The sequence below is a fragment of the Mytilus edulis genome, chromosome 8 (assembly GCF_963676685.1).
Source record: "Mytilus edulis chromosome 8, xbMytEdul2.2, whole genome shotgun sequence".
NCBI classification, from domain to species: Eukaryota; Metazoa; Mollusca; class Bivalvia; order Mytilida; family Mytilidae; genus Mytilus; species Mytilus edulis.
The window spans coordinates 15,490,739-15,561,507 of record NC_092351.1 but is presented as its reverse complement, the minus strand read 5'-3'; the positions used below and the strand labels follow the sequence as shown (position 1 = coordinate 15,561,507).

Below are 70,769 nucleotides of genomic sequence, written 5' to 3'. Positions count from 1 at the left end.
TACGGTCTTCAACAATGAGCAAAGCCCATACCGCGTAGTCAGCTATAAAAGGCCCCAAAAGATAAATGTAAAACAATTCAAATGAGAAAACTAACGGCATAATTCATGTAAAAAAAAGTTCAATACGTTTAATATATATTGATGTTTAAGTTTGGCTATAAAGAAAATCTTTAATAATACATTGTACAACAAGCATGATAAATGAACTGCTATTGTATTATTGCTTAGCCGAACTCCAATTCGTCGATACATATTCCCGTATTAGTGGACAGTACCAAATACATTTCAGGTACTGTATAGCTTTGTCTATCTCTGAATTTATGTAAAATTTATATCAATCACCATTCAAAACTACTTGTGTGCCTATAGAGAAACCAGCGCGATTTAGACAAAACAATAGATTACTTTTTTTCTGTTTCAAACATTTTAAAAATCGGAATATCGAAACAAGTTTAACAATGTCTGGTTAACTGTTTCTTTTGTACTTTTCTTAACTGGTGTATTCATTTTTACTATGACATTAATCAAATATGAGAATTTAAGTCACACATTTGGTGATCACGACTTTGAAAGCTTATATCCCTTTTAATAATGTTAACAATTTTTAAACCTTTCAAATAAAGGTAATTTTCTAATATTCCAAATATTTTTAAAAGCCGTACAGTAATAATAATTATTTAAAAAATTGTATAATTAAATTTATTTCACTTTAGTTAAATTATTGCCATCATCCTGTTATCAATTGTCGTTTCTTCTACAACAATTAAATATAAGTGATAAGTCATATATATATATTAACGTTTTTAATGAGGGTAGGAGGCAAATGCAATGTCCTAATAATAACTTGTTAATGAAATGATCATACATTTTATCGAAGTTTTTTTTTATAATTAACGTTTTTATAATTTTGTGTCAATACCTACCGCAGAACAATATTCCAAATGTAGCAAAAACAATCATAAGATGAAATACAAAAGGGTATTGTATATGTGTTATGCTATGAGGGCATTATCTTAAATAGACGCAACGTGAGTATGACTTACTGGTTTCGGCCTGGATTTAATAAGATTTTAATACCACCAGGGTCGATGACAGTGATGATAGATGCTTCATCAGATCAGATGATATAACTCTCTCCCTGTTGTCATGTAACGTTTACCATTTGCTTCTTTTCCTACCAAACAAGTTGTTTAGGAGTAGGAGTAAACATTGGTCTAGTTGAATTCATAACTTGTTCAGTTACGGTGATACGTCGAGATGTGGGCTGTGTATTTGAAGGATAGTAAAATTGTTGCCCTTAACTACACATTAATCATAATAATGATAGTCAATCTTATACATACTAATATAAAAGTATACTGCATTAAAAATTTAAACGTTTTGATTTTCCATTTAAACCACATGTATTTTCAGTGATTCAATAACCCTTTTAAATTAAGTTGTTATTACTGCGTTCAATATTCAGACCGATCTTAATTGTAAATAAATTTGCATTTAAAGCAGACATTTAATTTATCTGAAAGGAACTATTCAAATATAAATATAAATAGCCATTTTTATATTATACATGTTATATAATCAAAGAAGTCACTTGTAAGTTTGCAATTTCATATACTAATTTTAAAGTTATTGAAGTTAATTTATAAAAAGGCTATATCATGCAATATTCAGCAGACATTTTTTGTAATATATAGCCATCTAGCTTGATTACGTGGCCACATACTATTCTAATGTACTAGGATTCAATTACATCATTTCAATATATGGTTTAAAACTTACAAATACCTGTCTTTAACAAATATTGTATAAACCAAAAAAATATCAATACCACTAAATCACAGAAAGATGATAAGTTTAGACCTAGTTTCATCTTATTTTGAACAAGTTCAGTTTGTCAATGAAATCTGTAGAGTTATGCTATGTCAACCGATTACTACTAAATTGCAGTCCAAATCTCTTGTATTTAATTTTATATAGATGTTTACTCCATCATTTTGTTAGTCCCGTTTACATATTCTTCAGTAATTACTTTATATAACGCATACACGTACATGTATATAAACACTTATTTCTCTGCTTTATAACATATGTCATTGTGTTTTACTGTATAATACTACATTGAACTTATATTGACTACAAAAACATTTTTATTGACGTCTTTAGTAGATTTTTTTGCCTTTTTGTATGGATGTTTCAATTTAATTACACAGGTTTTGCTGTAGGATCATACATATTTTCATGTTAAATAATTAAGTCTGGTTGAGTGATAAATGTTAACTATACAAAACTGCCATTCAATTTTGAGGTTTTGCTAGTGATAACACTAGAAATATCTGACGTTTGTAGTCGTTCCGTTGGCTTTGGTCGTTTGGCATTCTTAGCTTGGGGTGTTATATTATAGTTATAACTCTCGAAACTTACTATCATTAACCGGAAGAAACAGAGTTAATCGGAAAACATAGCATAATTGTACACGTTACAGGGATCTTTCTGTCACACATATCAGAAAATACAATCATATTTAATGGTATAAGGACTGTCTGTTAAGGAGATAACAAAAACAAAATAAATGTACTGTTGTTGTTTTTTTTTTGTTTTTTTTTTTATCTTCATAATTTATAAAATTAAACAATAAAATGTCATTAATCATCCAATGTCGATGCATCGTAGTGCTGGTAATAAAAAAAACAAAGAAGACAGCAAAATCTTTTCTGCTTCCAATATAAGATAATTTTATAATTTAATAATAAGTTTCTCTGTTTTCTATACACACACATATATATATATAAAGTTATATAGTGCATTGTAGAAATAAGGAGTACAGTAGTTTACCGATTTTAAAATTTCATAAATAAATGAGGAAGGGACATATCAATGAAATACGAAACATGATTTGATTTTTTGACATTTTTATGTATTAAAAAATCGTATGGTGGAATAAAATTTAACTTCAAAGATATATAAACTTCCACACGATTTAAACATGTGTGTCGATAAAACCGTTAAAGTATAGTATGATTTATTAATTGGTAGCTTTTATTTAACTTTTAAATAATAAAATTTAAATCAACTTAAAAGTTTTAGCAACTATTATAGTACACTTCCAGAACTTTAAGGCGTACTCATGTCCATAAATGCCACTATACATATACATCATTAATACGAAATATCATCAATCAGTATATTTCTTACCAATATCATTCCACTACACTTATTACAATGTATTTTACAGTTATGTTGAGAAAAAAAAAAATTCCGGTGCGGAAAATTACGTTATTTTTTTCGAAATAAGGAAATGAACTCTTATTTTCTAATTAATTTGCCAGAAATGATTTTTCTACCAATATACATAGTCACATTGGCACAGTCTTTTTGTATTTTCTGTTTTTTGATATTCTTGAACATCGTATTTTATTTGGCATTACAACTGTTTAATTATGAAGTCACTGATGCCATGTTTTAGACAAAACATTTCATTTGCTGACTCTCTTCGAATCACGCACAATTTAAGACTCACAATAATGTTTCCTGGTGTGTCAAAATATGTTCCTGTGGATAGGGCTTTTTTGGATAAAAATTAGGGAAGAATATTTCTTGGGATATGAATGCATCTGCCAAGGCTTTGATTAAATACGTGAAAATACATTTGAGAGCATACGATGTCACTGTTAGTATATTAGGATTTTGTATTTTACAAATTTTTGCATGAAGCCAACTTAATCAACAGTTCAAAAACGAAAACATTTGCAATTTTTTAAGTTATAAAGAGACATAACTCTTTAACGATAAGTGACCCATTGGCAAAATCCGATCTCAGTCAGGAAATTTTGGTTGTTAGCATTTTGCATGTTCATAACATTTGCGTAAGAATAGTTTTGTTAGAGCTGCGGCAGAAGAGACTAAGTTGGACGAATGGAAGGATAGGCTAATAGACCTTATAACGCTTCTATCGCCTACCGATGGAGCCATACAAATTCAGCTCGTTGCGTGAATTTGTATTCAAATATAAAAATAAGAAACTGTTGTTTGAATTCCAACGAGATAACTCTTTAAAAGAGACCAAAGGACTCGGAAGTAAACTTCAGGTCACCGTACGGCCTTTAACAATGAGTAAAACTTATACCATATTTTGTGCTATAAAATTTCCGATATGACATGTAAAATAATTCAAAGGAGAGAACTAACGGACTGAATTATATACAGTAAAATGAACCAAAAAAATATTAAATACAGCAACAGAAGATAACACCTGAATTACAGGTTCGTGTTTATAATTAATTATATGGATACACTTATATAAAATGTATAACTGAATCATAGACCGAAACATTAATTTAAGATGACAAGCTAATACAAATCTGGGATCAGTTTCTTTATCCGATACCTTGTCTATGATATGCTATTAAAGGATTATGTAACAACATTTTTGTTACATACTTTACGGTGAAAATAGTCTTATACAGAAACCTTACACATGGCTCTAATTCATGTAAAGGTTTTTGCTCGCATGTGGTGTTGTTGTTTATTTTGAATATATATGTCTGTTTAAAACTGTTTTTAAGTTTCAAACTAGGAATGGCTTACCTAAACGGAAAATATACACGCTATTCCGAGACATTTTGTTTATACTTTTAAATGGCAAAAATCAATACATTTCGGTAATTGTAAAATAAATTCTACTTAAGTTGATCACTAGAATTAAATTATGCCAATTTATGCAATTTTAGTGAAGTTTGAATCATTGACAAAAACATGTAATGTATTGAATTATTGTACTATGACATAATTTAAAACTACATTTTTAAGTGTAATGTCTGTTGGGTTTGGTGTTGTTTATTCTTTATTTTTTATGTTGTGTCATGTATTCTATTGTTTGTCTGGATTTTTTTTTTGGCTTTTTTTAGCCATGGCTTTGTCAGTTTATTTTCGAATTATGAGTTTTACTGTCCCTTTGGTATCTTTCGTCCCTCTTTTAGGTTGCATTCATTAATTCCTTTGTAGACAGAATGGTTGTTTATTTCAATATTCGGATGACCAACTGATATAACAGTGCAATTATTACTAAATTCCAAGATATCAAAACTTTTATTATACCTACTTTATATTATGTAAAGTAATAACACAATTATCAACTGATGATGATTGCGGCTAGCGCAATCTTAAGTTTTTCTTGGGAAGGTTTTCATCTATTTGGATCATGTATTTTTACATCCAAGGCATTCAAGTATTTAGGTTTCAGCCTACCTTTAGAAGATAAAAAAAATTAGGACTACTGAAGTTCATAAGTGTTATAATCGTTTGAAGATGTTTACAAACTTTCTATCAAAAACATGTGCGACCACCAGTTTAGATAATTGAAAACCTTCTTTTTCTAATATAAGTTTATTTACTTTGATTTAGAGGTTCCTCATAGTCCAATCGATTTGTGCAGATGTTTGACAAAATTGCTCAGATTGTGGTAAAAGCATGAAATTTGGCATAGTAGTAGTATATGTCATGGACAACATTTTTAGCTATGAACCCAATCTAAAAATCGAAATTGGCGGAAGTGGCGGCCGTTTGATCTCAATAGATTAATAATAGAAAATCATGAATTGAATGGCGGCCATCTTAAAAAATCTTTCTTTTTTTAAGCCAAAATATGCAGTCATTATTCGATATAATTGAAAAAAAATGCATTGTGGAAGATATATACAAATGTATTTGTTTGAGCTATATAAACAGGACAAAAAGCTAGTCTAACTCCTCTCCCGAGTTATTTTTCTGTTTTGTAGCAGGTACCAAACCATTTAAACGCAGACACGAAGAGGATCATAAAATAAACTATTACTCTGAAAGCAATATTCGTGCAACCGCTTTTCCAACATAGAATAACAGGAGAATTTTATTTATACGTATAAATAAAGTAAGAAAATATGTGCATACCTGTCGTTTATAACAGTTGGCTGATTACTCATTAACTGGATAATTCGTTTTGTTGATATTGTTCATTTGAAACAACTTTCAAAAACCTTGATTTCAGACATAATAAATTTTATATCATAAAAGTAATGTTATAAGAACATCAACTGCTCAAATGTTCTCAATTGACATTAACAATATCTAACAATAAATGAAATGTACATGTACATGTTTTGTCAAACCACACTCTGTTTATCATAATTCTATCACATTGTCTTCCACATTAACATAGAGTAGTACAACTTAATACTGCCTATACACATTTGCAATTCCTTAGTAACCGTGTTCACTTTGACTTATAAGTTAAGGAAATTATTATATAGTCATATGGTAAAGTCATGACAATTGACAAGGACTGTCATCTGAGGACTTCATATATATTGATATTTCGGTAGTCATCTTGAATGATGGCCATTTTAAAAACATGAATTTCTAATTTATCATTATTCGCTAATCTTATTAATTCACTGTTTGCATTCATACTTTTTTTACTAATTTATATTGAATATTCACAAAGAGGCCAGATAAAGCATGCGTTTTGTTTACAAAATTAAGATATCAGTATCAAAATTTCTGTTACTTAGACGTTTGCCTAAATAACTTCTTTTTTAAACAGAAATTACGTATATATTATATAATTTATGACCGAAAGTTTTTTTTTTGGAAAAGATCAAAATTATAGATTTTGAAAACACTGTAACTAGATATAAGAAAAACATAATGGGCAATTAGACTGGGAGGAATGTGTTAAACGGCAAGAGAGGACGTGTAAGGATACAAACAGAACATTCATAGACGTTTGAGCTGACAATCACTCTTTTGATGCAAGCATACGAAGATGTTGGGTCTTGAATTGGTTTTCCTTTGGCTCAATTCGAAACAGTTGAATGACGGCTATTGAACTGCAGACGCACTCCAGAATCACAAGGCAAAATGGCACACAAACCTTGTCAAACAAATTTTCAGACCTCAAAATATTTCATCAGCAAAAGGGAAAACATACGTTTGATGTTGAAGATCAGTTGCCAATTGAAAGGAAACAATAAGTAACCAGACACTGTAAAGTGGAACTGGATAGAAAAGAACAATGCCTGCAATGTATTTTTTTTTTCTGTGGTGATGTGTCTGAAAATCTTCATGATACATCGACATTTTCAAATCGACAAAAATAGGACATGACTGTGCACTTGTACTACAAGACATATTCCTTTAGCCAAAGTAAGAGCTGGAGATGCCAAATCATTAGTATCATGCTTGGTGATTGATGAAACTTGACAAGATAGAAAATAGGCAGAATAAAAGACACAAAAAGAAAGCAAGGAATCGTTTCTCCTTGGAGTTGTGCTTTTCTAAATAATGAAATACATTGATGGCACACGGTCCGGAAGAAGTATTGTACCAGTCTCCAAGCTCGCAGATCACGCTAAATTGTACGGTAAACGCCTAGAAGATCGTGGAGTTATCATGGAAGGAAGAACTGATACAACGCAGTAAACAAAATTGGAATGTAGCTGCTATAGGGTATCTATAAGCATACAAGCAAGATAAATTAGTGCTCTTGATTTTCAACAAATGTAATCGTGCAGCTCTGAAACAGACCTAACATAGTATTTACCTACCAAAACGTAGGAACCAATCATATCATATATTACAAAAAAGTCTGGTGCTGTACGTCCCATTGGTTGCTTGAATCATGTGATATAGCTACTGCTGCAGAGCATCTTTGTCGGCCATTGTTGCTTCACAAAGGGGTCACAACAATTCTATAGTTGATTTTATTTAATTATTAGAATATTTTTAGCAGGATTATGAGTAATTTAGTGAAAGTAAGTTAGCTTGCCAACTGAATGCAGCAAAAAGTGCTTTAACAGTGTGTCTTGCGGGTTTTCAACTCCATAACATCGACCCTCCCCCTTTAAAAAAAACATCGAGGCCCAACCGAAGATGTGCGTACAATACTCGTCAATAGCTAGTCATACCTATTACAAAAGTAATTTCTAATTATTAACCTTTGGAGGTTTCATATATACCCAGGTTTAATAAGGTCCCACGCTCCGCACGTGCATTCATATACTGATATATGACAAACTAAAGTTACAAAAAAGTCGTTCTGGGCATAAACGAAAGCATACACTGGCATGACCTGATAACTTTAATCTTGACAAGAACTTGGGAACACTACATTAAAAAAACAACAAACAATGGAAATTTATTACAAATTAGGATTTGGGGGGGGGGGGGGGGGGGGGGGGGATTACTGAAAAAAGAGAATAACCTAGATTCGGTAAGACTAAAGCTAAAAATTAATGAGCTTTCACAGTACAAGATGAATAATCTGCTACAACATGCAGTAAACAATTGTGGAAAATGTTTAAACATATTAAACTGAATATGATTTTTCAATTTGCAAAGAAATCCAGAATTTATCCTTCTAGCTAGTCCAGATTAAAAAATTCTTTCATACATTGGCAAAATACAACTTGGCAACTTGTTACACTGACCGCTAACTTCACAAACTATTGGTTCAAACATCTTCAGGAATAATATTCTGCAGAATAGTCTAGAAATAACTAATGTTCTGTAAGTACCAATTCTCGATACATTAGAATGGTTTAATGGTTGTATTTATTTACATGTATAAACAAGGCCATTGCCGCCAATGTGTGTTTTTTTAGACCCAACTTTAATATCATATATGTTTTATGCAAGCATGACAGGTGACAAAAAGTTTGTTTTTTTTAGTTTGTAAATAATTTATAAAAAAAACATTTTTTTATTATTAGGCCAAAAAATATATATATTATGTCTGTTAAGGTTACATGCTTTAAAAAAAATTTAGGGTAGGTAAGTCGGCATTTCCATATTATTTTATATTTTCATTTTATTTTTTGTGACATGATTTTGAGTGTGCTGTTTTGTCTTGTCGTGGTTCGAGTTGGTCCTGGGCCGAGTTAACCCGTAATTTTGATGATTTGGATTATTTCCCTTTGTTATTGGATGTAAAAAAAAAATAAGGAAAATGTTTACTTGGCAAGGCAGGGAAATACCTCCTTAGCAGTTGTCACACACAAATGCTTTTAAAAGAAATAGATAGATATAGATAGGTGTAAGAAGATATGGTATGAGTGCCAATGAGACAACTTTCCATCAAAGTCACAATTTGTAAAAGTAAACAATTACAGATTAAAGGTAAAGGTTTCGACACAGAGACCTGGCTAACACTGAACAGCAAGCTATAAAGACATTGATTCAAACTTGGAAACCTAATTATAAAAAACCTGAATCACTACTAAACCACATCAACAGACGACAACCAACCAACTAACATCAGGTTCCTGATTTGGAAAATAGAGTTTAAAAAAACATGACACGACCCTCCACTTCTCCCTATGGTGTATATAAAAAAGAAGATGTGTTATGATGGCCATAAATGAGACACCTTCCACAATAGTCCTATAACATATGACCTCGGGGGCATTATTTACTATTTCTATTTACTGTTCTGATATTTTTTTTGAAATTTTCTGAAGAAATCATAACATTCATTGACATTGAAATTTTATAAAATATTTTATCAATATTATTTTTTATATATATACTGCAGCTGTGCTATTTGAGCAGTCAAATTGCATTGACCGTATATTCATATGTGATATATACAGTCAGTGCCTTTTTTATGACGTTGACAATGCGTTTCCGTAGAGTTTTATTTATGACGTCAATAAAACATACAGGTTCGCGGAAATTTGATGTCTTCTGCTCAAAATAAAGAAATGATGGTTTTTACCCTTAATACTTCATTTAGGGAGCTACCATTTGATTTTTATGGGGGGGCTAGGATGAAATTTGAAAAAAATAGGCAGGACAGGAGTTTTGAGTAAAAAAAAAGGCAGGATGAGCAACTTGGTAAAAAAAAAAGGCAGGATGACAATTTGTGTAAAAAAAAGTCCGGATAAACTAGTAAAAAAAAAGGCAGGACCGAATAGAGTAAAAAATAAAAAGGCAGGACAGGGATTACAACTAAAAAAAAAAAGCAGGACAAAATTTTTCATCCTAGCCCCCCCATAAATATCAAATGGTAGCTCCCTTAGAACAGTCATAAGAGTTGCAGTATAAAGAATAACCATACATTGTCTCTAAATATAAAAAGTTATTTGTATTGGCTCGAAACAGCTAGAAATGCTTGGCACAGCCTCGCTTTCTACCTGTTTCTAAGCCTTTTACAAATAACATTGATATTTCGAGACAATGTATGGTTATTCTATATATACATATGTATTAACTAAAGTGGGAAGTGGGAAAAGGCAACAGTCAGGATTGAATACCTGCTTCTCAGCTTCATCTAATAAGCTTAAAATGAGTGCTACATTCCCCTTCCTTTTAAGATCATTTGTTTATTTGCATACACATGATAGTTGGGAAAATAGCAAATCTGGTTGAAATATTGTTTTTTTGTTAAAATGGAGTTTTTAACAATACTAAACATATAGACATTAGAGGAATTATAACACCACCATATCTATCTTTCCGCAATCATATCTTTTAATTTATTATAATCATGATAATGAAGTTTAAATATTTTGCATCAATCTGACTGAAAAAGGGAACACTAAATTTCCAATGGGGTCCTGCCTAAATTCTAGTAATTCCTAACCCTTTGCTTAGGATGTCACGGAATAGAAGTTCCTTCATAATATAAGTTCCAAAAGGAAGAAATATTCTGGAATATTATTTCCACAGGAATAAATATTACAGTATATGTTCCTAACGGAATAAATGGTATAGAATATTTGTTCCAACAGGAATAGGTATTATGACATTGTTTATAACAAAGTTTCCAGTGGAACTTCTGTTAGGCGGAACAAATATACGTTGACAAGGAGAAACAATTAACTGTGGTTTTCAAAGTTTTCTTAAAGTTTCATCAAGATCTAATGGGTTCTTTCTTGAATTCCTATCAGTTGAACAATAAAATGATGTACAGGTGCGTGTGCAGAGGAACATTTTCTGTATTTCATCTAAAAAAACTTGTGCTTCTGTTTGATTAATTTTAATTTTATCTAAAGATCAGTTACTTGCATGTGTCCATGTATAATCAGTAACATAGATGCCAACCATTACGATTTTTCCGTAGTTTTTCCGATTTTGCGATAAAAACTACGCTATTACGGTCAAAGTAGTATAGTTACGGATTCCCAATCATCGATGTTCAATTTTGTAAAACGCGGATTTTTATCATTACTTTTCCGTCCTGGTCCAGTATTTAGGAAACGCCAATGTAATGCTTCCGGTTTCTCGGGAGTTATCAACCTATTGTTGGGTAACTAACTGACTTCCGAAGAGGCAAACTTGCATTTTATTAAGTAGCTTTCCCCCTTTCTCTACTTCTCCTTGACAAAACAAAAATGTTTGAGTCGAGAACATCTGAACAATCAATGAATGGAATACATACTACAGACAACATGTTAAATGACAAATTTTAGTGTACATCACTGTGCAACCACTCGTCAGTAATTTTTATTGGTAAATGCACGTTTATGAATGATTACTGAAAACTTTTCAAAAATACGGAAAATTTGATAGTTTGTTACTGATTGTGTCAAAAGGGGGTTGGCATCTATGCAGTAATCAATTAAACCCAAGTGCCTTTCTAAAAATATTATGAGTCACACCTTACTAAGGCTTCATTCTAGTTCTTTATTTAGTAGATAGTGAAAAATGTCAGCAGCTTGGCTATGATAAGTTATTATGTGGCATATAACAAATGCTTATTACCTTTTGGGGCGTAAGCTGAAATTATACACAGTAACATGTAGTAAGAAAATTTTCATTTTTAATTTATTTTTTGTTTACTTGATGGGAAACTTTTGGAGTACACTCAACTAGACCAGAATTAGCATGTCCATCATCTTCAGTTTTGCAACAGTTGGAAGACAGAGGTAATTCATGAATAACATAAATTGTAGAAATATATGTCATGTATGTGCAGTATTTTTAATTGTTTTTTTTTATATTGATAGCATTACTATATATTTATTAAACTTGAAACAAAAAGATAAACAATACATTTTCTGAGTAAAATCAGCACAAAAACTTATCTAACTGACATGTCAATGTTCTACATGATATAAGGTTAACAAACATATCATCTTTCATTTATTTTAAATGGTTTTATTATTGCAAAAATCTTTACATTTTTTAAATGAAATTCATGTTGCTTCTAGGTAAAAAATATATTGTTAAAATGAATAAGTAAACTGTATAAATCAAAATTCATTGTAGAATGGAAAGTCAGCTTAAAGAAGAATCTAGAAATTGCCTCAAGAGCTGTGTATCTAGAAGGAAAATGTTCTGAATCTTTGGCCGCTGCTGACTTCACTTCACCAGAAACACCGTTTTTATTTCAGTTAGAGAAAACCATGTTAGATCTGTCATCACCCTCCCTTACTGATGGAGAGTTTTACTGCTCCTTCTTCAAGCTTGATGATGTTTACTACTGTAGATTTTTTGAAAGTGGAGTTCTTCAGGGATATTTCTTATCTGAGGGTATGTTTCATTATTGTTCATATCTACATGTACCATGTAAATTCATACACAGTGATCTACACAATCATGACAATTGTCCTTAGTTTTTTCCCATTGAGTTTTTTTTTACTTTTTTACATTGTTTTCATATTTGTAATATGTCTATGTTATAACATTATTTGAGTAAGGTGTGCAATTAATCTAAAAAAAATAAGGAATTAAACATTCCTTAAAGTATAAACTATTTATCATATGATTAATCATGGTTCTTAGCCATACAACCCATGATTATCATGTTTTTCAGGTATTTATATTTTTGAAGGAAACTCATTTATATCAGTTCTAGAGCAGTTTTCACTATCAACATTATACAATTCAATGCCTCTAAAAATGTTAACACATCATGCAGTTTTATAACAGGTCCTGTTAACATACCGTGATTGTGAATAAGGAAATCTAGAAAAAAAGTTAATAGTGAATAAAACTGATGAATATCTTTTTTTTTTTTTTTACAAATTCTGCATAGTGTTAAGATAAATTTGTCCAATCAGTAACATTTAGCATTATTTCAATTTGTGAAAAAAAATATATTTATTCATTGTTGTAACATTTACAGAAATAAGTTTCTTATTTTTTGTCACTAGGAATGTCTCAGCTTAAAAATTATTTTGAGGAACATCGTTTGGATATGACAAAACTGGTTTGGTTGCAAGTTTCCACTCAAGATGATATAAAGCAGTACCACAGAAGATACACCCTTAAGTTAGAAAGAAAAAGAAGTCATCATTCTTTAAGCAAGTTTACTATTTTAAAATATACACTGAATAAAGACAACTGCATTGGTCATAATTCCATGTTCAGCCTCAAAATTGATAAGCTTCATAGATGGTACCAAACTATGGAGAAAGATGAAACATAGAAGACAATTTATGATAAATAAAAAAATAAAGCCATAAGCAAGTAAAACATAAACAGACATACATAATTATATATGAACAGCACATAAAAAACTTCGAGCTTTTTATAATACAAATGATATGATTTATAAGCTGCTTCCAATAATTAATTTTTTCTATGTTTAAAGAGGATTGTGATTTAAGTTATTAAGAATAGTCTGCATATGCATGCTCCAATTTGAATTTTGTAAAATGGGAGCTTCAGCAGTTTAGTGATTTAATGTGATAATTATCCTGTCAACATTGAGGTTGTAAGTTTGAACCCAGCAAGGTATGTTTAACCTGGACCTACATGTTAAAGCTAATTAGGGCGAGTCAACAACAGCAATCAATCATCTGATAAGAGATATTTCTCTAGTGTATTTTTTCTAGATAATATTCTCATTCAAAAACACTATTCTGTCCTCAACAGCAGTTACACCATAATTTTATAATGTTAGTTTCAAAGAATGAGATTATTGTTTATTATTGTAGGTAATCCTGGTTCAGATACTGGAAGACGATACGTCAACCTTCTTGAAAGAAATAAAACCAGTATTCTTAATTCACACAGAAAGTTGATGGCAAAGGCGCAAACCTCAACAGAATCCTGCCAGTTACTAGGAACCGTGGTAAATGTTATCAAACATAACTCGCACAAAGAAAACAATACTCAAAAAGCCAGGTATAATTGAAATCTTCAGAATTGAAACTTGTATCAATTAATGTTCTTAGTTTTTCTCTAAGGAATACTTGTTAAAATTAGATATAAATTTATCTTTTTATTCAGTTTGAAATTTTCAACTATGTATTTATTTATTTTATTGCAGGAGTAATTGAAGAAAAATATTATTGGTTAAAAAGTTTATTGTATAATTGAAAAAAAAAATGACACTTTGAATCTATATACATGATATACTTACCATACTTTTGTTATGCCCCTGCTTTAGGGTGAAAGAAGCATTGTGTGTTACCTTTTACAGTCCATCCATCCATCCCAATTTTTATTTCTGCATTCTCTAACTTAAGTTTTACTCATCCAATTCTTGTGATACTCATACACAATGATAAGAACCACAGCATGCAGACAATAGCAAAATATGAGAAGGTGTATTTTTGTCCTCAAACATTCTATTTTACTAATTATGTAATTTAAGCTGTTTTCTCTCCTATTGTGGAATAGCTTTTAACATTGTTTATTAATATGTTTAATTGTTCTGAAAAATATAATGCAAGTTTAAGAAAAATGAACATCAAAAAGAAATGTAAATACATTTTTAGCGCACCTGGCCCGAAGGGTTGCTGCCCCTGAATTGGTAATTTTAAGGAAATTTTGCTGTTTTTGGTTATTATCTTGAATATTATTATAGATAGAGATAAACTGTAAACAGCAATAATGTACAGCAAAGTAAGACCTAAAAAGAAGTCAACATGACCAAAATGGTCAATTGACCCCTAAGGAGTTATTGCCCTTTATATAGTCATTTTTTTTTAACAGTTTCACAAAATTTGTAAAATTTTACTAACATTTTCCACTGTAACTACTGGGTCAAGTTCATTATAGATAGGGATAATTGTAAGCAGCAAGAATGTTCAGTTAAGTAAGATCTACAAACACATCACCATCACCAAACCACAATTTTGTCTTGAATCCATCTGTGTCCTTTGTTTAGTATTCACATAGACCAAGGTGAGCCTCTAGTTGTTTATCAGATAAGAAAAAAATATTTAATGTATTTGTTTTTGATATATATATGCTATTAAAGGAGAATCTTTGAGACCAGTTTAACATGTTAAAAAAAAGATACTTTACAGTTATATTATTTCATATATTAAATATTATATTTGTAGAATATTATATTTTCAGTTGTATGAAATTTTAACCTAAAACATATCTACCGTAATATGATTGAAACTAAATATTTCTTTTGTAGATTTCTCGAAGCCTCAGGAGTCTTTCATCCTATTCTCCATATATGGGAAAATACCATACATAACTACCGTTCTAAAGGAGTCCCTGTTGAGAATCCAGAATTTAAATTTATTTTTGATCCACCATCCAGCTCAAAATACACATTATATGACCAGTGCAAAATTATTTCCTGCCTACCAAATGACCACTATTGGAATGAGGGAACCCATGCTCATGTTGGCTATGGTAGAATGTTATCTATCCGCGATTCTACTGAGAAATATAAGCCTGCTTCTCTTCGTAATCTAATACTTTACCATCACAGAGAATCCAACTACTCTGCTATTTTTAGATTAGTTGACAAATTTCGTAACCCAGAGTCTTCCCCAGCAAATTCGCGCCAGAACATCAATGACGACAACATCAACATTGGGGAAAATATGCAAAATTCTACTCCGAGACAAGTAAGACCTAAACGCAAAGCTTTAAATGAAGAGGATATTTTAAGAAACCTTCGAACTGTTAATCCTCTCTTTACAACACACAACAGGGCTTCAGACAATTCCTTGTATGAAAAGTATAAAACAGCACAAACTGAAACTGGAGGTTTATTTTGGCGTGTTCACGAATCAGATATCGATGTCCTCTGTTTGAATGACGTCAACATGACCACTGGATGTTTAATGGAGTCATCTTTTGTTCACATGACAAGGAGAAATGTTGGGAATGTCAACGTATACCATTGCACATATACACTCTTTGCAACTTTATTACAGCTCGCAACATTAGATGAACAGCCTGACACAGAAATAGATTCTATTAACATCAAATGCTGCCATATAAGGTATTTCAAAGAAATTATTGAACCTGATTATCCCATCTACTTCAGCACAGAAGTTTTTACATCACCAACAAAATCTCAGAAAAGTATAATGTTATCTTTGGCTGCTTTACAAAAGCCTGTAATTTTACTTCTGTCTTCTCTTCGAACAAAAAAATTTTCAGTTGTACCAAACAGTAGTAAAGATTGTAAGTTTGTGAATGTTTCCAGAAACCGTGTATCATGCCAGTCTGGTGAATGTAGTGCCATTTACAGTTTTTCTACTCGTAAAGTCATATACTTGTGCGAAACAAGTAATGTTTGTCCTCATCTGCAGGCAATGAAAGACCACAAAAATTTATGGATGAATGGTAATGATATTGAAGAAGACATTGAAGATGAAGATGAGGAAGCATTTATTGATAATGAGGAAGATGAGAATGATTTGGAGGATACTTTTCAACCAGAAACTACTCAAACAAAGAGGGTAAGTTACAAACTACAATCATTAAACCAAAGCAGATATATCTAATTAATAGACAAGAATAACACCGTTCACTCAAACTTTTAATCAAATTGAATTTGCCAACGTTGGAAATAACATGCAATTACCAACTAAATGCCTACAACACAAACATTTCCTTGATGGACCAAAAATCGTTTTTAAATGAACATAAATACAATAACTGATACAATTGCCCATAAAGTATGATTTTACCTGACTAAAAAGGTTAATCTAAAAAAAATATGGAAGAAATAATTCACATCATGATGTCAGTTTTTTCATATAGTGCTACATACTTTATTTTGTCTGTTATGTTATATTTATTAAATATGTTCACATTTTGTTTTCAGACAAATTTTTTTAATCCGGCAACAGGACTTTGGGATTTCCCAAGTTTGAGTGAGCACAGACCCAAGGAGGAAGATGATCCAGCCTTACAACGAGCAATTAAAAAAAGATTAGCTGTATTTGATGGTGCAGAAGGAGTTGTTCGAGACACTAAAGGGTATTTGACCGGAAACAATCCACTTGTACTCTTTCCTCCTGTATTAGAAGATGGATGTCTTTGTGGGGTAATTTTTTTCTCTATTAAATTTCTACTACAAAATTCTGCGCTAAATGTCACAAATTATATTAGTGCAAAATATAACAAAATTGGAAAACAAAGAATGATGGGTTTTCATCCATGACCAAAAAAATCCAGTACACATCAAAAAAACGGTACTATTATTGCTGTTCTTTATCTGAAAGGACCAGTGAGGCCTTCAACACAAATTAACAAAAAAAAACAAAAAAAGATCACCTCAATGCAAGTTGAAGATGGCCCCTAGCACTGGCTTGAAAGGAATTCTTTGAAAAAATGATTAGTTGTAACACATCCTAATCAGTCATGGTCAAAAAAGGACATACTGGAAAGTAGTACATATTTAAAACAAAATAGTTTCTACAGAGAAAGGTAAAACTTGTGTAGAATAAATTTATGTAATTAAGGTATCAGATGAAAGGTGAAGGATTGGTGATCCTTGTAGAACATACAATTTACTGATAATTTTGAATAATACAAAAATATATGAATGGTTCTAAAATTAAGGGCATGTATATTATCACTGGACTAGTATATATTTGTTTAGGGGCCAGCTGAAGGACGCCTCCGGGTGCAGGAATTTCTCGCTAAATTGAAGACCTGTTGGTGAGCCTCTGCTGTTGTTTTTTATTTGGTCGGGTTGTTGTCTCTTTGACACATTCCCCATTTCCATTCTCAATTTTATAGCCTGTTTCTCAAATATAAAGTGCCTGGTTTGGTGTATCCGAAATTCTAATAACCAGTGCAGTATGCCTGACTTGTAATTGTTATAAACATGATATAGACAGACTAGATATACATTATTGTTTAAGAGTATCTTAACTAACTCAGCTTCTATGGCAAAATATTTACATGTTATTTAGATTTTAGAATGAAATATCTCGCCAAATTATTTAAAAGGTAATGAGTTGCATTGTAAAAATTAGTAAATAACAGTTATTAGATTGAACCTTTGACAGTTTTAAATAAAAAAATCTATAATGTCAGATTGCATGAATATCTCAACATTTTATATTTTTTTATTTTTCTGCTTAGTGTTTTCATGTCTAATAAAATGCTTTTAATTAAAGGCCGGCTACTCTGATGATGACCATCCAAACGGGGCATTGACCGAGGTGAAGTACAGGACAGTGGTGTATTTGACTAACGGACCAGCTAGATTTGAAGTGAGAATGTTTTCTAAGTCTTGAGCCATTTTAAATTTAAGAACTATGTGTGCTTTCATTTATTTTTAATTATAAACAAGTTTAATGAAATTAAAAAGACTTAAAATTTTTGTAGATACTACAATTTTCAATTTAATTTTTATAATTTGCCTATCTCATTGTTTTTCTTAATATCATTCATATCATTGATGAGACAAACAATTAATAGTGCAGATCCAGTGAGGTTATTCATTTCTCAATTTTTAAATTCCAGTGTGGGCCCTATACAAAGTAATTAAAAATTGTTTATTTTGTTTTAAAGTGTTTGTAAATGAATGTGTAGTGCAGGTAGTGTTCAGACCTACAAAATTTCATTTTAAAAAAACGAGTTTATCCGACAAAATGCTCCTAACAATCGATTCCAAGAAATATTTTATATGACCCTTACCTGTATAAATTCACTATTTCTTTTATGCAATTATTAGTATGAACATAGTTAAATCAAAAGTTATGATACTTTATTTTAAACAGTATATTTCCTATTCAACTGATGTAGAAATAATATACAGATACTTGAATTCCCTGATGAATCAGAAACAGATTAAATCTATATTTTGGCTTAAACTATTTAGAAGAAAAATGCAATTTGCTTTTCCTTCTTTTTCAGGTACTTGGTAGGAATTGCTTGGCAGCAAATGCAGAGTGCCAAGTTCAATATGGTGGATCTTCAGACAGCCTCCATTTTCTTTCAAAGGAAACTGCTGCAGGAGATGAGATTGGCTGGGATTTTGTAGATCATGCATTGAACACTCATGTCACTTTCAGTGCATATTGCAAAATCATGAGCAAAAAATACAGGAGAAATTTTCTTAATTCAGCTAAATTTATGTCCCCTCAAACATTCATTGCTTGGTGGTTTTCATGGAGTAGTAAATTCAAGACTGATTTCAGAAAGCCTTGTTCTATCTACCTAGATGCCAACCATTACGATTTTTCCGTAGTTTTTCCGATTTTGCGATAAAAACTACGCTATTACGGTCAAAGTAGTATAGTTACGGATTCCCAATCATCGATGTTCAATTTTGTAAAACGCGGATTTTTATCATTACTTTTCCGTCTTGGTCCAGTATTTAGGAAACGCCAATGTAATGCTTCCGGTTTCTCGGGAGTTATCAACCTATTGTTGGGTAACTAACTGACTTCCGAAGAGGCAAACTTGCATTTTATTAAGTAGCTTTCCCCCTTTCTCTACTTCTCCTTGACAAAACAAAAATGTTTGAGTCGAGAACATCTGAACAATCAATGAATGGAATACATACTACAGACAACATGTTAAATGACAAATTTTAGTGTACATCACTGTGCAACCACTCGTCAGTAATTTTTATTGGTAAATGCACGTTTATGAATGATTACTGAAAACTTTTCAAAAATATGGAAAATTTGATAGTTTGTTACTGATTGTGTCAAAAGGGGGTTGGCATCTATGTATCTGCAAATACAACCCAAAATTCTTAGCATGTGATGGCACTAAAATTGGTATTAGCTTTTAAAATGCAGATACAGATCCAATAGAAAAACCAACTTCAACAGAAAAAATTGACCCATGTCACAGAAGAAATGATCGTTGTTTCTTGAATTTCAATAGCGAAGAACAACCGGATGCTATAATAAGAAAATGCAGAGATCACCTTGCATACACATCAAAAAAAGCACTTGGACAATTAAATCAGACATTAGAATTTGAAGAAGAACTCATTAGAAATACACTCCTTATTGAAACAGTTTCTGGTCAGTGTTCAAACATCATGCGCAAATTTGTATGTAATGAGTATCATGAGTCCGTACAGAAAAAATTAGCAGTAATATTCAAGTTTTTGTCAACAAATCATTCTTTGTCATCATTGATTCCTTTTCGCTACACAGATCTTTTGGATTCTATTTTGTTGGAATTGAGAACATCTACACAAAACCACAGAATAAATTTGATATCTGATTTTTCTCCAGAAATTCGTGATACTTTATATGCTGCTTTACCTTATGAACAGTCATTTTCTGATGTTATTTCTTTATTTCAGTATCTTGTCCTAAGAATCCAACGTATAAGAGAAAAGAATAAAGATCCAGCTCCTGCAGTCCGTCAGCCATCTACGTACAATCCTGAAAGATATGGTGCAGCTTACTACTTTACACCCAGTGGAGAGAAGCTTAGAGACATTCCAATTTATACCATGAATGAAAATGCACATTCAAAGAATTATGATGACCCACCTACTAGGTCTGATGAGCAGTGTAATAAGATATACCCCGAGGTCTCCAGACGTGGTACTACCTACTTATTTCTTTGGTTTGACCCTAAGCACTATGGTCATTGTTATGGTTTTCATATCATTCCAGGATCTGAAGGGAGGAAAGACCCTTTCTCTTCTGCCTATTCATACTTAGAACATGCTCCAGAAGAGGTATTTTATGATTTTTCATGTCAGTTTGAGGAGTACTGTCTGAACAGGGAACCTGGTTTCTGGGAGAATACCCGATTTTGGCACGATTTATTTCATGGCTACAGTCACAAATGTCCTTTCTGCTACAAATCCCAGAGAATTTGTCCATTGCAGGGCTTGAACACGGAAATATGTGAGCAGTTCAACTCATTCATTCAGAAAATCAAATATTCTGCCAGATCTATGTCATTGGGAAAATTTTGCTTTTACCTTCAATACATGATTCATCAGTGGTGTGAAATGAAACGCTCGTCATTTGAACAGAGATGTGATATAGCAGCTGCATATTTAGCCTGAATTGACAACAACAAATATTAGATACACCTAATCTGGTCATTTATACAAGTTTGTTTTCCTTTGAATTCAGACAATATAAAAATAATGAGAATTGGTATGATTGCCAATGAAAAAGCTATCAACCAAAGTCCAAGAGCTGTGCATGTTAGCAATTATATTCCACCATATGGCCTTCAACAATAAGAAGAAAAAAAATAAAGTACATTCTATGGTGTGAACAAAAAATATATGGTACAGTATGTGCATTTTCATTCATGGCATATTGGTTTGTAAGCAGTGAGGATAAACAAAAGGTTAAGTAGAAAAGTATATTGTCATAACAAAGAATTATTTTTAAATAAATATGAGAGAAAAAATATTAAATGGGGATGATTCTTCAAATATAATGTGACAAAGATCTGTATTGATTTTGAGAACAGTTTGTTAAATAAATGTCAATTTTTTTTTCAATATGATGCTTCCAAATAAATTCTGAATTTCAGTTTTTTTCTGACAGAAATTTGAATACAGAGAAGTATGTGGTAACAGTCAATAAGGGACACCTAACAACACCCCAAAAACTGAGAGAAAAAATTAAGTATGCTTAATCTCTTCATGATTGCATCATGGTTAACGAAGAAAATTGTTCTTGTTTTGATGTTGAGTGACTTAAATCATTTCCATTTTAAATGTATACTGGCTCTGTTGTTTGTTTGTTCTTTTTCAGGTCAGAAGAACCAGAGAACTATCAATGAATTCTTAAAGGTATATAAATTGAACTATTCATCCAAGTTTTTTTTAAATGTGTACAGATTTAGAGTATATAACTATTAATAGAAAGGCAAGAACTATTTATGAATGCTGTATTGTGAATGGCTTTCATCCATCTTGGACTTGTCAAGACCATGATGTCTTAACATTGATTTAGATTAAAGATGTACAAACTGTATACAAAATTACCTTTCAACATGAAATCCTTATTTAAGATATCTGTACTTTCCTAGAATATACATCGTTTACGTACATGAATTAACTTTTACACTAATTTACCTGTTTAGTTGTACATCTATTTTATGATATATAGTATACCCATAAGCTCATATCTATTATAAGGCATAAATGAATACAATATATAAAGTGTTGCAGATAGCCCAGCAAGCATAGTGGACAACAGAATTTATTAGATAATTACATCCATGTGTCTTAATATATATATATGGGTTCGAATCCCAGCGAGGGAAGAACCAAAAATTTGCGAAAGCAAATTTACAGATCTAACATTGTTGGGTTGATGTTTAGACGAGTTGTATATATATATATATATATATATATATATATATATAACCATATGAAAAAAGCAAAAACCACAATTACTCCTGATGACAAAAACGAAAAAATATACTATTAGGTACAACTTATCTAGAAAAAGTAAACCTTGTACTGGCAAGAGCTATAATATGGTTGACATGAATGTAAACTGAATAACTGAATAAATCGATCATAAACGACCTTCCAGGTACAACCAAACAAACCCAATAGTGGAATAAACTGGAAACATGGATCCGACCTCATGCATAAAGTCATCTGACAAGACATACTTGGACGTGTATTGTTTTTGAAAAATATATAAATGCATGTACCAAAAGTATATTCATAATATGAATGGAACTTGAATGTTGCCCTGCAGCGGGTTAGAAAGTGATCATCTATTGGAAAAAATTTCCCCACTATAAAGTTAGTCACATGTCCAATACCTAGTGACGTGAACTTATAAAACTACTACGCTAGTACGGTATAATTTTTTTTAGTATATACAATAATATCTCCCTATACTACGAAATGTGAGAAATTTATACTAATAAAGGCATAAATTTTATAAAAAAAAACCAGAAGGAGTTGCATAGCTATTTTGACTGCTTCTAAACAAAAATATATCAATCAATATGTACATTCATTTAATGAAAACATCTAATTTAAAAAAAAGTTGTGCTCATAAATTCAGTAAATTGTCGAATGTTTTCTTAATGTTTTGTTTGTTTATTCTTTTATCAGGATGTGGTCAAGAAGATGAAAGAAGCTGTTGTCTGTCAAGGAGATATAATGTTTTTAAATTGACTGACAATTTCATTGTTGTTATTGTCATTAATTTGCACAAATGACTTGCAGTTCTATTCATTATTACTTGTTCATATACTATATTGTAAATAAGAACAATTTTAATTATCATTTTTGAGTCTTCAAATTTTATGTATCAGACTCATGACTGTAATCGTACATTTCTATGATCTTAAATGAATTATTTTTTTATGGGCTTCAATAAGTATTTTGGAATGTTCTCATTACCAAACTTGATGAATTTGTACTTTATCATCCTCTGAAAGATTTAGATTATATGTAAAAAAAAAAGTTATAAACCAGTTACCATTGTCAGGTATCCGCTTCCTGGAATACAATTTGGCTGTACTATCAAGCTGCACAGTGTTATTAAATATCTATCTTTGAGGTTTATGCCTAATTTGAAAAAAAAGGAAATGTGGTATGATTGCCAATGAGACGTATTCTTAGATGGCAACCAATTCCAATCTATGGAATACAGGCCCTCTATATTGGAATTTTATTACAGATTGATTTGGAGTTCAAGTGGTTGTGAGCGTGCAATCCTTCCCTTAACCTGACAACATTAGACTTTGATGTTACAACTAAATATCAGTTGAACATTGTATGACCCATTGTATTGGAACAAAGCCCCGAAAACAACTTACAAATGACAAAAGAGTAGCAATGTAGGAGGAAGACGAAGGCACTGAAAACTAGTTCAAAACAGAAAACATGTATCGAGGATATTTTTCATAAAGCTTTATAAATAGACGTCACCTGGGTTTTTGGCAGTTAAATAACATTGTCCTCTTTCATTATTCACACTAGAGGCATGATGAGTCAAATACAGTTTTTTTTATAACAGCATATTTATATAAATGTTGTTTTTTTATTTTATTTAAAAGAAAATACAATAAAAAGAACCAAGGTATGGAATTTTCTTGATGTGCAGTTACATTTGTAAGCCTATAAATTGATGTATACATATTTCATTCTCCAATAAACTTTATTTATGCTTATCGTTTTTATTGTATCTTTGTCAGTATAACTGTCTAATAGTGTTGCCAATTAAGAATGAGATTTGGTATGAGACAAAAAGGTGTGGTAGTTTGGTCAGTTAATATTATTTACCAGTCTCACATATTTTAAAACAAACAATAAACCAGGGCAGTCAAAGGTTGATGCCAAGTAATAGGTAAATGGAAGAAAAGAAGATAAATAGTTCTACTGGAATACATGTAAAAAGTATGTTCAAAAGATTTTTCAACGGACTCGAAAGATGTGGGACAGAAATCAAAATGATTTGAAGAACACTGGTGATGGTTGTACTAAACAAACTTATTGTGCATTACAGGATATATTTACATATTGCATATATATCTATTTACTGATGATGTTTTGCCTTTGAGTGCTTCATAGACATCAAATGAAAAGTAAATGAACTGATGACTGATTCAACTTTTTTTTCTTTAAAATGCTGTTTGCAGGTGTAAATTTTGTATGATGGACAAGAAAGTACTTGAATTCAGACGTTTTAATTGCTATATGAGATAGTTATTCAATAGGTATAAACCTTGCATAACGTTCAAATACCATTGAGACCCAGTTATTCGATGTTTATCCATAAAAACCGTTATACATCAATGAGACACCGTAATTCAATGGGTACAAACCCTAAATAACGTACACACACCAATGAGACACAGTTATTCGATGGGTATAAACCCTACATATTGTTCATATACCAATGAGACACAGTTAGTCGATGGGTATAAACCCTAAATAACGTACATTAACCAATGAGACACATTTATTCTATAGGTATAAACCCTTTATAACGGTCATGCACCAATAGGACACAGTTATTCGATGGGTATAAACCCTATATAACGGTCATACACCAATGAGACACAGTTATTCGATGATAATAAACCCTTTAAAACTTTCATACATGAATGAGACACATTTATTCGATGGGTATCAACCCTATAAATCGTTCTTACACCAATGAGACAAATGTATTCTATAGGTATAAACCCTATATAACGGTCATACACCAATGAGACACATTTATTCGATGGGTATATACCCTATATATGGTTCATACACGAAAAAGACACAGTGTTTCGATGGATATAAACCCTTTAAAACTTTCATACATGAATGAGACAAATTTATTCTATAGGTATCAACCCTATATAACGGTCATACACAAATGACACACAGTTATTCGATGGGTATCAACCCTATATATCGTTCATACACCAATGGGACACATTTATTCGATAGGTATCAACCCTATATATCGTTCATACACCAATGGGACACAGCGTTTCGATGTGTTTATACCCTATAAAACATTCATACACCAATGAGACACAGTTATTCGATGGATATATACCCTATAAAACGTTTATACATCAATGAGACACTTATTCAATGGGTAAAAAACCCTATATAACGTACATACGCCAATGAGAGACAGTTATTCGATGGGTATTAACCCTATATAACGTACATACACCAATGAGACACATTTATTCAATGGGTATAAACTCTATATATCGTTCATACACCCAAAAGACACATTTATTTGATAGGTATCAACCCTATATATCGTTCATACACCAATGGGACACAGCGTTTCGATGTGTTTATACCCTATAAAACATTCATACACCAATGAGACACAGTTATTCGATGGATATATACCCTAGAAAACGTTATACACCACTGAGACACATTTATTCGATGGGTATATGCCCTATAAAACGTTTATACATCAATGAGACACTTATTCAATGGGTATAAAACCCTATATAACGTACATACACCAATGAGACACAGTTATTCGATGGGTATTAACCCTATATAACGGTCATACACCAATGGGACACATTTATTCGATAGGTATCAACCCTATATATCGTTCATACACCGATGGGACACAGTGTTTCGATGTGTTTATACCCTATAAAACATTCATACACCAATGAGACACAGTTATTCGATGGATATATACCCTATAAAACGTTTATACATCAATGAGACACTTATTCAATGGGTAAAAAACCCTATATAACGTACATACGCCAATGAGAGACAGTTATTCGATGGGTATTAACCCTATATAACGTACATACACCAATGAGACACATTTATTCAATGGGTATAAACTCTATATATCGTTCATACACCCAAAAGACACATTTATTCGATAGGTATCAACCCTATATATCGTTCATACACCAAATTGAATGGGACACAGCGTTTCGATGTGTTTATACCCTATAAAACATTCATACACCAATGAGACACAGTTATTCGATGGATATATACCCTAGAAAACGTTATACACCACTGAGACACATTTATTCGATGGGTATATGCCCTATAAAACGTTTTACATTAATGAGACACTTATTCAATGGGTATAAAACCCTATATAACGTACATACACCAATGAGACACAGTTATTCGATGGGTATTAACCCTATATAACGGTCATACACCAATGGGACACATTTATTCGATAGGTATCAACCCTATATATCGTTCATACACCGATGGGACACAGTGTTTCGATGTGTTTATACCCTATAAAACATTCATACACCAATGAGACACAGTTATTCGATGGATATATACCCTATAAAACGTTTATACATCAATGAGACACTTATTCAATGGGTAAAAAACCCTATATAACGTACATACGCCAATGAGAGACAGTTATTCGATGGGTATTAACCCTATATAACGTACATACACCAATGAGACACATTTATTCAATGGGTATAAACTCTATATATCGTTCATACACCCAAAAGACACATTTATTCGATAGGTATCAACCCTATATATCGTTCATACACCAATGGGACACAGCGTTTCGATGGATATATACCCTAGAAAACGTTATACACCACTGAGACACATTTATTCGATGGGTATATGCCCTATAAAACGTTTAAACACCAATGAGACACTTATTCGATGGGTATCAACCCTATATAACGGTCATACACCAAGTAGACACAGTTATTCGATGGGTATAAACCCTATATAACGGTCATACACCAATGACTCATTGAGACAGTTATTTGATGATAATAAACCCTTTAAAACTTTCATACATGAATGAGACACATTTATTCGATGGGTATAAACCCTAAATAAAGCAATGAGACACATTTATTTTATAGGTATAAACCCTATATATTGTTCATATATCAATGAGACACATTTATTCGATGGGTATAAACCCTATATAACGGTCATACACCACTGAGACCTATTTATTCGATGGGTATATACCCTATAAAACGTTTATACATCAATGAGACACTTATTCAATGGGTATAAAACCCTATATGACGTATATGCACCAATGAGACACAGTTATTCGACGGGTATAAACCATACATAACGTACATACACCAATGAGACACAATTACTTGATGTGTTTATACTCTATCAAACTTTCATACACCACTGAGACTGTTATTCGATGAGTATATACCCTATAAAACTTTCATACATCAAAGAGACACTGTTATTCGATGGGTATATACCCTAAGCAACGTCCATATACCAATCATACACATTTATTCGATGCGTTTAAACCCTATAAAACTTTCATACACCAATAAGACAGTTTTCGATGGATATATATCCTATAAAACGGTTATTCATCAATGAGACATGGTCATTTGATGGATATATTCCATATAAAACGTTAATACACCAATAAGACATCAACAACCCAGACCTACCGTGCACTCCACCACATACATAGCCCGTAAGAATAGAATCCCAAGAGGCAATGCAAGCAGACATCTTGGCAGAACGGCCTGATAATCCGTACTAGCCACACCATGGCAGTTGGAGTATGATGAAAGCCAAATGACACAGACCCAAATCTGTAAATAGGTATATCAGTCCGCAATATCCAGAGAGGATAGCTGGACATTAAAACACACATACCATCAAGACAGTTATTATATAGGTATAAACCATATATACCAATGAGACAGTTATTCAGTGGGTATAATGCCTATATAAGGTTGATATACCAATGAGACACAGATACTCGGGTATAAACCCGTTATAACATTCATACACCAATGAGACAACCTTTTCTCAGACATCTGGAACCTCATTGTAGATAGAGTTGATAGATGCAGAGCTGTATGAAGAAAATAATAAAAAAATATATTATAAAAGTATAACTAAATTCAAAAATAAAAACAAAAATGCATTTCAGTGTCCATAAATTTATTACATTTTACTTCAAAATGCTTTGTGATGTAAACTTAAATGTATTTATGTTGAATTCAAGTCAGATAATTTTTTTAAAAATTCTTTAGATAATTTGCTGAACTCCTCAGAATATGAAATATTTTTTAGTCACTCCTAAGGAATACGAAAATTAGACTTTACATCAACCTTTATAATGGAATTGCCATTCCACACACTATAAATGTATGTGTTAACAATGTGAGCGATGCTTGTAAAAAAAGAAACAAATTAAAAACATAGAAATTGTTAGCATGATATATTTTGAGTGGATATCTGCATCGTAGCGAGGACAAATAGATTTGATACTTTTCCCAAATATACAAATAAAGCAAAAAACTATGTTTGTACCTGTTATTTGTACAATAGTTAGCTGATTGCAGGATAAAGTGAGGCCTACACCTTTTATATCTTACATATGTCTTGGCTTGGTAGGCATCAAAACCAAGTGTAAAGATGATGGTCTAGCTGAGGATGTCAATGGTGGCCGGATCAGCTGCTGTACTGCTGGTATTTTTTGCAGTGCTGTTGTATTGGACATGAAAACAATGGGAAACAGCTGAAACAAAAATAACAAAGCTATAGATAATACACATAGGTAGCAAAATTAAAAACAGAATACTTGGTCTACTATTTCATGCATTGATCATCAATAAAATTCGTAAGGGTTCCACGGAACCCAGTGTCCCGCCTACTTTTGCTGTTAATCGCAGACTCAACAAAAATGAGGAAAAACATCAATAAAAATTTCCCTCTCGATACTGTCTTTTGATTGAAAGAAGCTTCCAAGTTTGATAAAAAATCCAGGATAGTTTATGAATCTAATAAATGTTTTATAAACTTTAACTGCAGACTGTATGTAATGTTAACTGGAAGAAAAACTAAGTCCATTTATAAGTAAAATACAGAAAAAGTGAAATTTAAAAAAAAAAAATTTACTTCTGAATAATATCTTATGATCAGAAACAAGATTTTGTCAAAGTTTGGTAGAAATCCAGGATAGTTTAAGAACATTATAAAAATTTTAAAAACTTAAACCACAGAGTGAATGTTTTGTTTCTGGCAAAAAATCTAAGTCCATTTATAAGTAAAATACGGAAAAGTGGAAATTTATTTTTACAAAATTTTCTTCTTGATTCTATCTTATGATCATAAACAAGCTTCTGTCCAAGTTTAGTACAAATCAAGGATAGTTTATGAAAGTTATTAAAATTTAAAAACTTTAACCACAGAGTGAATGTAATGTTTCCTCTCAGAAAAACTAAGTCCATTTATAAGTAAAATACGGAAAAAATAGAATTTTATTTTTACAAAATTTACTTCTGGATACTTTCTTATGATCATAAACAAGCTTCTGTCCAAGTTTGGTAGAAATTCAGTATAGTTTAAGAAAGTTATTAAAATTTCAAAAACTTTAACCACAGAGTGAATATTTGTGGACGCCGCCGACGACGACGGATTGTAGGATCGCTTAGTCCCGCTTTTTCGACTGAAGTCGAAGGCTTGACAAAAGAAGTTGACCAGTAATCATATGCAGAACAGAACTATAACTATTTGTTTAAAGGAAATATGTGCATTTTTCATTCATTATTTTGTACATAAATCAGGCTGTAAGTTTTCTTGTTTGAATGGTTTTAGATTTGTCATTTTGGAGCTTTTATAGCCCATTATGCAATATGGACTGTACATAGAAGATTAGGCTGGGACCTGTAGTTGTTAAATAATGTGTGTTAAATAAATGTGTAATTTTGTCTTTTGTGGAGAGTAATCTCATTGGAAATCATACCACATTTCCTCATTTTCATATTAATATATTTTTTAAACTTTTAAATCATAAAAATTATTTTGAGAAACTTTATACTATTCGGGTCCCTGTATGGATATTGAATAGTCTCTTTTCTGCATCCATACTCTACTTCCTCTGCTGTCGAGGCTGCAATCACCTGCTGCAGGGTAGATTTAACCCACAGGTCAGTTTTCTCTTTGAATTCTTCTACAATCTTAGAGAAATATTACAATAATACCATAAGAATAAATATACCTTTCTATAGGCAAAAAAAAAAAAATTAATATTGCCAAGCATAGATAACCCCTTAATGGTAATCTGTGATTTACATAATTTTTTTATGCATATCCTTTTGGTTTACATTTGTATACTTATGTGCTACTCTTTTATCATACTACATTATAGTGAAATTGATTGAAGCACCAGATTGTGATCATATGAATGGATTGTAAATTGCAATTATAAATATTTTTAAATAAACAGGTCTTAATGTTGAATTTTATACTTGCTTTATATGATTTAACAATTTAAGAGAACTGTTCAGCAAACAAATGTTTCCAGTCATAAGATTTATGAAGGAGCAACAAACAATTCTATTTCTATCTGTAATAGAAGGGTATAAAATAAAGGAAAATAAAAAAAATATATATTGTATTCTTACATATTTTGGAAATGGTACCATATTATCCACCATTTTCAACACTTCAGCCAGCTTCAGTACCACAGCCGTATCTTCATTTCTATAGAGGATAATGGACACTGCATTATAAATGCAACTTTCATTTGCTGTGAACTGGTAAGCTGTTCATTCCCCTATGGAAAGTGGTATACAGTCTTTATACCTAAAAAAAAAAAAGACATCTCTATAATATTACCCGATTTCCAAAGAATATTAACTATAAAGTTTAACAAAGCAAAATAAACAAGGATGTAGTTCTATCTTAATGCATGATTTAATGTAGGCTATGAAAAATTATTTTAAAATCTGCAGTTACATGCATGTTATCAACTCAAATTATATGCCTACTAGATGAAGGGATGGATGGACAGACGAACAAACGAACAGACAGATGGAAGGACGCACAGACCAGAAAACATAATGCCCCTCTACTATCGTAGGTGGGACATAAAAACATTTCAGACATATTTCCTTTAATATATTTGTAATTTATTATGTCATCCTGAACATGCATGAAATATTCACCACTGGATGTTTAGCAACAAATTTTCAATCAATCAATCATTTGTTTTGTGTTAATGGTATTTTTTTTTGCATGTACCCAACATTTATGTTTTAAATGGCCAATTTACAGCTTCTTTTTTCTGTACAGATATCTCCTGTTGCTGTAACAGTTAAAGACTTCTTTAAAAATAATTTGACAGTTCATTAGATTTTCTGTATCATGTTGTTAACCAAGCTTTAAACAATAAGTTTGCTCTGAGTAAAGTTATCAATTATTAAATAAACTTATTCTAAAAGGATAAAAATTTAACACTTAAGGAGGCTCGCGGGTACAAAAATTTATACGTGAAAAGGATATACATTATAATTTCTTATTATTGTCATTTGATGAACTTTGGTCAACCATATTCAAAATTGTATGTGAGCAAATCAGTATGTTTTAACACGTCGTGTGTCATATAGCGTAACAACAATTCAGATCAAAATTTTAAATTGTCGTTTGGTACACACTACTTACATTTAAGATGACATTAGGAAACCAATCCGTTTAGAAATACTCCTTTATTTTGATACAATATATACCTTCTGAATAAACATTCGGCTATATGATGAGGTAACAGCTTCACAACATCATCTTAGGGTATTACCAAATTCCCTTCAAGATCATGACCTATCCGTCCATCTAACTGTAAACCCCCCAAAAAAGAAACTAAATTAAAGTATGACCAGGTTAACTTTAAAGATAATCAAGGGGTCGTCATCACGAAATTTCTATGAAATTGGGTTTGAATTATTAAACTATGATCTCATCTGAAATATTCTATAAAACCGATCACGTTTCGCTAAGAAATGTTACGACTGTATTTGGTTAAGAGAAAAAATAAACATTTGTCTTTCTCATTACAAATTTTATTTATTACACTATTAGTTATAACTTTATGATATGGTACAAAATTTAATAAAAAAAAATTGATTAGGTTTGGCCCCAGATGACTTTTAAAATATCTATTTCATTGAAAAAGCTCCAAATAATCTCCCTTTGATGCAAAAATGCATTTTTTGGCAATAAAACTGAAATATCTTTTTTAACTCATCGGTGACCTATATTTTTTATTATTGTTTTCAAATAAGCTGTACACAAACCAAATAATTTAAAAATTTAAGCGATTTATGTAATTAAGTTCTTTTTTTATTTCGATATTACCTCTATTTCTCCTATTAGTACAACAGAAAAAAAGGACAAATCCAGTGTAATTCATTGGTTGTCTTCTGATATCATATTTGTATCTTGTTTTGTACAGGAATTTTATGTTTATCATTTGTCATTTCAGGGACTTTCATGGCTGGATAAGTGTAATGGGTTTTGCTCATTGTTGGAGATAGAAAAGTGAACTGTTGTTAACTACTATATCATTTGGTCTCTTTGAAATACATACATTTTTACTTTTCTACATTGGCTAGAGGTATAGGGGGAGGGTTGAGATCTCATAAACATGTTTAACCCCGCCGCAATTTTGCGCCTGTCCCAAGTCAGGAGCCTCTGGCCTTTGTTAGTCTTGTATGATTTTAAATTTTAGTTTCTTGTGTATAATTCGGAGTTTAGTATGACGTCCATTATCACTGTACTATTATGCATATTTTAGGGGCCAGCTGAAGGACACCTACGGGTGCGGGAATTCTCGCTACATTGAAGACCCATTGGTTGCCTTCGGCTGTTGTTTGCTCTATGGTCGGGTGGTTGTCGCTTTGACATATTCACCATTTCCTTTCTCAATTTTAATGAATAACTTTAATTATTTATGAAAAAATAAAAGTTCCTTAACCTAGACAGACATAAAAAAAAAAAAAACCTGTATTGAATTATCTTCATATCGAACATGTGTTTACCCCTCTGGTTCTTGCCCTTTCTCCTGTCCTGTCTTGAAAAATAATGCCCCCTTGTTCTTCATCCGTCTCCTGCATTTCCTTGTCCCCTTCTCATATTTTCTAAGGCTCTATTGGATCATGGTTGACAGTTTCTACACATTCTTCTTCAGTACCATTTATATACTAAAAGATATTCAATAGAAATTTGCATTACGACTGATTGATGTGACTACAAAAGTTGATGGTGTAAAAGATAAGTAAAATAATGAGTATTATTTGTAACACTGTCTATCAAAAGATTATGCCCATGGAATAGACCAATTCTAAAAGAACAATTAAACCCAAAGAGCCTGTATCTTAAAAAGAAATATGTAAATATCAGAAATATAGGCAAAACATTACAAAGGATTAAATACCAAAGGGAAAAGATATGGGTCATTATGCTGATGTTTTCTAAGCCAAAGGCTTTCAATCCTAGAATGTATATAAACTGCAACCAAGTGCAAAAATTTCATGAAAACAGACAAGCCAATAAGCTGCATCATATCCCCCTTTATCGAGGTTAAATAGAAAGTTATAACATCCTATCAGTAAGTCATGTAAGTTATAATGGTAAACCATTAAAATTGTGCTATTTAAAAATGTTTTCAAGTTACAAGGATATAACAATGAAAACCATACATTATTAATTCTTAAAAAAAAAGAAAATACATAAAAATAAATTGTGTCATACTAGATAGAGAAGTGATTGGTTTAGCTGATTTGGATATCGGAGTTCTCATGATGCCAACATGCAAATCATAGACGTTAGTTTCCAGCACAGAAGAGTATGGTATTGATACAATATTATTGTCTGCAGCCTGATCTGGAGTTTTGTCTGCCTCTGAAAAACAAGCACTGTATCAGTATCATAAAACTATGGTTTAACAGCTCTAATTACAATATGCCACTTGGTTTTCCCTTCAACTAAAAAGACTCATTTCACTAACCATAAATATTAATACATCTATTTTTCTATATTTGAGATATTGCAACATGTACCCATGTGTACATTATGCAGTAAAATCAAGCTAATTGCTTAAAAGGGGTCCAGTAGTTGAACAGTGAAACATAACTTATGTGGAACAATAAAAATGTGAAGCAGAACAAAAGGAAAAAAATATGCATGAAGAAGGATATGTAATATAAACATATTAGTTAGTGTTCTCGTTTGAATTGTTTTACATTGTCATATCGGGGCCTTTTATAGCTGACTATGCGGGTATGGGCTTTGCTCATTGTTGAAGGGCGTACAGTGACCTATAATTGTTAATGTCTGTGTCATTTTGGTCTTTTGTGGATAGTTGTCTCATTGGCAATCATACCACATCTTCTTTTTTATATATTCTGTAGGTTTACCATTAAACTGCATGCCAAGAAGTATATCTTTGTACGTCTTTGTCACATGCTAATTTTGAACCAACATAAACTTCATCTGTACTGAACCTGAATATAATACAAAAAACATATATATCTTTTCAATATATCAACATTTGCTGTTTAAATCTATCACAGTTTAATAAGTTAATACTCGAAAAGCAAAGAAACTCTTTTAAAAGTACAAATGTATTAAAATGTAAAATTTAAAAAAAAGAAAGTTGAATTTATAAATAGCACAGGTCTACTGAAATTATTACATTTAAAAATTGACCATATATATGTCTATTTCATTTATCATATTTTAACTCTAAAATAGATCTTTCTAACAAGCGGATGTTTGTTTGTCTTTCATGAGATTCTTGCAGAGAAACTCTTAATTGGAGACCCTTCAATAATCTATCAATATTTTTTCAGGGTTGGTTACTTTTACTATGGTTAATAAGTCCATTTAATGTAATAATTCATGTGGTAATATTTGTTTAAGACATGGCATGATAAAAGTTAATCAGAGAAAAAATGTCTCAAATATATGATTACAGATACATACCAGTTGATACAACATGCACAATGGCATTATTAACAACAGCCATACAAATAATAGCATATTCTGGATATTCATCTTTGAAATTCTCCACCTAAAAGTATAACATACTAAATTCAAGTAATCAAGAGCGATACTAAGGAAAATTATATAAGAAAAAAACACTTTTTACATTTATAAAAAACAAGAATGTGTCCCCAGTACACGGATGCCCCTGGGCACTATCATTTACTATGTTCAGCGGAGCGTGAAAATGGGGGATAATCTCTTACTTGGCATTAAAATTAGAAAGATCATATCAAATGGAACATGCATACTAAGTTTCAAGTTGATTGGACTTCAGCTTCATTAAAAACTACCTCTACCAAAAACTTTAACCTGAAGTGGGACAGATAGACGAATGGACAAACGAACGAACAGACGGATGCACAGACCAGAAAACATAATGCCCATAAATGGGGCATAAAAATAATATTTGAATAACTGTAAAATACCTGTAATAAGTTATTTTGAATTTTGAAAGCATTTAAAATAAATTTAAACAGTGATAAATATTCCATATAAAATACACTATGAATATACTACATGTACTAAGTAGCATAATGTAGGATAACTAGAGACAACTTTAATTTTTTAAATATATAATCTCTAACTCAACAGATTTTTCTCTCTCTCATACTATAACCATCACCATGATTTATCTACTACTCATGTGATCTTCTATATTGATACTGTTTATCTATTATTTCCATTTTATGAAAAATAATATGTAAATAAATATGCACAAATTAAAGTTTACACACATATAGGACTAAAACATTTTAATTGGCTTGACTGACTATGTAAAGTTACTAAATTTAAGTCAAAATAGAATCTTAAAGAACTAAATACACAAAACATTACAGTTTTCTTTTCAACACTTGGGAAATTGACATCTCTGAAATCTTTACAGAATTAGAAAAATGATGCAGCTTGTATAATTATTTTCAGACTGGAATAAAAGTAAAATGATATTATAACATATATAGCATGTTAAATATATATGAATACATATATATATATCAAACAGGTAAAGACTTGCTTATTACATATCATAAATTGAAGTGTACTGTATCATAATTATAGTATCCTTCGTAAGAACTATTGTTAGCTATCATTCAAATAATTGATATAATTTTTTATTTTTTACAGTCTACTACATGTTTTACATCATTATTTTTTTTACTGTAAAACAATTCCTTTACCAATTACCAATTTGATTCTGTAACTACACACTTTTTAAACAAATAACTTCCCTTGGTCAATCGTAATCTGGTATTTGACCACTCAGCTTAAGTTGAAAGTGATATATTAACGTTTTAACAAATTTAAAATCTATCAAAAGTATTTAGCTTAACACAAAGTTAAATGTTTTTAAATGATTCGAAAAACTTAATGGTTACCCACAAAATGCACAGATATGTTTGCTTTTTCTACTAGATCTCCATTGCCATTAAACATTAATATACTCCTAAGGGAGGCAACCAAAAAAGTAGTCTCTAATTACAGGAATTGGAAAACAGACTAATGGTCCATGGTCTTGTTTCTTTGTGGTATAAGAGTCTATGAAGTGTTATTTACAGATTTATAGGTCCATGGTCTCATGTGTAATATGTATTAATGAGACCATAGCATGTTATTTACTGTCTATTTGGTCCTTAGTCTCATGTTTCTTTGTGGTTTAAAAGTCCGAGATATGTTTAGGTCCAAGGTCTCACGTGTAATATGCATTAATGAGACCATGGCATGCCATTTACAGTTTTGTTTGGTCCAGGATCTTATGTTTATTTGTGGTTTAAATGATATGCTTATGACAGATATATAACATGTACATGAATAGGTCCTTGGTCTCATGTGTAATATGCGTAATATGAGACCATGGCATGTTTTTGAGTCTAATTGGTCCAGGGTCTATCTTTATTGTGGTATAAGAGTCCATGATGTGTTAATAACATGAATTATGTCTATGGTCTCATGTGTTAATAGATGTGTTAATTATAAGTCCATGGTCTCATGGATTATATGTATAAAAGAGATTATGGTGTGTCTAATTGATCCATGGTCTTCTGTTTCATTGTAGTTTAAGAGCCCATGATGTGTTGATAATAGCTACATAGGTCTTCTGTTTTATTATGGTCCATGATGTGTTAATAACATAAATTGTATGTATAGGTCCTTGGTGGCATGTTTAATGTGTATAAAAGAAACCATGACATGACAATTCATTGATGACTAAGTTTGTATCTGTATATATGCAATTACCTTACTAGGAAATAAGTTTCTCAGAATTTAATTATAAATTAAAGTGTAACAATGCAGCCAAGAATTTTATTTAATTTATATAAATTTAGCAAGTATTCTGTATTTAATTTTAATGGATATAAAATATATATATCTCGTTCATTAATGTATCATATACATATCATACATGAAAATAGGGCGAACGGACTATCACATGCTTTTATTTTGACTTAGTTACGCTATCAGCATCCCCCTTTTTAAGAAGTACAAAATAAGACGTAAAACAGTAATTATTATTTCATTGCAAATAACTCGAGTACTGCGGTATTGTAACGATAATATAGAATTACTTTAAAAGTTAAAAAGTAAAAACTTTTAAAGGGGCACTAGCTGTCAAATTCATGGTCACCGATTTGACTCAAATTCTCATATTTGATTTATAACTATGTAAAACATTTATCCAAACTATCAAAAGTCTAAAATAAACAGTTAACAGAGCATGGGGTAGATAATATTTAGATTCGTTTCGTGTGTATTTTAGTCCAGACGCCATCTAATTAACTATCGATTTGACCTAATATGACCATATAAGCGATGTAAACATAAATAAAGATATGAAAAGATTAAAACAACACGTGCAATTAGATTTTTATAGGTGTGTTTGATTTTATTTTATAGATTAAAAATAGATGGTTCTCATTGCTTTTAACCGTATATGAATGATTTTATGTGCATCGAATTAATAATCAAATGATTTACCGTAGTTTCACTTTTATTGTTGACATTCTTTTTCTTTAAATAACCAGTACACGTACAATGCATGCATTGTCAATCTCTAGCATTGGGTTAAATTGAAGTTCACATGAATACAGATTTAAAGAGGTCGACTCATTCACTTGCAAGTGAATTACTAATTATCAATGTTTCTTAGCGTAATTTGACAAAATTTAACCTTTTTGGCTGCAAAAAGCAAATTGTTATTTCACTATTTCACTTTCATTATTGATTGAACCAAAAAAATCAAACTTTAGATTTTTTATATATCTCGTAGCTAGTGCCCCTTTAATATTTCCTGCAAAGAAATATTGTATCGTAGTTCCAAATTCATTTTGTAGTTTACAATCAAATTGAAATATCCGCATTTCCGGTTTCTATTTAAACTCGAAAGATGCATGTTGCATAGCATGGATTTGCTAGATAAAGTAATTAGAAACCTTTTCATTTGACAACGTTTGCTTTACAAATCTTTTTAACCTTTTACATAACCGGGCCCTTTTACCCGTACTACTCGTTTTGTCGTTGCTGCAAACCAGCCATACCGGTAATGGGTTCATGACTTCTGAATTTGAGTGTCCGTGAAAAATAAGCTCCACATGATTTTTAACAATTACCAAAAGTAGCAAGAAAACTACATGGGGACCTTTGTGATAGCTATTGGTCATGCTCGACTAAGGTAAATGGAGGGGGCATGAGGGCTTGGCCTTTGAAGGGTTACAAACGGCAATTATTGAAAAAATATATACATGTACTTCTATATATAGTATTTATAATGAAAATTCAAATAAATATAATTTAAATAAGCAATGAATTAGCATGTTCACCTATCCTTATATGGAGGGATGAAATACTTTCGATCGCGCTACACTGTACGGTGTAGATACATTTTATGATTGTGAAAGTTCCTCCATCGTTCAATTTTCATCCATGGAGATCTCTGTATCAGGGAGAAGAAACTCCGTGCGAATGAACCTAGGGCGAACGATCCCAATACCTGGTTGGATACCCCTTAAACTGGACCCCTGTTGTGTTCACTTATCGCTACACTGACAACAGGTATGGCCTAAATCCCGTGGTCAGAATTCTGACCACGGGATTTGATAATTCGACGAGACTAGTGCATCATGTGCTATGTTTATTATGTGTTATACTAATATGAAATCAAACAAGAAATTAGCACATTTATAACCCTACTGAGTTCTTAAGGGAATAAAAGATACCGACTCAGTTTGTCAAGAACATGTTAACACGCCCGTTGGTCATTTATCTGCTCTACCACCACGGGGTTAATTAACAGATACTTATTTATTTTGCGGCATCACAGTATTAACATTTGAGGTCAATTTCCTATCACTATAATTGGTCAATTTTATTAGCGAATCGTTGAATTTGTAAAACTCGTCCAATTAATGCCAATGTGACAGTGGCACAAACCCGTTCCTTCGGTGCAAAGCTATAAATGGAACGGCGGACCAGTTTAGGATACCCCTTCCCCATAATATTTCATTGAATTTAGTTCCGCATTTGAAGGCCTTTGAATAATTTAAATAAGAAGACATTTAAATTTAAAGACATTTGAAGGAGTATAATGACATCATGTAAGTCACCTAATTTCTAAGATATTATTAGTGAAACAGATGACAAGAATATTCTTTCGGTAGCCATCAAAATAATTTGACGATTTTCGACCAGGACGACAGGAGTCGGTCCCCCGAAGGCTGGATCCTTCGATGCACCGCAACTTCATTTAATTTCAAGTGTTATTTGACAAAAAAGAGTATGTTTTACATGAATGTGTAAAAAGAAGTATTACCAATACCAGACAGATAGGTTGTATTGCATGCATTAACCTACAAAATAGTTTTTGTTGTTCTCTGTTACCGCCATCGGGTCGCCATAGTACACTTTCTATGCCTTCACATAGGAGATCAATGCTTCATACAGAGGCTACTCGTCATACATTTATAAGACACACCCCCAACGAATCAAACCAACGCTTATAAAGTAAATAATAATCTGATTGGTTCCAACGTTTTGGAACATGAACACCCTCTAATAAAAAAAGTTAAAAATGAAGGCATCACTATAGCCATAGCAGGCAAAATATATATGCTTGATACTAAGAATAACTTTACAGGGACACTCAATAACAGCTGTTGACACGAATAAGTTCAGCAGATATAAGTTTCCTTAGTAAGAATGATACAGGATGGCCAAACATCAAGACAGAAATATCGTTGAGTGGCAGACAAGACTTACCATTTCTCAGCTATAATAGTTCAATTGTGCAACTCGTCGTTGAAAGGATATAACTGCAACTTATCAGTCCTCAGATAGAGAGTAAGATGTAAGATGTCTCAAAGATTGTGGAACTGATTCATTTGCAAAGCCTACATTGAATGTCCCTGTAAACCTTTTTATAGTAACGAGCTCTTCAATCTTTTCTAGTTACTTTGACTCATCATCACGGCTAAAAGACATGGCCTGTTACAGAACTTCCCCAACATATTCGTTGATATTCCGGAGAAAGACACAACTTTTCATGTGTGCTTGCATATCATCTATGGCAGCTAGTATTAAATTTTTCAGAAGTGTTGTATTAATCATTCATTCCATGACAACTCATATTTACTAAGAACGTTTACTGTACAATTTACCAATATCATCAATTTCAAATATTAAAACAATATCTGTTCCATAGTGTGAGCCGTCACTGTTTTCTATTAATTTGGCGAGCCCCATTCCATTGATAACAGATTCTTGACTTTTTTCTGTGTCTCGAATTCTGTCTTATTGCCCTGTCGTGCAGTTTTAACAAACATGTAGCATGATATCTGCTCCTGAAATATTAATCTTCAGCACTGAGTCTTGATAAAAGAACAATGGTTAGTAGTTCAAGTGACAGTCACGTACTATATTGTCGATGCTTCATGATGATATTCAGATACCTCATCACTATGAAAAAAAAATTCCTGCAATCATATTGTTCTTGTTAATTCATCACAATTTTCAATCCGTGACTCATCTTAGACTTTTTTTAGTTTTTCTTGACAAAATTTATTTTTATCTTAAGATTTGCTTTGACAGGATAAGTACTTTTTGCCTTGTGATTCTCCCATTACATTGCCTTCATCAACTTGGAACAGTGGTATGCTTACAGAAGATGACTGATTACCAGCTCAAATGTCTATGTCTGCTCTTTTTGTATTTGATTGACATTGTAAATCCTCATGTGTCCTCTCTTGGCGTTACGGAATTCAACATACAGTGGTCATAACTTATATTGTATATACGCTTTTTTTTATTGTAAAAAAGTAACTAAGCCCTACATGCTAAACTGCAATTAAAAGAATTTACGCATATTTTCTAAATACATTTTTTAGTTAACATATGCATGCCTTATTTCAGCACTTGGTGAATATATCCTATATAAATAGCAACAGTCATATAAATAAATGATAAGAAAAACTAGTTGTAAATGCATATAAAACTTAGTATTAATTCCAAAACAATTTAGGAAAGCGAATAATGATATATTTGAAATTTACGTTTCCAAAATGGTCACCATTCAAGATGGCCACCTAATACTTCAATAGTCCTCAGTTGATATCCTTTGTCATAAAATATACGAAAGTTTATCAAAATTGGTAATGTAATATATTTTTCATATTTTTTTTTTTTTTTTTTTTTTTTTTGGACATGCTTTCGAAATGGCCGCCCAGAGCAGCCATTTTGATTTTCTGAATTGGGTCCATAGCTATAAATGTTAGTTATGACCTCAACTAACACTCTGCCACATTTTATGCTTTTACCACAATCTGAGCAATCGTTTCACAAATCGACTGGACTATCAGTACAGATTTTACAAAAACATGATACTATTCAAAATTTGTATACTAACGCGTTAAAAGTGTTGGTATTGTTTTGTTTCATGAAAAAGAATGGTCAACGTATAAACAAGTATTTTGTCTTAAGTAGGGATAAATCCTACTTAGTAAAGAATGACTCCGATTCAAACAAAAGATTCACTGACACTGACATTATCAAGATGCTTGATTTCTTGAATGAAAACATAGTTCTTACATTGGGAGGACGTATTTTTCTACAAACTCTTATAAAGAAATCCTTTAACTTTACTTTTTGCTATTTACATGTAAATGATTTTCTCTCACTAAATAATTCAAAATGTGGCTACTATGTTGAACGCATCTATCCGCTCAAACTAAAAATAACTGATAAAAACGATACAATTAAGTCTGCCTCATATCTTTATAACATCTAGAAATTGACAATGAGGTTCGGTTGAAAACAAAACTTTACGACAAAAGAGATGAGTTCAGCTACCCAATTGTGAATTATCCATTTCTATGTAGAAACATTCCAGCAACGCCTGTATTCGGAGTATATAACTCCTAATTGATAATATATTCCCGGGCTTGTGCTTCCTAGCAGGATTTCCTTGATAGAGGATTAATGCTCACAAGGAAGCTATTAAACGAAAAGTTCCAAATAGTGAAGTTGAAATCACCTCTTCATAATTTTTTACGGACGCCATCACATGTTGATTGACCTTTATGGAATATCTGTTTCACAAATGATATCGGATATGTTCCTTAATTTAAAAAAAGAAGATGTGGTATGATTGCCAATGAGACAACTGTCCACAAGAGACAAAAATGACACAGACACCAACAACTATAGGTCACCGTACGGCCTTAAGTCGTAACTACAATCCCGTTCCCTTTTCACGAATGTATAATGTTTGTAACCGACCAAATCAATTGCGGAAGTTGGTTGTCGGTGTTCTCTACACAATTCTCACAGTTAAAAGACAGACTTTCTGACAATGGTAAGTTAACAGCTTGGGAATCTGAAGTAAATGTTACGGACGCCATCGCGAGTTGGTTTACAGTTATGGAATATTCGTTTCACAGAAGATATCGGATATGTTACTTATGTCGTAACTACAATCCCGTTCCCTTTTTTTTATGAATGTGACCTACCTAATAAGACTAGTAACCGGTTTTGTCATAATATGAGCAACACAACGGTTGTCACACGTGGACCACGATCGGATTATCCTTCCGAAGTACTGAGATCACTCCTACCCCAATTTTCTTTTGTAGCGAGGGGAATGTCCGTGTTGATAAGTTTTCTATGTTGTTTCTTGTGTACTAATATTTGTCTATTTTCTTCTCTTTTTATTTTATCTATGTCGTTGTCAGTTTATTTTTGATTTATGAGTTGGATTGTCTCTCTGGTATCTACATGTATCGCCCTTCTTTTAGGTGCTCTTACTGATGTCATTAGATCAGCAAACCAAATAAGACAGATCGTGATTTATACCAAGGATCCAAGACGACAAATGTATATATAACAAAAGTAAACTACAAAAAATATAATACAAACTAATAACTAATAACCATTCTATAACAATAAATGTAAAACAATTTATTATCATTTTTATCTAGAATGGCTTGTAATCTATTCCAACCAAAACTAATAAAATAATACCAAGAATAAAAAAAAAAAAAAAAGATATTATTATTTTTCTATGCATCATGCAATCTGCTCTTTTATATCATTTTTCATATTTTTTGGCTTCATCCTGAAACGACTCAATATGAATTAATAAAAACTGCATATCATATAATAGAAGTAAAACGTCGTTGTTTTTCTAAAAACAACCACATGCGAAGATATGGTAGGTTCATTGAATACCACCACATTGGATTGTAATTTAATTTACAGTACTAAATCGGTCTATTTCTTTGCGTCTATTTACAGGCTTTGAGAACTATTTACAATATAATTGTGTGCAACCCTTCAGCTTTATCTAATAAAATAAAAAATAATCAAATTTATGGCATTATAAAGACCATTTTAACTAATATCAATTTTTGTTTAAATTAGCCATACTAAGGTGTATAACTCATGTTAAAAAGAAATGTAAAAGAATTTGTATATGTTACTTATAGCTAGAAAGCCAGTTCGTCACGATCTTATGTTAGCTTTTTAAGCGCATATTCATAAAAAAGAATGGCCAACGTAGATACAAGTACCCTGTGTCAGAGAGATATAAATCATACTAATTAAAAAGCCGATCTGATTAAAAAAAAAATTCTCTGAACTGACACTATCAAGATACTTGATTTCTTGGTTTAACAACTTATTTGTTACAATAAGAGGACGTGTTTTTTTCAGAAACAATCGGCATTCTGATGGAACCAACTGTGCCCTCTTCTTGTCGGCTTGTTGTTTTATTAATAAGAGACTGACTTCATACAGGAACTTCTAAGTAAGATGGAAAATAAGTAAGCAGTATCCTTTAACTTTACTTTCTGCTATATTCTGGTGACAATTTCTGAACGCTTCTATCCCCTCAAACGTTAATTAAAGTATGGAACATATACAGTTAAGTCTGACTTATATCTGAACCTACAGCTAGCAATTGACAATTAGAGTCGGTTGAACAAAAAACTTTACAGGAAATGAGATGATTTCAGCTTCCCAATTGTGAACTTTCCATTTCTATGTAGTATCAATCAAAGCCTGCATACGGGGTATATATCTGCCAATTTGTAAAATATTCCCGGGCTTGTATTTCCTATCATGATTTCCTTAATAGATGGTTGCTGAAAACAAAGAAGCTATTAAAGAGTTCCAAATAGCAAAGTTGTAATCATTCCTTCGTATATGTTACGGACGCCATCACAGGTTGGTTGAAATATCCGTTTCATGTATGAAAGCGGATATGTTTCTAATTTCGTAACCACAATATTTTCACCTTTTCACGAATGTGACCTACAAAAATAGACTTATTACCAGGTTTGTACTAACATGAGCAACACGAAGGATGGAATATGTGGACCAGAATCTGCCTACACCTCTGGAGCACCTGAGATCACCAACGGTTTATGATGGGGTTCGTGTGGCTTAGTCTTTATGTTTCTTTGTTGTGTTTTGTATACTATTATGTGTCAGTTGGTTTCGTTCTTTTTATTAGCCATGGCGGGAAATGAATCCTGCAAAACACAAACTTGTATCACTCATTTTCGCATATCTTATAACAAGATCAATTTAATGAATCTTGTTATGTTTACATACTTATGTACTCTTTTAGTATATGTATCTACCTTAAAGCTGTGATATCGTTATAGGATAGTAATTTGATTTGTATGTATAGATAAATAAACTCATCATAGATACCAGGACCAAATTAATTTTATATATATGTCAGACGCGCGTTTCGTCTAAAAAAGACTCATCAGTGACGCTCGAATCCAAAAAGTTATAAAAAAAAAAAAAAAAAAAAAAAAAAAAAAAAAAAAAGTCAAATAAATTACGAAGTTGAAGAGCATAGAGATCCGAAATTTCTAAAACGTGTTTCCAAATACAGCTAAAGTAATCTATGCCTGAGGTAGAAAAGCCTTAGTAATTCAAAACATTAAACATTTTGTAAACAGTTAATTTATAAATATAACAATATCAATGATAATTCATGTCAGCACAAAAAGTGAGGCATATGGAAGTTATGTATCGTATTAGATAAAGGTCGGTAGGGAAGTACCATAAATGACCAAGTTTGTACACTTGTTAATTTAAGTTTCTAGATTTACACGCATCTTTGTGTTGCCATTGTAAGTAACAATGAACACTGGGTCATAATATAATCATGTCTATTAGGTTTTAACTCAATACCGTTTTTAAAACTCAGTGCATGGGTTCCCCTTTTCAATAATGTTGTTGGTCATGGAACAGTTATCTTTCTGTTATCATTAGTTGTCTAAAATACAGCCCTAGTGTGGTCAGTTTATTGCCTGAGTTTTCTGACACCTTTATTCTTTCATATTGTATGCATACAATTAAATGGAATTTATTGCTTACAATATGTTGTTATAAAGGGAGAAAGTTTGGTACCATTAAAACTTTTAATCTCGTTGCAAATGTTTGCACCTGTCCTAAGTCAGGAATCTGATGTACAGTAGTTGTCGTCTGTTTATGTAGTTCATACGTTATTCTCGTTTCTCGTTTTGATAAAGATTAGACCATTGGTTTTCCCGTTTGAATGGTTTTACATTAATAATTTTTTTGGACCCTTGCTTGCTGTTCAGTGTGAGACAAGGCTCTGTCATGAAGGCCATACCTTGATCTATAATGGTTTACTTTTATAAATTGTTTTTTGGATGCAGAGTTGTCTCATTGGCACTCATACCACATCTTCCTTTCTCTATATACTACTAATGATGACTAAATATCATTGTCAAATGGTAAAGTGAGGTAGTGGATAGTTACATATCGTTGTCTCTTAGGCATATACCTTTTTGAAATATTTTTCTTAACTAAAATTTTGGTATAATTGTGCAAATGGCTAAAAATAATACTCATTCCTCTAGATATAGGCGTAAGTAATCCCTGTTCAGTTATATCAAAAATGATACTTCGATATATGAATCAATAAAAGAATTGCTAAGGTGTGTGAAAATTACAAGCCACTTGGTAAGTAACTTATCATTCCGTTATAACTTTATAAGGTGTTATTTGTTTTCTCATGTTTCGTGAAAAAACAACTTCACACACAAAATATCTTGTTCAACACTTGTAAACGGATTATTCAGAAGAATTTGTTTCCCTTATAGTATTAAAATAAAAATGCGAATCAGGATGATATTATACAAACCCAGCCCCACACAAAATATATTTACACATAAAAAGGATAACTTAATAAATAAACTACATGGTCCCTAATGTGATAGTGGAAAAGAAAAAAAGTATATATATATTTTTTTCAAATCTCAGAATTGGCACGGGGTTCAAAATGGTAATGCAAGATTTTTTATCAAGTAACATTCTCGGTCAAATTCTAGTATCGATTCAAATCAAATTCTTGTACATGATTTTTTAACATACTAAAACAGAAATCAAATTTGCAAAGTACCTCAAAAAACAATTAACCATCGTTACATTTCTTGTATTTTAGACAATTTACCGTCGAGATAATTTCTAAAGGTTTTCGATGGTCAATGACCTGATGTGAACAAACAAATAAGTACAAAGATATGGCCGAGGACATGTAATTTGTGTTTAACTGCAATTGGCAATGAATACCATTATTTATTTGAATGCAATTCTTTATCAGTAAAAAATATCAGATATCAGCATATTCCAGAGTACTATGTGAAATATCCGAGTGAAGCAAAAATGAAAGGATTACTGTCATTGACTAATATTAACGTACTTAAAAATGTATCTTTATTCATTTCAAAGTTAACTAATATTAAAATATTATAATATAAAGTAAAGTAATTTTCTTTATACATGTATTTCATTTCTAAGTTGTTTTATTTATTTATTTAATTGTATGTGATTGTATTTTGTAATTTACCTCTTGTTTCACATGTCAATGTGACTGAGTGTTTTTGAAATAAAGCATATTGTATTGTATTGTACAAACATGCACATCAATACAGTATTTAGAACGACATGTGTATATATTAGAGATTTGTTTGACGTCCGTATTCACCGATGTTTTTTTTTATTTAGGGGCCAGCTACAGATAATCTCCGGGTGCGGGATTTTCTCGCTGCATTGCTGACCCATTAGTGGCCTTTGGCTGTTGTCCTCTCTTTAGTCGGGTTGATGTCTCTTTGATATATTCCCCATTTCCATTCTAAATAAGCTCGTCAACGGCACTTGATAAGCCTTCTTGAGGACGATTAGCAAAAATCTGTGTTATATCATTCGAAACGAAAAGGCTATTCTCTATAGGTTTGCACTTCTCAATGATATTAGTGAAAGATATTTTGTATAACATGTTAACTGATTCAATATTTAAAATAAAAGAAAATGCTCAATATAATGACCAACCAGTTCAGTTTTAAACATATATATTGATTATAATCAAATAGTAATTATAATTGAATATGAAATTAGGCTGGGTACCTGATGGGTAAGTACGGCCTTGGTCGAATATGACCTAAATAATATCGGTAACACCAGGTGTAATGTCATTAAATCATATACATTTTTAGTAGACTATGTATTTGACTACCAAGTATCATTACCTCGGGGAAATCCCTTCAAATGTATTATCTGTACAATTTTATAACATATCATCCAAGAACAATGTACCAAAGAAAGGTCAAATCAGGTCTCAATCATTTATTGCGAATAAATATAAATAAACTAAAACATACAACTTATAAAGATAACCTTATCGTTGACCGTTATGGAATAACCATTTCTCAAATAATATCGGATAAGTTCCGACATATGTAACTACAATCCCCTTCCCTTTAATGAATGTTACCTGCCGAATTAGACTATTTACCGGATTTGTTATAATATTAGCAACACGACGGGTGCCATATGTGGAGCAGGATCTGCTTAACCTTCCGGAGAACCGAGATCACCCCTAGTTTTTGGTGGGGTTCGTGTTGTTTAATAACGCCATTATGAACATATACGCTATCATCTGTGAAACGGATATTCCATACCGATCATGAAGTTCGTGATGGCATCCATACTCTTCATTGAAATAACTCTGTAGAAATTTGCTTAAGAAATATTATGCTTTTCAATATTGAAAATTTTGTCTAACTACTGTATATCCAATTTTTTTTAAATCTTTTTTTATCTTTTTTTCAGAGGGTCAAAGTATATATTTGTCAAAATTTTATGAAAATTTTAAGACCCAAAACCAAAATAGTTTTAATCAATGTGTTTGTAACCAACTTAGAAGTTGACATTATCCCTTCGTAAATTTTACGGACGCCATCAAGAGTTGGTTGACTGTTATGGAATAACCGTTTTCACAAATGATATCGGATATGTTCATTTCGAGCAGGATCTGCTTACCCTTCCGGAGAACTTGAGATCACCCCTAGTTTTTGGTGGGGTTCGTGTTGTTTATCCTTTAGTTTTCTATGTTGTGTCATGTGTACTATTGTTTGTCTTTTTGTCTTTTTCATTTTTAGCCATGGCGTTGTCAGTTTATTTCCGATTTATGAGTTTGACTGTCCCTTTGGTATCTTTCGTCCCTCTTTTATCGTGCCTTTACAAAACAATTGTAGAATACATTTGTAATTGAAGGCAAACACATACATGCATATAACTTCTAACAAGACTTGACGTATATAAGGACAAAAAAGTAAATCTCCCATGGGCAATGGTATTCGTAGGTTTTCCTGGGATTGGTTCATGGTCTATTCATTAAAAGAGACAACAACCCAGGTGTAGAGCAGTAAGTATCCCAAGGTCACTATAAGATCTTAAACACAGCGAAAAACATCCTGCATTAATGTAAAGCGTTTTAATTTATAAAGACTTCACTTCCATGACTAGAAATCAAAACGTCGTCATCTTTTCTCACTAAAGATTTAATCATGGTAATTGCTGCATGTCTTTGACCCAATCGAATCTTAAAAACATTCTTACGACCTACGAACAAAAGTTCAATAAAATGTTCAAATACCTGTTGTATTTCATATTTTCATATTAACTTTTTTTTAAATTCTATGGTTTGTGAACCGTAGTTCTAATTTCAACAGGTCATTTCTATATATAACTGTTACTCCTATTTATTTTATTTTTTTGTTTTATTTTTGGACGATTTTGACAATTGAATGAAATGTGAAAACAGATATTAGCAACTATGTAAAGCTGCTAATTAGAGGCAGCGCGTGTAAAATGTTTGTTTATTTATAGAATTTTTATTTATAATAAAATAATAATTATAAAGACTGTTCTAATGATAACTATACAAAAGCCAGCAAACAGAAAAATGGATAATTTACAATGTAGTAACCAAATCGTTTGGTTCAATTTCCTCCTCTCTGCGAAAATCATCATTTTCAGACTTAGCGATATCATCAGTGTTATTCAATGAGTTTTCTTCTGATAGCATACAACTGTTAACTAAAATTTTGTCTTCTGTGTCTATGCTCTTAATAGCTATCACTTTAAAATTATCTTTATTATCAACACGTGCCCCCTTTTCAATAAGAAACTTAGATAAATCATAAAATTTCTCATTGTCAGCAATATGTAGTGACGATGTTATTTGTTTACCCATTCTAACACCCGACCCTTTATTAATTAAGGTGCCAACAATATTTTTATGACCTCCTTTACATGCAAACATTAAAGCTGTCCGTTTTTTTCTACTTTTGAGGTATATGTTAGCATTTTGTTCACAAAGAAATTCAACAATATCAGAATATCCATGCCTACTTGCAAACATGAGAGCTGTTTGTCCGCATTTATCAATAACATCTAGTTTAGCGCCTTTCATAACAAGGGAATACACCACTTCGTAATTTCCAATATTGCATGCCACCATTAATGGGGTAACTTTTTTATTGTCTGCTATATTAACGTCGACATCACGATTCTTTAAAATTATGTCGACAATGTAAAAGAAGTTTCCCATAACTGCCGCTATCAGTGGAGAGCACTTCTTATGTGAAGCATTGCAGTTTACTCTAGCACCGGAGTATATAAGTAGTTTAACAATTTCAGCGTGGCCATTGAAACAAGCACACACCAGAGGCGTATAGCACTGTTCGTGAACAGAAATAAATGCTGTATTAACTAAGCAGACTGTTTCAGCGGGCCTTGATATTAACTGTTTATCAGTACTATATGCCAGATCTAAAATATCAATTAAATAGTTCTCTATATCCATCATGGTATATAGTATGGATGCAAAAAGATCAGAATAATTTGAAGCGAAAATCCTATTCAATAATTTCTTTCTAATGTGCTTATCTTCAAATGCCTTTTGCATCAGATGTGCTTTTCCTGAAATGAATCGAATCAGCTTTTGTCTGAATTCTGGTAATTTCATTTGAGGACTTCTGAGTACATTTTCTGAATTAACATCTAAAATGTCATCTATCATCCGACCGAAAAACTTCTCTTCATTCTCAGTACTGATCACTATGGGTGCTTCCTCTGATCTCGTTAATGATTCTAGACGAGTACGTTGACTTAATAATGAACTACGAGCATATTTGATAATCACATTTTGGAAATTTTGTTTTAACCCACAGTGATGACACATGTAGTCAAATAGTTTAGCATGAATCGATCGATAAATCACTATTTCTTTACCGACTTTGTTGCTGTAGTGTTCAATTTTAAAAAATGTGCCTTCAAATAATTCCATTTGCTTTTTTATATCGCTTTTAGGCGTTCCACTTAAGATACCATACTCATTTAAAAGATTTTCTAGATTTATATTATTTTGAACTAAATCAGTATCACTGTCTTCTTTTACAGGAAAACATACTTCCCCGTTACAAAGAACAATTAAAAGAATAGTAAAATATTTTACTTTTTGAGGTTCTTGTTTAATGTTGTCAAATTCAGACATATAAATATCTAGAGGGTTTTCAAAAAATTCCACAACATCTTTTTCTCTATGATTGTTATACAAAGAACACATTAACGGAAAGAAATCGTATTTGTTAATGACATTTTCAATAGCAGGTATTAAATGAGAATCAAGATATTTTTCACATATTGACTGTTTTTGGACATGAGTTATCAAGTTGCCTGTGAATTCAATTGAACATTCCTTAAGAAAACCTATTCGCTGAAACTGTTCTTCCTTAAAAACCTGCAAGCGACACGAAGTTATAACTCTGACCTCTTCTTCTCTTGTAATACGTTTTAAGGCGGGCTCATTTTTTATCCAAGAGTTAATTTCATTTTGCATTGCCGAATATCTGCCACACACATCATCAAACACAAAAGCTTGTTTTGTTTTCTCCCTAAACTTGTTAATTATATCTTCAGGACTATGACATGGAAGGACTTCATACTGATGTTTTTCCCGCAAAAGTAGCGCCACATGATGTACTGTTGCTGATTTACCTATGCCGGAAATTCCGTAAACAGTCGTTACTTTTTTTTTCTGAGTTAGTATGGTATGAAGCAATTTTTTACAAAGATCTGTAGATACAAATTTCTCATTGAGTTTTTTCCATTCCTCAATTTGAACTAACATCGAATCTGCCAAAATATACAAAACCATAATTATCTTGAAATCATACAAATTAATTTATAGAAATTCATACAATTAATCGAACATCTATAAATGTGTTAAACTTTTATTCCAACTTCATGTAGTTGTAGCTACAAACATATTTTTTGCAACATCAATCAATATGTTAACAACGTGTTTTATAGTTCTTTCATTTGTATTTGTTCTATTATTTTATTACTTTTACTGTTGAATGGTTTTATGTGATTTCCGTTTCACGTGGCTCGGTACTTATACATCTCGTCAATGTGTTTGTATCGGCTTTCATTTTTTGGTGGTTTGTTTTGTATTTGCGACTTTTTGTATTTCTTTTGTTCTTATAACGTGACTCTGTACTTTAAAAGATCCCGTCAGTATGATATTGTTCTATTTATATGTCATTATGATATATTTCTATTATGAATTACAATATACGTTGAACCACAAACGTCAAAATCATTCAATCGCGTAGTGGAATTAACTATTTTTGAATTCTTATAAATTCTATATATAACTTTTGGACTAGTTTAAATCTCGGTCTATTTCTTAAATTTATTCTTACATACTTTTGATTTTTTAACCCTGTATGCTAACATTCCCATGAAAATTTAGAAATTGTTTGTACGTACATTGAACGACAAATTTATGTGACGTATAAAACTTTCTGACGTCAGACACTCAAATCAATAAATGTGTTCGTAGATAGTAGATGTTTTTGTGTTCTGTTAGATTGTTCCTTTTGGAATTGTTGGACGATGATGACTGGTGTACCCATGTTTTGACTATTATATTTATTGTGTCTGTGTATTTAACGCATCAATGTAAAAATATCGGAAATTGATGAGACTGTCATTAAAGTGAGAGGGTTAGCGCTATAGAACCAGGTTTAATCCACCATTTTCTACATTTGAAAATGCCTGTACCAAGTCAGGAATATGACAGTTTTTGTCCATTCGTTTTTGATGCGTTTTGTTAATTGATTTTGCCATGTGATTATGGACTTTCCCAATTGATCTTCCTCTCAGTTCAGTATTTTTGTGATTTTACTTTTTACACTTTTCCTCAAATCTTGTATAGATTAAGCTAAAAAAATATTTTTTTGTCATGCATCCGATTTCACCTTGAGAGATGCACACGCCTGATGAAGCTAATTTGTTTAGCGAAATATTGCGTATTTCTATTTAAAATCTAATAGAACTTTTAATGTATTAATTAGCGTGTTTAAGTTATATTCTTAGACATTTATATAATTTTATTTCAGTAACTGTATCAGTTTATTTTCACAAACTGATCCACGCTTAAATAGATTGAATGTTGATTGTTGCTATTTTTAGACATTATATATATATATATATATATATAAGAAAATTATTAAAAGATAATAACGGTTTCAATGCATCACTTTTTTACTAGTACTTTCACTGCTTCCGCAGATCTTCAGGTAATGTGACTTGTATATAAATAAAACAATTGATTGACGTTAACAATAGTTTGACGTTAACAAATACAAGGGAGACTACTAATGTCATTTTAAGACTTTAAAATGTTACGTTAAAATTAGAATATCATTTATCATTTAATCCCGGGTTGAGAATGTTTATGTATAATTCTTCTTTCTTCCTCCGGAGAAAATCATTTTGACGATTGACCATATACAATGGAAATATTTTAAATCGTCCATTAGAACAACGATGGAAATGGTCGTTTGCCCTGATGAGTGTTAAATCTTCATGGTTGGTTTGCTGTCTATGTAAAGTCATTCTAGTCCGCAGTTCATTTTTTGTCTCTCCAACATAGAATTCCTCACAATTTGAACATATGATAGAATAGATGACGTTTGAACTTTTACAAGACATATTTTGCTTAACAGTAAAATGTTTTCCATTTTTGAAATAAATTGAACTTCCTTCTATTAAATTTGGACAAGTCATACAACGTTTATCGGTACATCTTTTTTTAAAATTGGCACAGTTTCATTAAAGTCAAATTTTGAAGATGTTAAATATCGTTCAGACTTTTCGACTGTCTTTTGCTGTTGATAATCTTCTTTTTCTGTAAGACTTTGTCCATTCTTACACTTTTGTGTAAATTTGTTTCAAACCGTTATTATCTTTTAATAATTTTAAGTTTGAAACCGTTATTATCTTTTAATAATGTTCTTATATGTTACCAGCATACGGACTTTACTTAACTTTTTCTTATATATATATATATATATATATAAACGCCTAAAAAAGTGTACACAACAACTCCAAATACAAAAAAAGGTAACTATAAATGTAATTATTTATAAATATTTCGGATAACAGATATCCTTCGTCAGTCAGATTCTGATGTGAAATGAATCATCTTTGAGTCTCGTTAGATTAAACTTTTACTAAATCTTGAATTATATACAATAAAAAAAGTCAAACCGAACATCAGTAAAGACGCTTGCACCATTCTAAAAAAATGTTAACATGACATAGGTTATATGGTTTATTACAACAGAGAGCTCATATATATGCTTTAAATATATATATATGAGTCTGAAAGATTGTGTAACAATACCGATAAATAGATGGAAAACAAAACACTAAAAAGTGTTGAATATCATTGCACAAAGATGGAAAAACTGAACAGATGATATAAATTATACAATAATTGCAAATATTTCGGCTCAACAAATGGCCTTCTTCGGTGACAAAAGTTTTAACAATAATAAGATATAATGTATAAGGTGTAAACATAGATCACTAATAATACAGGTAAGTTTTGGTCGATTGATTTTAATCCAAATTGTGTAGTATTGTCAATTTTGATGATCCAATACCTATTAAGTTTACTGGTTGGTAGATTCGTATAGACTCTATATATATATATAGATATATATAACTCGTCTAAACATCAACCCAACAATGTTAGATCTGTAAATTTGCTTTCGCAAATATTTGGTTCTTCCCTCGCCGGGATTCGAACCCATGCTACTGTGATATCGTGACACCAAATCGCCTGCACTGCAGCCGTCCCGCTAGACCACATTGTAACGGTTACGTTCCTTTAATGCATTGTTACAGACTTATCGTGTCGTTACGTTACCGTTAGTTACATTCATCCATGATTATCAAGATGTGAAATCGCTTGGGGAAAAATTTAGAGAATAAAAAACATAAAGAGCATTTTGATATTTAATTTATTTATATTTCTACTAGTGTGGACACAGAATTCAATTTTAAGTATATATCAAGAAGCAGATCTGCTGTATATCTAAAAGAGGGACGAAAGATACCAAAGGGACAGTCAAACTCCCCATAAATCGAATATAAACTGACACCGCCATGGCTAAAAATGAAAAAGACAAAAAGACAAACAATAGTACACAACATAGAAAACTAAAAAATAAACAACACGAACCCCACCAAAAACTAGGGGTGATCTCAAGTTCTCCGGAAGGGTAAGCAGATCCTGCTCGAAATGAACATATCCGATATCATTTGTGAGTCAACCAACTCGTGATGGCGTCCGTAAAATTTACGAAGGGATAATGTCAACTTCTAAGTTGGTACCAAACACATTGATTTAAACTATTTTGGTTTTGCGTCTTAAAATTTTCATAAAATTTTGACAAATATATACTTTGACCCTCTGATAAAAGATCAAAAAGATTTAGAAAAAATGGATATACAGTAGTTTGACAAAATTTTCAATATTGAAAAGCATAATATTTCTTTAGCAAATTTCTACAGAGTTATTTCAATGTAGAGTATGGATGCCATCACGAACTTCATGATCGGTATGGAATATCCGTTTCACAGATGATAGCGTATATGTTCATAATGGCGTTATTATTAATTTATTATAAAATATAAAAATGTTATTTTGTTTAAACCGATTTTAATTTTTATCACGCTATCTTACTGTTGAATTTTATTTATAAATAATCAATTTGCCTTAGTCTAGAATTTTAGTTTATTGAAGGTCCTTATGTCTTATTTTAAAAATATGCTTTAAATTTTAAAATTCGAATAAACTCTCGCCGAGATATAGCCTTTTTGTGTTAATGTTGCGTTATTAAGAATTATATATTGTTAGTATCAATTTAAAAACATTATTTTCCCGAAACCCCGAAGTTTGACGTCACAGACAGGCGTTGTTTAAAATTTCAAGTTGTCTGTTATCGATGTTTTGTCTGCCATAAACATCCTTCGATTACCTCCTGCTCTATATACTAAATATATGTTATCAATGACCGCTAAGGAGATAACTGTTTACTATTTAAAACTCAACGTTATCAGTTGTTGATTCTATGGAAGCAAGTTTAATTTTCTGGCGACGCGTCAGCGGATCCAGTAAATGGTATTCACGACCATCAAATCACCAATTGATGCCATCGGAAGTTACAATACAATATTGTTATGTCTGTTCTAATGAAATTGACAGAAAACAAGTCGAATCATATATTTATTCATACCATCAACTGTGAATTGATGACGTTATCCAATTATCATGAACGTAACAAACGATGTTGCATTAGAATTAAGGAATAACAGTACTGTAGTTGAAGCGTTGCCACCGTCAATTGTAGATTTTACGGTCGCAAATGAAGTTTTACTGGCGACGCGTAGCGGAGACAGTAAAACGGAGATTTGTGATCGTCAAATCAAAATTGACGGTGGCAACTCTTCAACTATAGTACTTTTATTCCGATTCTAATGCATTACAAAAAGAAAAAATACGATAAAACTTGAAAAAATGTCTAAATTTGACAAAAAGAAACAAATCCGCGAAACTTCATGAATGATTTTGGCACAAAGACGTCATGGCTAAACGCGACGTCATACAAATGAAAACTTACAAGCTGGAGGTTATTACGTTACCTGTACGCTTCAAATTGGGATAAAATTACATTAAAACGGCATATTCGAGGTTGGTGTTGTTTTATTTTCAATTATGTAGTAGTAATCGAACATTTGTTGATTCAATCAATTCAAAATGGCGGGTCCCTCCTTAGTTACGCCTGGTCAACTGTGGATTTGACGGCAACTTTTAGCCAATGAGAAAAATAGTTACATCCAAATTGCATTAGAATTAAGATTTGAATGTTATGTAGCTACTTTTTGGAATTTAAACGGTATGTCTAAATTTGACCGAAGCATATTTTATTTACAGATGCGGTTCCTATTTAAAATGCATGCACTTTTTACGTTTTCAATAACAAGTAAAGAAACCAAAAAACATCTTACATCCATATTTTCCTTTTACACTAAAAAATAAACGATTCCATGTGTGTAAAGGACGTACACCCTTTGATCGCCATCCAATGCGTTTTATCCATTTCATAAATTTGAAAATATTGTGTGCAACAAATACGTCAAAGATTGGCCTACCTACTTTTCGACTAAAAACTCAATGTTTCTACACTTTCACAATTTTCAAACAAATCGCCGTGTCATATTTCGCTTGCATCTCTACTCCTGTGAGACCATATTGACTTCGTACTAGATCAAGTTCTGCTTATGATGTGTGTTAAATCCCTTATAATTGACATTGTAATAGGCAAAATAGATCGCATAAATTTTCAAAAGTCTGCATTCGACAGATTGTATCTATTGATAATGGGCCACTAGATAATAAATACTACTTGCATACTATTCTAATTTTCTAACAGGTACCTCAAGAGCAATTGGTGCAAAAAAACTAGATTCAGGAGAAAAACGTTTTATAAATTTGATGAAATTATTGTTTGAATAGAGACCGATAGAAATTGGAAGAGTAATGCATTTCAAACTGAAGAATGTCAGGACCCTGTTGGTGCGGATTTTTTTTACACAGTAGTAATGTGTCTATTAGAATTTATGATTTTGAGAAGGAGGTCTAGTCTAAATAATGTTCTTCTCACATATTTAATGATGGTATTATACTAAACCCCTAACGGGAGGGATTGTATTTGACTGTCCTATGATGAAGTCAAGAAAGAGGGGCGACAGATACCAGAGGGACAGTCAAACTCATAAATCGAAAATAAACTGACAACGCCATGGCTATAAAATAATAAAGACAAACAGATAAATTATAGTACTCAAGAACCAACTTGGAAAAATAAAGATTAAGCAACACGAATCCCACAAAAAACTCGGGGTCATTTCAGGTGCTCCGGAAGGGTAAGCAGATCCTGTTCCACATGTGGTACCCGTCGTGTTGTTCATGTTATTACAAATCCGGTAGATAGTCTTTTAGGTAGGTCACATTAATAAAAAGGGAAGGGGATTGTAGCTACGACGTAAGAAACATATCCGATATCATCTGTGAAACGGTCAACCAACTCGTGATGGGATCCGTAAAAATTACGAAGAGATGATTTCAACTTCACCCTTTTGTACTCTTGGTTTAATAGCTTCCTTGCGAGCACCAACATATATCAACGAAATCATGATAGGAAATACAAGCATGGAAGTATCGTATCAATATCCGTATGCAGGCGCAGCTGGAATGTTGCTACACAAAAATGGAAAGTTCGCAATTGGAAAGCTAAAATCATCTCGTTTGTCTGTGTAAGGTCACTATTTTCTATGATAAAAATGCAATCTACAACTTACTTCAAAATCATATTCGTCTGATAGTTTTGTTATTGCCGATTTTGGATTTTCTTTTTTTAAGTTCAATTAATGATAGGTGTTTAAAAAAAATGTCATTTCCCGCATTCTAATTTTAGAAACAAATAACGTGAAGTCTTGTTAATATATCGCTACAATACAGAGACGTTATAATATATGTGAGATGAATTATAATGCAGACTTTCATGAGATAAAGCCAGATTTAACATATTCGTGTGTAATAAAAATTTATCGAGTCACACGGAATAGGTGATTGATTGTTGATTTTTGGTTGCTTAATGTCCAGTGTCAAATATTTCATGCATGCATGTCCAGGACGATATACACTGAAAAGGAAATCATACTGTGACCTACATGTTTTTATGTTCGTCTTCATGTCAGTTCCTTACTTTTAAAATTTATGTATACCTTTTACTCTATCAAATGATTAATTAATAAAAGAATAACATTCACGTAACTGACAAAAGGGGCGGGTGGGGAGGATATATAATTATATCCTGATTATCTGTTAATGTATTGCTATTCAAAAGACAATCTTTCTGAATATTTCATTCGATTCAATTAAAATTGTTGAAAAAATAACCACTTTTCCGCGGTAGAAATGTTATTACAAATAGAAGAAAAAACATAGCCCCCCTCCTTTTCATAAACTAAGTTGGTACAATAAATTATTTAATGTGTCTTGTATTTGTAATACAACGTTATCGAATGGTAATGATAATTCCTGTGTGTCTTTCTTCATGCAGTTACAATATTTTTTATTGTGTATGGGTATCAATTTCAAAGATTTATATCTAGATTAATTAGTGAGTTTTATTTCACATTCTAAATGAGCCGTAGGGCGTATTAAAACCTGAACGTATAAGAAAGGAATATCCCACTTTAGTGTGGTCGATAAAATAGGATGCTAAATTTTCATGATCTTTAAAAAAAAATTTGACTGTATATCAGTCAGATAATGCATATTTTAAGGTTTTTCTTGTCGTAGAACACATCGAGGGTGTCAAGTTGGATAAAACGAAAGACCAACTGTATCTATAACATAATAGCTTACATTACAATACTGCTGAAGGTTGTGTTATGTCTTGTTGTAAACATCCTAGTTATGTCGTCTTGTTTCTATGGTCCTCTACTGGCACAATACCATTTCAATTCATTTTTATTGTGAAAGAGACATTATATATGTACTCACCGTTGATATCATTGAGTTCATCTCTGTCCAGACTGACGAATTTGTTAGTGAAGTCACCATCACGTTTGTCGAGATATTTTTCCATTCTTTTGGCAACATCTTTCAATGTCGAAAACCACTGGGTCAATTGGGTGTCTGTTAATTTTAAGTTCCCTTGACGTGGATGAGCGATCACGTTCCTGCACCGTCGTATTCGTTCAATATCATCCCCCACAGTTGTTTCACTGCTTTTTGGGTCTATATTATGTCCCCATCCCTTTGTAGGACGAGTAATTATGTTTAAATTTTGCAGAACCTTATATATTAAAGATACGTCAAAATCTTTATAACCTTCTGTAGTAGCCTGCAAAACTATTTTTTTTTCGGTCCCCGTCAATGAATATTTCCAAAATTTCAAATCTTTTTTTAAATGATCAGCTATCATATGACAAGGTTCTTTAATACATAGCAGTTCTTGTAAAATCTCTTGCATCACATATTGTGCAGTATGCGTTAATTTGTCTATCTTTCTTTGATATTTACATTGGTTTGAACGACCGATTGATGCCATCTTCTTCAAATGTAAAATACTACAACCTAAAGTAAGTGTTTAAAATGCTATATAAGTCAATAAGTAAAGATTCACACAAGATATAATTAATAAGAAAAAAAAACTGCTCAATTATCCAATGCAAAACATTCATTTGAAAATTAAATGCAAAACTTAAAAGAATCGGACAAAATTGTAAAGTGAGCAAATACTGTGTTATTAAACACAGGGGTCAAAATTGTTTTTCGTAAAATAATGACTAAAGTCGGCACTTTATTTCGAAAATTAGAAATCATTTCATCATAGATACCACGATTGATATTTTTTATTTGCGCCAGACACACATTTCGTCTACAAAATACTCATCAGTGACACTAGAATAAAAAAGGAAGAAGGGAGAATTAAGTATTTAAATATTCAACGTTTTTTTTAATTTTAAGCGGACCATGTTTAAGTTTAAATTTCTAACTAGAGATAAGAAGATGTGGTATGCGCAAGACAACTCTCCCTCCAAGACACAATTTGTAAAAGTAAACCATTATAGTTCATATATCGATTTTTCTTCTTTTTTGGGTGAAAATACGATTTGTAAATAACAAAAGTTGCGATAAAAGTTTCGCGTATTTGCTTCAAAGAAAACAAGACTTCGTAAATCGTCTCATTTGGAACATTGAAGAGGGATAATAATGCATGAAAATGTAATTAAAAAATTCTAATGATGGTCGTGAAACTTTTATTCTGTGCAAAATAACAAAAATCCAACAACAAAATGAAATCATCAAAACCAAACGTTTTGTTTGTTAACATATTTGTTGAATTTAGTGAATCAATAACTCACCAAACAGCCTTCGGTATTCTTATGAGTACTGGTTGGGCACCACTTTTGTCCGTCTTGTTGATTGCTGTCATACCTTTATGAGAAACAAATCGTTCAAACCCTTCTCAAAGGCAAATAAATGCATCTGGCAAAATTCATAAATTTCCTTTTTAGATATATTGGTGATGTATTGTCGCTGAATAACTCACATTTCAATTACAGCTTACAAATCATATATCCCAATGAACCTGAGATGAAAGACAATATCAATACCAAAATCAGAAGGTCTGTTTTATATCTTGACCGTTGTATGCGTTTGTTTGGCATTAAATCTACGTCAGTAGATTAAAGGATGAATATTCTGATGGGGATAATTTTCTTCAAATTTCGTCGCTGTGAGTAGGACTATTTTGGGGTCATTCACTTCCCTGAGTTTTGTAATGTAAGCAACTTACAACATTCGAACATCGGTAAAGATTTGTTATCTTAATTTATGAATTAGGTAATAGCTCCCAATTTATACAAAGAAGAAGGGTCAGATAATATAAAATAGTTTTATAAATGACATTCATAATTTAAACATTGGTAAAGAAAGTTTTAGATTCGATACCTTTCTGGTCGGAAATCCAATAAAAGAAAAAATACAGTTCAAAGCGAGATAACTTAAATTCATCTGCCCACATTTTGCAGGATATACTTCATGTCCTGAAGTTTTACTACGATTTAATATGATTTAAAGGTGTTCACACTTGGACAAAGGAAAAGAAGTTACAGATAGTTTTTGAAAATTTTTCATAATGACGAATACGCACTGGGAATAATGACAAGCAGAGGGAAACAGTAGTATTTATTCACCCATAGGCGACGACAGAACTTATATTTTATAAATTTACAAAGTATAGAATCAAATCCTGGACAAAAGTTCTGTGTAATTTTAGAACATTACTTATCTGATTAAAAAATAAGTCAAATGGCATCATGAACATCTTTGATTAGCATGCTTATGGTATCGATGCAAACCTCATTTGTAATCAACTTATAAAAATTGAAAAGAATTATTTATGTAACAAAATGAACGAAAAACAAATACGTAAAACACAAACAAACGACAACCACTGAATTACAAGCTCCTGACTACCAACTTTGATATATGAATTTGTTGAAGAATTCGTGGAAGCTATGCAACCTAATTTAGTCAAAGAATTTAATAAAACTTCGCTTAAGGTTTGTTTATCGTATTTAAACGTGCATGAAGGAAAAACATCATATCGTAACATTAGCAATGCAGATGAATTTCTAAAAAGGTGGATGCATGACCAATATTTTTTTTTTTGCATAAATCCTATTAAATTTCACATTAAAAAATTAGACATGCAATTGTTTTCAAGAGAAGTATCATGGTATACATGTAGGACTCGGAGGTACGATTTGAACGCTGGGGTGCGATGGTCACGCTGGAGTGCGATGGACCGTTCGTTGATATGCGTTGGTCTATTTGATGCATGATGTTTATTTTAAAGTCTACACATGTGAAATTGTTATGAGAAATATGTATGTGTCATTTTGTCTCTGACTGTCGTAAATAACAGTTCCATACTAAATGAGAGATCGTCCTCTTTGATTTCCTGCTTGTGAACATGATTCTGCATTAACATTTAACTTTCATGTGTTCCTTGAGTATCGTAATATTATTATATTATTATATAGAGTGTCTGTATGCGAACCCGTATTTAGTAAGAGAATGTCACGTCCATCGTACATAAAAAGGAACCATTTGTAGATTTCGAGAAAAAAAAGTTCGCCACAGGTTAAATATTCATCAATCTTCCCAGTTTCTTGATATAGGTTTTAAGGTTTACAAGCCCCTGATAAACTTAAATACCGAAAACCTGCTTCTTACATACAAATTGACATATACATCGACATGAAAAGCTTTGAAAATGTAGTTTGTGTAGACCATCGCACTTCAAGACTTTTATCACCATTACACTTCGGCGTAGCTATCAACAATATGACAATGCCACAATCGCACTTCAGCGTTATAAAAACGTACATCAGCGTCAAACAATCGCACCTCAGTGTAACCATCGCGGTTCTGATCACTATCCCGGTTCGGAGTCCTACATACATACCAAGAAGACAGCGACAAATATCTTTAAAAACGAAACAAATTCAATTGTGTTAAATAAAATGCTAGAGTTAAATGTGTACAAAGCACTTTTGTTAACTTATCGTCATCAGATAAACTAGAAGCCAAATGTTTGGAAGTATACACACATGTATATCAAAGTGAAAAACCGCTGAATTAGTGAATAAAGAGAAAACAAGAGTTGAAAGATAAAACATGCAATATAATTTTATTGTTAATAAAACAAAATATTTATCTCAAATCAGTAAATTATGTTAATTCGGTTAAAAAGTGTATTGCAATTTATAATGTAAAATGCGCTTTCAATGGATTTACCTTCAACAGGTTCATTAGAAGCCAAAAGTTCGATACTATAAACGCGTAAAAAAACAAAAATATATGCAAACAATAGGGAAACAGCATAAACATACACTATTATAAAGCTCTGTCACCATCCCGCTGCCCATTACACGATCTGGACAAATCCATTCATTAGGTTGTATTTGCGAAGAAAGAAAATCCGCAGAAAACACACACAACAAATTCATCACTACTTGGCATTTGTTGTTGGTAGGTCTCCGGTTTTGACTTATACATATCGAAGCGATGGAATCCTAAATGAAGAAGCCATCCTTCGTCTTAAAAATTCTGATAATTTGTTTTTATTAAAACTGACCTTTTTACCTTTATTACAGAAATAAAAACAATAACATATTATATAAACAAAATTGAGAAATGAATCAGATGGGAATATTTTGACTCTTACTTTGGCTAATAGTGAGGACTTTGATAGTTTCTCACTCATTATTTCAACATTTTTACGTAAAGTTGTTAAGATGTCTGATACTTGTGGGTCAAGGGATGGTAATAGATGTTCAATGAACTTTGTTTTAAAATGGGGTATATCACACAATGAAGCAACATACTTGTCTGCGATCTTTTGATCATTGATAATGCCTACAAATGCATCCAACAGGACTTCAAGGTCATCATTTTCAATGTCACTACTATAAGTCCGAAACCGTTTGAGCCTGTGATCCTTGGAACTTTGAAAATCCCGTTGGTAACTTCCCCTCCCTTTGCCAGCACGTCCCATGTTAGATGTAGAAGATATGATTATCAAAGACTAATTTAATTATCTAATATTTATGACAAATTATCGGGATTGTGTGATAATATTTTCCAGTGAATGTGTGTTTACAATGTTTACAACAGGATTGTCGAGAGCAAGGAGATCGCCCAAATCTTGACCAGTTGACCTGTTACTCCCTTTTGCGCTGACAAAATCCAAATTTCCAATTTACAGATCATAATAATTGTAAAATTAAATCTCCATTTCAAAGTAAAATGCAAGTTTTGAATCACAATAAGTTACATACCATCCCATATTTTCACAGGAGAAATATTTAAACATTTGCCACTAATTCTGATTACAGCTCACTTCTGTCTCAAATCAAGGGTAAGGTTCTTTATCAAAATCCAGGAGTACTACATCTACACGCCTGGCTTCTGTCAGGGTTAGCCTTAGAAAGAGATTTTTCTGAAGGAGCAACCAAGCATCTCACAAAGTATATCAGAGACTCCACTAGCCTTGCCTATGAAGCAAAATGATCAAAATTCTCAGATGGTGTAGTGAGTGGGAAATCGACCCTTTCCAAGTTACTGTACAAAAATTAGCAGATTCATTTTTTTTCTTTTTAAAACCAAAGATTTATGTCCCTCTTTTATTAAGCGATATAGATCAGCTATTTCAAGAAATATTCATATTTCTGGTGGTCCAGATTTTTAAAAACATTAAGCATATTTCTCTTTTGGTTTGCAGTTTGAGTCTTGAAAGACCAAATCAAAAACCCTTGTTCCTAAGTGGGACCTAGGACTAGTTTTCAAAACTTTTAAAAACTTTTCCCTTTTGAACCAGCAGAAAAAAATTGATTTAAGTTTTTTTCCTAAATTAGCTTCGGCATTTTTGACGGAGAAGGTATGACATCCATGCTTCCTCTATTTCTGATGATTGCTTTCGATTTAACAGGGATATATCTTCTGTTACTCTTTTAACTGATACTGCTTTTTTGGCAAATAATCAGATTCTAGAATAGGGTGCAAAGCAATCGTTATTCCTGCACTCTATACCAGTTCTATTTATGTACTTTTATGTCGAGCAAGAATCCTTCCTATCTATCTGGATAGAACGAAAAGTTTTACGTTTGTTTCTAATTGAAAACTCTTTATTCCTATTAAAAAAGGAAGCTCACATCTTTTTGTTAAAACTCTTTCTACTTGGATATGCAAATGCATATTTTTAGCTTAATATAGTTCTTCTTAGGTCGAATTTTTGGATAGTTTAATGTTAAAGCTCATGAAGTTATATAATTAGGGGTATCTCTAAATCCTTGGCCCTGTATAACAATGCATCATTATAAGAGGTACTGTCTGTAGGTTTCTTGAAAAATGACAACTACTTTTGCCGAGAGTTTATATTATCTTGGACCTTTAGTTTCAGCACTAAGACTTTCTTCCTGTTTCAACCGTTACAAGGGTTAAGCTTTACGTTAGATTCTGTTACTGAGAATTTATGATTCTAACGTCTTTACATCTACATATATAGATTAATCACATTTACGGTAAATTTGGATTTTATTAGATAAATTCTTACCATCATAAATTATAGGTCCAAACCGTATCTCCTTCATCTTCTTTCCTTACGTTTCTATCTTGAGGACATTGAAATGGAGAATATTGGTACACAGGTTTATATAACCGTACCAGTGAAAGTACGTTTATTTTAAGTCGGTATTATTCCATCTGACCTTATCACGCGGTTGAGGTTTACTCAGAATTTATGGTGTATCTAATAAAATCCAAATTTACTTTTAATTAGTTTATTTTAATGACAGATCCATGCGTATTGCGATCAACGGACTTTTACTAGAAAAGTCACGCTAAGTTCACTGCATATGGAAAACGTATCGGCGAATCGTTTACTGGCAGCAAACAATTAGAAAAATGTACATTTCTTTTAAATTTGGACAAATTATAGTATTTTCTAGAGAAAAATGTGTATGTACATAAGTATTATAATAAAACTGGTCATTAAGTTATAAAAAAAAACGCGTTTTTTATATCTTGAAGTTTCATATGACTGTAATGAAATTATTTGCTTAAAAAGTGTCGAGGAAAATTCATGGTATATTATCTACAATTTGATGATGTACCATACGTTTATAGCTAAATAAGAAGCTAAACAAGAATCTAAATAAAAGAAGACGGAGCTTAAGTTCGACCTCTTTTTATGAAACGTATCCGCCCCTAAAATATTTAGAAAACTGAAAAACACAGGTCATGAACATTTATTTGTTTTCATTTTATAACAAAAAGCAAGATTTTTTTATACCACATCTCAAGAAACCTTTTTCAAACTAACAAGTTCCATTAATTTTGGAAAAATACTACAAGTTTCTTCTGTTTGTTCTAACACCCTTATCATTATTTTTCTTAGCGAGATTTGAATTAAATTTCGATTCATGATGGAGAATATAACTTAAGGAAAAGGAATAAATATTCGCGAGCGAATCAAGACAAAAAAAACAATTTGGACGATTTATTTATTTTCTAAAATTCGTTTAATTTGTTAAAAGAAACCCACATGTTTTGGCGATTAAATAGGGGACCTACACAATCTACTCTCCCTTCAGCCGCCAATGTTTAATGTTTTATCCTTAAAATTTAGAACAGTTTGTTATTCTAATGAAATTATTAACTTGTATATATGTTCAAACCCGCAAGTATAAAACAAATGGATATGTATTTTGTTTATTATACTACAGTTACATGTCATATGCTGCCTCTTTCGATGTCTATCTCTCTCGATTTAGAAAAGCTAAGATCATACTTTAAAAGAAGGACGAAAGACACCAGAGGGATAGTCCAACTCATAGATTGAAAATAAACTGATAACGCCATGGCTAAAACTAAAAAGACAAACAGACAAATAATAGTACAAAAGAAACTTAATATAATCACTCAACCGAATAAGAATTTTAAATTTCTAAAAACATTCTTGTATCATCATTATATTTGATAAGATCTCTTGAAACTTGATATATATAAATGAATTTTATTAACATCTGTACTATTTAAAATTTATCATGTATCATCTTCCCTATCGTACATTCGATCATTTGGAAAATGTATGAAACTGTCATAGAAAAGTTTAGTGTGTATACTATCATAATAAGTATACTTGAAACGTTTAATGATTTGAACTTCATATAGTACATAAATTAAAAGGTTATTCGTTCAGTGTATAAAAAAAAGAAGATGTGGTATGTTTGCCAATGAAACAAACTTTCTACAAGGAACCAAATGACATAGATATTAACAACTACAGGTCACCGTAAGGCCTTTAACAATGAGCAAGCCCATACCGCATGTTCATTTGTGTTACTATGCTATGTCTTTTGATTGAGATAAGCCATTCCAATTGATATTTTATAGTGTGTCCTTCTATGTTGTCATGTTACACTATTTTTGCAGAAAAAGGAAAAGGGATGGTACCATTAAAAGGTCTAATCCCGCTGTAATTGTTTGCACCTGTCCTTAGGTAGGAATCTGATGTTCAGTAGTTGTCGTTTGTTAATGTGGTTCATAAATGTGTCTCGTTTCTCGTTTTTTATATAGATTTTCAAGTTTGTTTTATTTTTTGGGGAGGGGCTTTATAGCTTGCTGTTCGGTGTGAGCCAAGATTCAGTGTTAAAGACAGTACCTTGACCTAGTATAATGGTTATGCTGAGCCTGACTCAGCTAGTATAACCAAGGGACTGTATCGCAATCTCGGCAAATTATAAAGAATAACAACTTGTGTGTGAAGATTGTAGATTATAATTCCACCAGAAATGGTACAGGAGTTTTACAGAGTGTGTATTGTTTGGTAAACTGAAAGAAATAAAAATACAATATTTACAATATGTACGAAAGAAATATATGAATGTTCAATGCAGTAATAATATCAAGTCAAAAACGAAAGTAGAATTCTCAGGTCAATTCATAGAAATAAACAATTACAGTTCGTATTTGTTGAATAAACGTGGAATTCAAGTTAACGGAATTAACGGTATATATATTTAACAGTTTATAATCGATTTGAAACGTACTTGGCGGTGATTTGTCACAATATCCACAGGAGCAGATTTGTCGTGGCATCCATTTGCAATAGACAGGTGAGGAAGAGAAAGTAAACGGTAGTGAAAATACGGATAAGTCCAGATTATTTCCGGAAAATATGAATGTCTGAAAATTCAATCCAATAAACTTTATAGTAAATATAGTTGCGTATGCGTATGTGATCCAGAATACTCCCCGTCTGAAATCTACCTGATATCACTATTCCAGAAAGTATAATTCCAAATGTGAATGTCACTATATTAATCCAAAATATATACATATAATTACACAGGTGTGTTCTCTATGAGAAGAATCATGTCCACGATAGGGCGTGTGTAGGTTGTGGCTTTTCCATTAACGATTACTCGCACTTCTGCTTTTCGGACATGTTCGTCTGAACTTTTAAATGAGTTCACTATAATTCCAACGGGCCATTGGGTACGGCAAATGTTTTTGTCCTTTAGAAGAATGACGTCTCCTTCGATGAGATCACGGCGATCTTCGGTCCATTTTCGTCGTTGTTGTAGTAACGGCAGGTACTCCTTCCTCCAACGGGACCAGAAAACACTGGCTAGAGCCTGTACTCGTCTCCATTCGTCAAGACAGAGATCTCGTTTGTCGAATTCCCCAAGATGGTCTGAAGTGAAAATGTAGTCGGTTTTCTGCGTCAATAACATAGCCGGAGTTAATATTAACGGATTCTCTGGATCTGTTGATACCGGTACCAGAGGTCTAGAGTTCACTATTGCTGAAACTTCTGCCATTAGTGTGTTGAGCACGTCATGTGTTAGGCTTCTTCCGGCTGCGTTAAGAAGCATAGAATCAAGAATTCTCCTGGTGATACCAATCATTCTTTCCCAGGCTCCACCCATGTGGGACGAATGCGGCGGATTGAAGATCCAAGTTGTACCAGAATTGTACAGAAAGTTCTTGAAGGGTCCATCTTCAACGTTGATTGAGTCAATCTTTAAATCGTCGATTGCGCCGATAAAGTTCGTTCCACGGTCAGATCGGAAAATCTTAACTTGGCCTCTTATAGCGGTGAATCTCCTGACAGCGTTTATGAAGGCTGAAGAACTCATTTCCTCGATTAATTCGATGTGAATAGCTCTTGTCACTAAGCATGTGAATAAAATTGCCCAACGCTTTGAGTTGGCGTATCCACCACGTGTTTTACGTGAAACAATTGTCCAGGGTCCAAAGGTGTCTATTCCAACGTTAGTAAACGGAGGTGAAGGTTCAAGACGGTCCTCTGGCAAATCAGACATGATTTGATACTCGGTTTTTCCTCTGAGTTTGCGGCATGTCACACATTTGTGAATAATAGTTGAGATCAAGCGTTTTGCTCCTACGATCCAAAATCCTGCGGATCGAATCGCCCCATCTGTGAAATGGCGACCTTGATGTTTTATCTTGTTGTGGTAGTGGCGAACTAATAATGTCGCTATATGATGGCGTCCAGGGACGATCAATGGTTTCTTTTCACGGAGGTTTAAGTCAGATTTGGCGATACGGCCTCCTACTCGTAATAGTCCTCGTTCGTCCAAAAACGGATTGAGGTTAGCTATCGGACTCCGCTTATGAATTTGTTCCTGACGTTTAATGCAATCTATTTCATCTCCGTAAACTTCATATTGAGCAGATATTAAGATGAAATTTTCGGCATTCGAAAAGCCTTCCAGAGAAGTCACTGGTGCTGTCTGTTTTGACCCGTGTAAACGGGAGAAACGTTCCAAAAAGGCTATCGCTCGCACAAGTGATGTCCAGTTTGAGAATCGATTGAATCTATCAGTTCCGATACCCTTATGCTCAGGTGTGGAAAATGTTTTTGCAACATTAACAGTTGCACGGATTTCTCCATCTTCTTCTGGTTCTATTAGCTGGTATATGTCTTCAGAATTTTTCTGTTCTGAG

The 70,769-nt window shown here is 32.0% G+C and overlaps 4 protein-coding genes and 1 long non-coding RNA gene across 7 annotated transcripts in view; 2 read left to right on the top strand and 3 right to left on the bottom strand.

Moving 5' to 3' along the window:
- The first annotated feature begins 11,824 nt into the window (after positions 1–11,824).
- On the top strand, positions 11,825–19,407 carry LOC139483964 (uncharacterized). Its single transcript, XM_071267683.1, has 8 exons — positions 11,825–11,900; positions 12,244–12,507; positions 13,131–13,280; positions 13,917–14,106; positions 15,356–16,640; positions 17,009–17,230; positions 18,312–18,407; positions 19,054–19,407. The coding sequence occupies exons 2-8, from the start codon at positions 12,381–12,383 to the stop codon at positions 19,405–19,407; spliced, it is 2,424 nt and encodes an 807-aa protein (XP_071123784.1). The 5' UTR covers positions 11,825–11,900; positions 12,244–12,380.
- A 467-nt stretch (positions 19,408–19,874) lies between these two features.
- LOC139484914 (uncharacterized) lies at positions 19,875–24,279 on the top strand. Its single transcript, XM_071268959.1, has 2 exons — positions 19,875–21,928; positions 23,216–24,279. The coding sequence occupies exon 1, from the start codon at positions 20,195–20,197 to the stop codon at positions 21,182–21,184; it is 990 nt and encodes a 329-aa protein (XP_071125060.1). The 5' UTR covers positions 19,875–20,194; the 3' UTR covers positions 21,185–21,928; positions 23,216–24,279.
- A 4,124-nt stretch (positions 24,280–28,403) lies between these two features.
- Positions 28,404–40,411, bottom strand: LOC139484913 (uncharacterized). Of its 3 annotated transcripts, XR_011655190.1 has the most exons (8): positions 40,265–40,411; positions 35,360–35,447; positions 34,792–34,878; positions 34,127–34,276; positions 33,415–33,576; positions 31,006–31,186; positions 28,910–29,117; positions 28,404–28,448 (listed from the first exon to the last, which is right to left on the bottom strand). It is a non-coding gene; the product is annotated as an uncharacterized lncRNA (long non-coding RNA). The 3 variants fall into 3 exon arrangements; XR_011655189.1 differs by lacking the exons at positions 28,404–28,448; positions 28,910–29,117 and adding an exon at positions 30,451–30,558 and having other exon boundaries at positions 40,224–40,392; XR_011655188.1 differs by lacking the exons at positions 28,404–28,448; positions 28,910–29,117 and adding an exon at positions 30,451–30,558 and having other exon boundaries at positions 40,265–40,388.
- Positions 40,412–50,201: 9,790 nt separating this feature from the next.
- On the bottom strand, positions 50,202–64,791 carry LOC139483963 (uncharacterized). The gene is made up of 3 exons (XM_071267682.1): positions 64,462–64,791; positions 60,222–60,477; positions 50,202–52,426 (listed from the first exon to the last, which is right to left on the bottom strand). Exons 1-3 carry the CDS (start codon positions 64,789–64,791, stop codon positions 50,202–50,204), a joined length of 2,811 nt encoding a protein of 936 aa, XP_071123783.1.
- Positions 64,792–69,139: 4,348 nt separating this feature from the next.
- Positions 69,140–70,769, bottom strand: part of LOC139483962 (uncharacterized) — a 6,591-nt gene continuing 4,961 nt past the window's right edge. The window contains exon 1 of the mRNA XM_071267681.1: positions 69,140–70,769. This exon is cut by the window's right edge and continues 4,961 nt beyond it. Coding sequence (XP_071123782.1) covers positions 69,140–70,769 — 1,630 coding nt within the window.

What these genes read in the sequence shown, in the direction of transcription:
- LOC139483964 (XM_071267683.1), top strand. Translation starts at nt 12,381, where the DNA reads ATGTTAGATCTGTCATCACCCTCCCTTACTGATGGAGAGTTTTACTGC. An exon ending in AAACTACTCAAACAAAGAGG is followed by an intron (nt 16,641 to 17,008) that starts GTAAGTTACAAA and finishes TTTTGTTTTCAG; the next exon opens with ACAAATTTTTTTAATCCGGC. An exon ending in ACGGACCAGCTAGATTTGAA is followed by an intron (nt 18,408 to 19,053) that starts GTGAGAATGTTT and finishes CTTCTTTTTCAG; the next exon opens with GTACTTGGTAGGAATTGCTT.
- LOC139484914 (XM_071268959.1), top strand. Translation starts at nt 20,195, where the DNA reads ATGCGCAAATTTGTATGTAATGAGTATCATGAGTCCGTACAGAAAAAA.
- LOC139483963 (XM_071267682.1), bottom strand. Translation starts at nt 64,791, where the DNA reads ATGGGACGTGCTGGCAAAGGGAGGGGAAGTTACCAACGGGATTTTCAA. An exon ending in AGTCCTCACTATTAGCCAAA is followed by an intron (nt 60,478 to 64,461) that starts GTAAGAGTCAAA and finishes CGTCCTACAAAG; the next exon opens with GGATGGGGACATAATATAGA. An exon ending in TGAACTCAATGATATCAACG is followed by an intron (nt 52,427 to 60,221) that starts GTGAGTACATAT and finishes ATATTTTGGCAG; the next exon opens with ATTCGATGTTAGTTCAAATT.